Source organism: Ranitomeya imitator, chromosome 3 (assembly GCF_032444005.1).
Source record: "Ranitomeya imitator isolate aRanImi1 chromosome 3, aRanImi1.pri, whole genome shotgun sequence".
NCBI classification, from domain to species: domain Eukaryota; kingdom Metazoa; phylum Chordata; class Amphibia; order Anura; family Dendrobatidae; genus Ranitomeya; species Ranitomeya imitator.
The window spans coordinates 113,361,951-113,429,640 of NC_091284.1; the positions used below are offsets into that span (position 1 = coordinate 113,361,951).

The 67,690-nt window shown below is 46.6% G+C and overlaps 1 protein-coding gene across 6 annotated transcripts; it reads left to right on the forward strand.

The window, feature by feature from the left end:
* The first annotated feature begins 27,691 nt into the window (after positions 1-27,691).
* On the forward strand, positions 27,692-60,585 carry LYRM9 (LYR motif containing 9). 6 transcript variants are annotated; one of them, XM_069761295.1, is made up of 5 exons: positions 27,734-27,797; positions 30,928-31,013; positions 48,848-48,995; positions 50,123-50,215; positions 60,280-60,585. In XM_069761295.1, exons 2-5 carry the CDS (start codon positions 30,940-30,942, stop codon positions 60,295-60,297), a joined length of 333 nt encoding a protein of 110 aa, XP_069617396.1. In that variant the 5' UTR covers positions 27,734-27,797; positions 30,928-30,939; the 3' UTR covers positions 60,298-60,585. The 6 variants fall into 6 exon arrangements, with proteins under 6 accessions (XP_069617402.1, XP_069617399.1, XP_069617397.1 ...); XM_069761299.1 differs by lacking the exon at positions 30,928-31,013 and adding an exon at positions 30,530-30,609 and having other exon boundaries at positions 27,738-27,797; XM_069761301.1 differs by lacking the exons at positions 27,734-27,797; positions 30,928-31,013 and adding an exon at positions 27,692-27,729.
* The last annotated feature ends 7,105 nt before the right edge of the window (positions 60,586-67,690 follow it).

Genomic DNA, 67,690 nt, shown 5'->3' on the forward strand with positions numbered 1-67,690 from the left:
GATGGTAAAACCGGAAACAAGAACCTAAAACAGGAAAAGGACCCATAAAAGCAGAAAAATGTATCTAGCACACAGATGAAAAATGGTCAGATAAAAACCTTGACATATGAATGAGGCCTTATGGTGTTTATTAAATGGAACCAGTCATCAAATTCATGCAGTGCGAACCATGGGCAGCATGAATCAGACACCTGGTGCACGACTGCAGCTGGGTATGTTTTACTGTAAAACTCTGAAGCATTTCAAAAGCCGGTCAAGGAAAATGAGGTCAGTTCACTAAGGTGTTATTGGCATGCGCAATGTCAGTCTTAATGAATTGGCATCTATGCGTCTTGGCTGACTAGTCCAAGGCAGTTCCCTGGCAAACTCTCTATGCCCTGCTTAAGTTGACTGATAGTTCTCACTCTATGGGTTCACTCACATCAGCGCATAAAAAGTAGCTGAGATACTTAGCCAGAAAATTTGGAGCATGTCAGGCAAGTGTCATGAGGCTTTTTCCTCACCTAGCATCTGTATGACATGTGTATGCAATGCATTTTTAACATCAGCTTTTACATACAAGAATTCTTTATGGCATTTCAATCTAGTTTTCCAAACTAATAAAATAATCTTGTATACAGATATAGATATAAAGATGATAGATAGATAGATAGATAGATATATTTAATAGATAGTAAGAAATATGTCAGTGAGATATTCAATTAATGCAGTGCATGTGTAACTTACTGTACATGTATTTAGCGGATAAATAAATAAAAGAAACAAATGGTGTGGGGTCCCCCTTATTTTAATACCCAGCTAAGGGAAAGCAGACAGCTGAGGGCTGTTGTTATTATTCTGGAAAGAGGCCAATAGCCATGAAACTTCCCAGGCTATTAACAACAGGTCACAGCTGTCTGCATAGCCTTTACTGGTTATTAAAAAGGGTGCCCGAAAAAAAATGACATGGGGTCCACCCTATTTTTTAATAACCAGCAAAGGCTAATGTGGCACCCCTAGGGGTATTTGCCACAAAAATAGTTACTGACACTAAACACAAATACTAAAATAGCAAAACTGCACTACCACCTCCGGCCAGAAGGGGGAGCTCCAGAGACTCCCCTTAATCCATTCTGGTCTGAGAGAAGAAATGGCAGTTGGGCTAAGGAGCTGATAGTGAGAGGTCATACAGCTGAATTTCTAACAGCCCTATGATGGTTTCCAGGCCCAAATCACCGGCCTGAGGAGAAGAGGGACAGAGAAAAGGGACATTGTGAGAACCGGGTAGCATTAATCACTACCCAGAACAGGCGCAAAGACGGATACCGGATCCGTGGCTGTATTCATTATATATAATACAGCAACCGGAAAAACGTGAGGTGATATCAGCTTCACTAGGGCCGGATGCAGCAACAGACACAGAGTTCAGCGGTACTCCCGGAGGGGGTAAGCCGATAAAAGGACTCGGGTTGCCCGTCGAACCAGGACCCGGAGGGGACAGATTGGGCCGGCAGCCAGTTCACATACAGCAGCAGGGCCACACAGAAATTGCGCACAATAAGAGGCGAAGACCCCGGCAGGGTCAAAGTAACTCAGAGTTCCCATACAGACTCCGGTGACAGGACTGGTTGTAAATCCTTTTATGTTAAAGTAAACTGGTTAAACGTTTCAGTGCCTCAGTCTTTTATTTGGACAATAGCCATCTATCCAGGATCGGGATCGTCACCGCTGGGAGAACCTGCTGCTGATCAAGTAAGTGCCTGTCCCCTCACGATACCCCTTACACTGTGCATTGCCTGAGGCCACAGCACCGGGTCAAGCCACCCGTGACATCCCCCTCAAGAGACAGACTCCATTGGTCCGGTGCTGGGTATTCCGGTCTCCTGGGCGTCACAATTGGCGTCACGAACAGGATCCAGCCAGCCCGTATACCGGGTATTGTGTGCCGTGATTGGAGCCCAAAACTGTGAAAACTTGGATGAAAAATCTTGAAAATTGACTTTATTAAAGAAAATTCCATTTCCCATTGAAAACTATTGAAAGTGACTTTTCCCCATTGGTTATAATGGAGTAAAGATGGCCGCCATCACCTCATAACCGTTAGGCACGAGACTGTTAATTGAGCTACGCCATTACCTGAGCCCCAGTCTGACTGAAAAACTTCAGAATCCGCCATTACTGAGCGCGCGGCGGGTGGGAGCAGCAGGGGGCGTGTCATTGTGGGCGGCACCAAGCTGAGCGCTCTGACGTCAGAGCAAGGGGAAAATCGATCCTGCTGCACAGCGGAACGAATCTATACTATCCCGATGGAAGCGGAGGACCGGAAGGGTCCGGATTAACTAAGGGGGCACAGTATGTCGCAGCACGGAGACGCCGCAGCACCCGGCGACGCTAATGCAGCTGAAAGACAGAGTGTCGATAGAGAGTCCGGTAGCGCAGCGGTGCAAGGAGTGGCGCCCATCATGCCGGTGCTGATGCCATATACCCCGGGTGGCCCATGGCTTCCAATGTATGAAGGTGAGCCTAATACCCTTTTTTTTAAATAGATTTTTATTGAAAGCGAATATGAACAATACAATTTATGCATTTTCCAGTATATTACAAAATTTTTACATTTTCCAAACCCCCAACAATCCCAACAAAACCCAAACCTCCCCCTCCCCTGACAGCTCATACCCATTTATACTTTGTTACCAGTATTGATGGCTCTTTGAGCCATTTGAATCACTTATGTCCGCTTGTTCTTTAGCACTCTCTTCCTTTCAGAGGCCCTCATCCTCCCATTTCCCATACCTACTATCCCAGCTCGAGCCACGGAGACCACATTTTATCAAACGTTTCTATTTTCCCACGTCTTTTGTATACCCCCTTTTCCAAATTGAGACCATGTTTAACATATTTCAGGAATTCACCCCTTGTAGGCGGCTCATCCTTGATCCAGTTCCTTGCTATTACCTTCCTTGCCATATATAATAGCCTAGCTATTGCTATCTTCCAGGTGTTATCCACTCTAATTTCCTCTACATGTCCCAGTATACACACTATCGGATCTCTCGGCACTCTGCATTTATACGCCCCTTCCACACGGCTCATTACCACCAACCAGAAAGCAACCAGTCTTGGACATGTCCACATCATGTGGTATATTCCTGCATTCTCAGTCTTACATCTCGGGCATTCGGAGTCAGCACGCAACCCCGCTCTGTGCAACACTTCTGGTGATTTATAGACTCTGTGCAAGATGTACAGCTGCGATAGTCTATACGGCTCGCTCAGTGACACTCGTGGAACCCATTCCAACACCGACTCCCAGGTTTCATCCTCCATTGGGCCTAAATCTCTTTCCCATTTCGCTCTCGCTTTTAGAGGGAAGTCTAGTAAATATGCATGTAGAAGGTCCTTATAAAGGGTGGTAATGACTCCCCTTGTGGACCCTTCCCCACATACGTATTCCAGAACTACGTCCTCCTGGATCTCAATACCACCGCCCTTGTTTTGCGCTTTAAAGGCATGTTTCATCTGAGCATATTGGTACTCCCCAGTCGGTCTCAATCCAAACTCCCCCTGCAGCTGCGAAAAGGACTTTAATCCTTGTTGTTGAATTATCTGAGCCACCAAGTGGATTCCTTTGGCCTGCCACTCCGCCAGCACTCCAAGAGCCGCAAACTCAACCAAATTATTATTAAGCCATATCGGTGTAAATTTAGTCAGCCCCGTAACCCCCCGAATATGTCGCAGTCTGGTCCATAATTTATGTATCAAAAACATAGTTGGGTATAATTTCCCCAATACTCAAGGAGCCATCCTCCAGACACTGCGCCACCGGTCTTCGGTTTGTCACCCTCTCCATCAAGTGTTGTACCGCACTGGTAGACGCTCCCCGGGCCCAGCCCTTCAAATGCTGGCTCTGGGCTGCAAGAAAATATAACTCAGGATTGGGTAAAGCCAATCCTCCATCTTCCTTGGGTCGCTGAAGCGTCTCCAGGCGAATACGTGGGTACCGCCTCCCCCATATCAGGCTTCTAAAAAGAGCATTAATCTGCCGGAATTTCCCACGTGGAATCCAAACTGGCGCATTATGTAGGACGTAAAGTAATTTGGGCATCAGAACCATTTTAATGAGATTAACCCTACCCACCACCGATAGGTGTAATTTATTCCACGCATCCACTTTTGCTTTAAGGGCGCCCATGAGAGGAGTCAAATTCCTATACAAAAACTCTGTAACTGGGATCGAGATCCATATTCCCAGGTATTTGAAAAGGGATGCCACCTTAAGCCGCCCCTCTCCCAATGGCTCACTTCTGCTCTCCTCCACCCCATCCACCTCAAAGAGGACCGATTTATCCCAATTTATCCTCAATCCCGACAAGGCTCCAAATTTCCCAATGATCTCGATAGCCCCATTCAAGGCTTCATCCGGGTCCGCCAGGAACAGTAAGATGTCATCTGCATATAGCGCGATCTTCTCCTCAACACTCCCATATCTGAACCCAGGAACCTCATCCGATTGTCGGATCTTAGCGGCCAGTGGCTCCACAGCTAAGGCAAACAGAAGGGGCGACAGTGGGCAACCCTGCCTCGTACCTCTGGCCAACTTTATAGGCTGAGAAAGTTCCCCATTCACTCTAATTCTAGCTGTTGGTAGTGAATATAACAGTTGAGTCCATGCCACAAATTGCGGACCAATACCCATACACTTCAACACCCGCCAGAGATATCCCCACTCCACACTGTCAAACGCCTTATGGGCATCCAAGGATGCAATAACCCTTCGGCCACAGTTGTCAGACTTCAGCTGTAGGTTCATATGCAGCCTCCGCAGATTAACCGCTGTAGATCTGTCAGGCATAAAACCAGATTGATCCGGATGTACAAGGTTAGCAATGACGCTGGACAAACGGGTAGCTAACACCTTGGCCAAGAGCTTGACATCGATGGTTAACAGAGAGATTGGTCGATATGACTCAGGCTTCCCCAGATCCTTATCCTCCTTCGGAATAACCACTATAATAGCCTCCCTCATAGATGCTGGGAGATACCCTTGGCATCCAGCCTCCTCCAGTATTAACTTTAATCTGGGAATCAGCACTTCCTCCAAACTTTTATAGATTTCGGCTGGTAACCCATCAACCCCAGGTGCCTTCCCATTAGCCATAGACTTCAGCGCCCGACTCAGTTCCTCCTCGGTGATAGGGGCATCGAGGCTCACCCTATCCTCCTCACTCAATTTCGGAAGACCCAGACTCTCAAGGAAAGTCTCCGTATCTCCGGCTGACTCATTGACCCTGGAGGAATATAAGTCCGCGTAAAAGTCCGCAAAGACCTTTATAATTTCAGGTGTTTCAGATACCCTGCTCCCCCCATCTGAAACCAACGAATGTACATACGAGGTACCACGCTGAGCCTCGGCCACCACCGATAGCATGTGTCCCACTGTTTCTCCCTCCTGAAAATAAGCCACCCTCTGAAACTCCCGCTTCCTTTCAGCTTTTCCCAGCAGAATCTTTTCCATACAATTTTGCGCTGTTCTCAACCTTTTCTCTGCCTCAGAAGTCCCCAGCACTACCATCTCGTCCTCTGCGGCTTTCAGCTCCTCCATCGCCACTCTCTCCGCCTCCCTTGTCCTCCTCTTACACCTACTAATGTCTCTAAATAGTAACCCTCTCAGGTACGCTTTCATTGCATCCCAAACAGTTAGAGCATCTGTACTCCCATCATTTAAAGCAAAGAATTCCGTCACCTCCTTCCCTATACCGTCCAAATCAATACTCTGTAACCAGTTAGGATGGATCTTCCATTCTCTCCCACTTGCGATCCGTGTCCCCAACAACCTAACCTCCACCTCAATTGGACTGTGATCCGAAAGGGCCCTCGGTAGATAACGCACCTCACCCACCATTGTGTCCAACAGGCGGTTACCCAACGCCATATCAATTCTGGATAGCGTAGCATGAGCCGGCGAGTAGCACGAGTACCCTCTCTCCCCAACATGTCTAACTCTCCATAGATCAATCATGCCTATTTCACGCACATAGGTACCAAATGTTGTAGTGTGCCCCTCCGACCTATTCTGGGTGTTCTTATTTTTATCCCAAAAGTCATCACAGATATTGTTCAAATCCCCAATAATTAAGAGTGGTAGTGGTTCCCATCGTTGCACCCTCTCCAACACCTCCCTGATCTTCTTACTTGAATATGGAGGTGGAATATACATTGCCGCCACACACAATCTCACTCCATACAATATACATTGTATCACCACATACTGACCCTCAGCATCCACGCATACTTTCACCTCTTCATACTGCACTCCCACCGGCACCAACACTGACACACCTCTTGAGTACGTCGAAAAGGTAGAATGATACCCTTTCTGTATCCAACGTCTATTCAGTACGTCCACTTTCTCCTGTATCAAGTGCGTCTCTAGCAAGCATATCATAGAAGCCCGCTGATCCTTCGCATACTGCAAGCTCGCAGCTCTCCTAGACTTATCCGCCAGGCCTCTCACATTCCAGCTCAATATCTTAAAGCGGTCCCCTATTATGTGACTCATCATCTTTAGTTATGTCTTTACTCCCCGTTCTGAGCTGTCTAACTTCCCTCCCCACCCTTACCCCTACTCCCCCTCCCCCACACCCCCCAATACTATACATTCTGCCTCTTATCAAGAGTGGGGCACCATCACCCATTGCGAACACTCTTGTTAACGTAACCTTCTCCTTCCGCCTCCCGCTACCGTTTATAACAGAATTCGGCGCAATTCTTAGAAGAACAATATAATTCAACCTGTATTAAATTACAACTGCAAGAAACTAAATAAACTTTTAGTACGCTGCACACCCTTCCTCCCTCGTACTTCTCCGCCGCATCAGCACACCCAGTACATTCCCTGAATAATACCCAGCTCCACCCTCCAAGCTTCACATTTCAATTACCAATGTACTGTCAGTCCATCTCTTTTTCCCCTTTTTGAAAGAATTAAAATACCTCCCGACTAACCCACCCCACATTTTCAATCTCCTTTCCCTTTAAGCTTTTTAGCGTTAAGATCTATCCACTGGGTAGCGTCCTCCGGCGTCTGGAAAAAATGAATCTTATCCAGCGCTACCACTCTCAGTCGTGCCGGAAACATCATGGAGTATTGCACTCCCAGTTCTCTCAGCCGTCTCTTGATACCCGTGAACATCATCCGTTGTTTCTGTACCAGGGCGGAATAGTCAGGGTAAATAGCAATTCTTTGACCTCCAATTGTCAGATCCGTCATGTCTCTAGCTTTCCTCAGGATAATGTCTCTGTCTCTGTAGTTTAGGATTTTGGCAAGCATGGTACGGGGATTTGCTCCAGGGACAGGTGGTTTCGGTGGGACCCTGTGGGCTCTTTCTACCGCAAATACTTTTGTCAGTGCTGCATCACCAAAGGTCTCAAGGAGCCAGCTTTCAATATACTCCGTGGGATTCCTCCCCTCAATTTTTTCAGGGACACCCACTATACGAATGTTATTTCTTCTGGACCTATTCTCCAGATCCTCATTTTTTGCAGCCAGCTCCGATATTGCCTGAGTAAACTTCCTCTCCGCTTTCTGCAGCTGCACTATATGGTCTTCTGCCGTGCTCACTCTTTCCTCCACAGCCCCCACACGTTTGTCAATCTTCTGCAGGGCTGCATTTATCTGGGCTGTATCCCCCTTGACCTCCTGTAGCTGCTGGGTGAGGGATTGTTTGCATGCTGATACCAGTGCAAAAACATCTCTAAGGGTGGGCTCTGCTCCTGACTCCTTATCTTCAGATCCCCCTACTACCACTGCCATGTCACCATCCCTGCTCCCCTGTTGTACCTCCTGCTCCTCTGCTGGGCTTTCCTCCTCTCCTTCTGTGTCTGTGTCTGCTCCGGCATCCTCCTCTGCTTTTCCTGTGTTCCCTGCGGCCTCCACTCTAGCAAACTGCTGGAGCTTTGCCGCCGCCGCCATTCTCTTCTGACATGCCGCGTTGTCCTTCTCCGCCTTCTCTCTGGCGTCGGCGCCATCTTGGCTGATCCCAGCCTCGCCGGCTCCTGCATCTCTTTGCCTCCTCCTGGTCATATTTGTTGACCTCGAGGCCGCCTCTATTCACCGCCGCACTCCCGGGACTTTCCTGCAGCCGGTAAGCGCCTTGAATCGCCGCTCAGCTGCGGCTTATAAGGATAAATTGAGCGTTAGCAGCGGGAGCGCTCTGTCACACGTCCGCTCACATGGACGTTCAGGCCACGCCCATGAGCCTAATACCCTTGACGATTTCAGAGAAAAGATGCTGGCCCATTTTGACATGTTCCCCGTGGGTGAAGTTCAGCGTGTTAGTCTCCTGATGATGCAGTTAAGTGGCCATGCTAAGCGAGAAGTCACAGCATGGGCAGCTGATCTAAAAGGCACTGTTGAACGCATATTTGCTGGATTAAAAGCTACATTTGAAACCACTGCCGGCAGCAAAGCTAAAGTACGATTCTTTAATTGCAAACAAAAAGCTAGTGAGGGTGTGAGAGACTTTGCCTTAAACCTGCAGGAAGCCCTTAAATCACTTACACTGGCTGAACCCATTTTTAACACCGGTGCGGATAAACTGCTAAGAGATCAATTTATTGAGGGACTCTACACCCCTTCTCACCGGGGGCATGTGAGTATGCTTGTTTTTAAGAACCCTGAATTGACATTTGCCCAATTAAAGGAGAGCGCTATACGTCTCCAGCTGGCAGAGGCACCTCGGGATCAGGATCCTGCGCAACCCATGGCAGAGGCTCCTCAACAACAGGGAGTGCCAGTGACATCAGCTATGTCCGGGGCCATTGCTAAGCCCCTGGGGCCCAGTACTAATGAGGCTCTTCAACAAAAGCTTGACTCTTTAACTGATGCTGTTGCTTCAATGGCTAAAACCATGCAGGTGATGAGAGGGCCCAAGATGGAGTTGGCAAACCGTAGAGAGGATGTTCCATGGATGAGACCCCGGAAATACCCGACATGGAGAGGACGACCCCGCGACCGCTACCAACCGGATGGACAGCCCATTTGCCGCCGTTGCCAGCAGCCAGGCCACTTTGCACGAGATTGTGATTTAAACGGGAATCCCCTGGGAATGCGGGCCGCTTCACAGGAATGAACTTTCAAGGCCCAACACCCTGGCACGACAGGTACATCGGAGGACGACCCATTATCCCTATCGTGCTGGACGGAATGCCCCTCAACGCTTTGCTGGACACAGGTTCCCAGATTTCATCTATACCAGTGGTCCCCAACTCCAGGCCTCGAGGGCCGCCAACAGTGCAGGTTTTCAGGATTTCCTTAGTATTGCACAGGGGTTGGAATCATCACCTGTGCAGATGATTACATTACCACCGATGCAATACTAAAGAAATCCTGAAAACCTGCACTGTTGGTGGCCCTCGAGGCCTGGAGTTGGGGACCCCTGATCTATACCGTATATCCTTTATAAGAGGTACTGGGCTGATGCAGATATTGATAAAGGGCCCTCTGATGTTGAACTAGATATATGGGCCAGTAATGGTAAGTTGGTACCGAGACTAGGATTCAGGGAGATGACCATAAAGATTGGTAAAGTAGAATTGAAGAAACAGGGTATAATTGTTGTTGATGTTGACCGGCGGAACTGTGAACCAACTGTATTGATAGGAATGAATGTGTTAGAGAACTGCTTTTCCGAAGTCATTTCTGTCTTACAGCAAATTGTTGAAACTGCCCAATCTTGCCAGCAGAGAGTTCTCCGGAGGGAAATAAAAGTATTGATGTTAAGGCAACAGGTAGAAGTTGCAGGTGGAGAAATCGGCAGTGTGAGGGTAAGTGATCCAACGTCTATTGTAATCCCACCAAAAACAGAAATGCTGGTATGGTGTAGAGCAGCCATTGGTACTAAGGGACGAGATTATCAAGCCTTAATAGAACCAGTGTACACCGACAGCAGGCCCACTATACTCACAGCACGAGGGGTAGTCGAGGTACACCGGGGACGAGTGCCGGTACGACTTTTGAATTGTGGAGAGGAAGAGGTCACTTTGCCAAGGTATGCAACAGTGACAAAGCTATATACTGTTGACAACAATGCCATCACAACCATTGAGCCCTTAGAACCAACCTGTCAGGTGGAAGTCAAAGGCTCAGATGGAGAATTGGAGGATTGGTGCCAACAGCTACACGTGGGCATAAATTCAACACCTACCCATCAAAAACAAGGGGTGTATAGGCTAGTGACGGAATATGAACAAGTCTTCAGTAAACACCCATTGGACTTCGGACGGATAGAAGGGGTAGAACACACAATCCCCACCTGTGACCATCCCCAATAAAAGAAAGATATAGACCCATACCGCCCGCTCACTATCAATGTGCAAAAGATATGCTGAGGGAGATGAAACAGGCCGGGGTAATAAGAGATAGCTGTAGCCCCTGGGCGGCCCCTCTAGTGATTGTCAAAAAAAAAGACGGAACCATGAGAATGTGCGTAGACTACCGGCAGATTAATAACATCACCCATAAAGACGCCTACCCCTTGCCTAGGATAGAAGAGTCCTTGACCGCTTTGAAATCTGCTAATTATTTTTCCACCTTAGACTTAACAAGCGGGTATTGGCAAGTCCCTGTGGCTGAGAGAGATAAGGAAAAGACGGCATTCACCACACCAATGGGTCTAAGTGAATTTAATCGCATGCCGTTCGGACTCTGCAATGCATCCGGTACCTTCCAGCGGCTGATGGAATGCTGCCTCGGACACAAGAACTTCGAGACCGTCCTCCTGTACCTAGATGATGTTATTGTCTACTCAAAGACTTACGAACAACACTTAAAAGACTTGGCAGAAATGTTCGGAGCCTTATCCAGGTATGGCATGAAAATCAAGCCATCCAAATGTCACCTTCTCAAGCCAAAGGTACAGTACCTGGGACACATCGTGAGTTCGGAGGGAGTAGCACCGGATCCCGAGAAAATAACCGCCATAAGGGATTGGCCGAGACCTACCAGCGCAAAAGAAGTGAGGCAATTCCTGGGATTGGTGGGTTACTATCGCAGATTTATAAAAGGATTTACCAAGTTGGCAGCACCCTTGCAAGACGCCTTGGTAGGGCAGACGAAGAAACCTTCAAACCGAAACCCTCCTTTCCAGTGGAACGACGAAAGGGAAGACTCCTTTGAACAACTAAAGAAGGCACTAACCGGAGAAGAGGTTCTGGCATACCCAGATTACCATCAACCTTTCATCCTCTACACCGATGCCAGTAATGTGGGACTAGGAGCGGTGCTGTCACAAAAGCAAGAAGGTCGGGAGAAAGTCATCGCCTTTGCAAGTAGAAAGCTCCGGCCTACTGAAAGAAATCCAGAAAATTATAGCTCCTTCAAATTGGAACTACTGGCAGTAGTTTGGGCTGTGACTGAACGTTTCAAACACTATCTGGCCGCTGCAGAATTTATTGTCTATACTGACAACAATCCGTTGACCCACCTGGACACAGCCAAATTAGGTGCGTTAGAACAGCGATGGATAGCCCGGTTATCTAATTACAACTTCAAGAGTTGTAATTAGAGTAAAGAGTAAAGTATCGAGCAGGTCGCAAAAATGGAAATGCCGATGCCCTATCCCGGATGCCACACTTGAGAGATGTAGAAGAAGAAACGGGGGAGCTTGAAGAAATTGAACTACCAGCCTTCCATCATCCCAAGGCAAAACATCATCAGTCAAGTACCTATCAGAAACAACAAGAGGTGAATTTTAATCCGTTAGCACACCATAGATGGGCTGACACCCAAGACAGCAATCCGGCTGTGAAGTTGGTGAAGGAACTGTTAACTGAGCAAAGTGCATATCCCGATGAGGATGCCCCAGAAGAGACGCATCAACTCTGGAAAGAGAGAGGCAAAATGTTCCTGTATCAAGGGAAGCTCTGTAGAAGGTACACCAATCCGAAAACACATGAATTGGTTTGGCAGATTATCGTGCCTAAACAAGATGTCAAGATGGTCCTCGAAGCTTACCATAATGGTGCTGGTCACTTCGGTTGGAAAAAGTTAGAAGTACTTCTAAGAGAAAGATTTGATTGGGTCGGGATGAGAAAATCAATCGAACAGTGGTGCAGAAATTGTGGCCCGTGCAACCTCAGAAGAAACGATAAAAAGAACCAAAGAGCACCACTGCAGCCCATAATCACCAAACAACCACTTGAACTTGTAGCCATGGACCACGTGAAGTTGACACCAAGCCGGTCCGGCTATGTCTATGCCTTGACCATCGTGGATCATTATTCACGCTTCTTGGTAGTAGTACCTGTAAAAGATCTGACAGCAAAAACAGCAGCCAAAGCGTTCCAAACGTACTTTTGTAGACCCCATGGATATCCGGAAAAGGTTCTCACCGACCAAGGTACAGCCTTTGAATCAGAGATCTTCAGAGAATTCTGTAATATGTATGGTTGCAAAAAGATCCGGACGACGGCCTATCATCCACAGACAAACGGCTTATGCGAGAAGATGAACCATATTGTAATAGACCTACTAAAGACTTTACCTGAGACAGAAAGGAATCAATGGCCAGAGAAATTGCCTGACTTGGTGGATCTGTATAATCATGTCCCGGTGAGCTCCACCAACTGCACCCCAGCTTACCTTATGCGTGCAAGACCCGGCCAATTACCAATCGATCTAGAAATGGGAATTCTGAAACCAGACGCAGAAGTTCAAGACTCCAATTGGGATATCATACGGCAAAAGCAGTATCGCCAAGTGCAAGAGAGTGTGGAAAGAAGCCTTCAGCAAACTAGAGAAAGACAAGAGCGAACTTTCAACCAGAATGCTCTAGCGACCCCATTAAGACCGGGTGACCAAGTGCTCAAGAGAAATCGTCGAACCAATAAACTGGACAATCAGTGGGAAGCCGTACCCTACACAGTTTTACCAACAAGAGTGGATAATCCTAAAATGTGTCTCATTAGCAAAAACGGAGGCTTAACATCTGTACTAGTGTCAAGAGACAATCTTAAATTATGTCCGGAAGCATTGAAAGAGCCAGAAGTTGTCCAGCCAGAACCAGAAGTTATTCAACCCATACAGGTTCAACCAGTAAAGGAAAAAGAAGAGGAAATGTATCACACCTGTATAGGAGACTTTCCCAAAACCCTACTAACATACCATGGTGCAGTAGTGGTTCCCATGGTGGCCTTTTATCCAATGCCGAACCCAATACCAGAAGTCCCAAGACAGGAAGAGGCTGACCCCATACTACAGGAGGTTCCAGGCCAGGAAGAACAGATTCCTGAAAAGAGTAATCCCATTCACGGTGGACTTGCCAACTCCATAGTTATGGAATTATCTTTAGCAGAGCGGGCAGATACTACATCCGCAGTAGACAGTAGTACACCACATGAAGAGACACCGCTATTACGTAGATCACAGCGTAGTACCCAGGGTCAATTACCGGCCAGGTATGCAGATTACCAACTGTAAAGCTCATAATGTGAATTGTATATATTGTAAGGATTTCACTCACTCAGCTGCGACGGCTGACACTCAGGAGACGTGTTCCTTTAAAGTTCACTGGGTTTATTGCTTCATAAACCATGTGGCAAACAACAGAAAGCAAAATGGGCCTTTGGTTCAGGCAAAGAAAAGCAAGTGTCCAGTTCATCCGGCTCAGTCCTGAAGCCGTAATACACTCAGGAGGGTTTCACCTCCACACATATCTCCTGTGTAAAGGATTAGCCAGTCTTATAAAGAGCTAACCCCACCCAGTAACCCATCACATGATTAGCCATGTGGTCTGACATTACCACAGGTCCTGAAACACATATACAAGATTATGTGCAAGAAAGGAATACTCCGGGCTACATTACAGCAACCAGGCACTTATGTGGCACATACCTCCCATCGACTACAAACCCTTTAGCCATGCTACATACCTCCCCCCTCTGCCTAAAGCCGTGGGGCTTGGCACTTTCCCCCACTAAACAAGGGATTCTCGATAGGGCATCCGCATTACCGTGCAGCTTTCCGGCCCTATGTTCCACATGGAAACTGAAGTCCTGCAGGGCTAAGAACCAACGGGTGACTCTAGCATTTCTTCCTTTCGTTTCTCTCATCCACCTAAGCGGGGCATGGTCAGATACCAGTCTAAATTTACGTCCCAGCAGATAGTACCGCAATGTGTCCACTGCCCATTTTATGGCCAAGCACTCCTTCTCAACGACTGAGTAGTTCTTTTCAGATGAGGACAGCTTCCTACTCAGATAGAGAACAGGATGCTCCTCCCCATGTAGTTCTTGGGAAAGGACTGCTCCCACCCCAACATCTGAGGCATCTGTCTGAAGAATAAACTCTTTCTTGAAGTTTGGGGCCATCAGAACGGGTTGCTTACACAAAGCATTTTTCATTTCTTGGAAGGCTGACTCTGTTTCTTCGGACCACTTAACCATTACTGATTTTGTCCCTTTTAGCAGGTCAGTCAGAGGCGCAGCCATCGTGGCGAAGTTTGGGATGAACCTCCTGTAATATCCCACGATTCCCAGGAAGGCTTTAACTTGTTTCTTGGAAACTGGTTTTGGCCATGTTTGGATTGCCTCCACTTTATTGATTTGGGATTTTATTTCTCCATGACCCACTATGTATCCAAGGTACTTAGCTTCTTCTTTACCCAAGGCGCACTTCTTCGGGTTTATAGTAAATCCGGCCTCTCTTATAGCATCCAACACCGCTTGGACTTTCTCCAGATGACTCTCCCAGTCCGGGCTAAAGATGACGATATCATCTAGGTACGCAGCAGCGTAGGCCTTATGGGGTGCAAGGACTCTATCCATAGCCCTCTGGAAGGTCGCCGGAGCTCCCTGTAGGCCAAACGGCATCCGGGCATATTGGAAGCATCCATCAGGTGTCGAAAAGGCCGTCTTCTCCTTGGCTTCCTGTGCCATGGGGATCTGCCAATACCCCTTTGTTAAATCCAAGGTGGATATATATCTGGCGTGCCCAAGCCTTTCGATGAGCTCATCAATACGGGGCATGGGATAAGCGTCGAACTTGGAGACTTCATTCAACTTCCGATAGTCGTTGCAAAACCTCCACTCTCCATCAGGTTTTGGGACCAGGACAATTGGGCTCGACCAACCGCTCTTGGATTCCTCAATGACCCCAAGCCTCAACATACGCTCCACTTCCTTGGAGATAACTTCTCGACGAGCCTCAGGAATACGATAAGGTTTCACATTCACCCGCACATGTGGCTCTGTTAGGACCTCGTGCTCTATGACCTTCGTGTATCCTGGCAATTCTGAAAACAGGTCCCTGTTTTTCTGGAGTAACTCCCGGCACTGCTGTTTCTGGGTCTTTGATAGCGTCTCTGCTATAGTAACCGCTCCAACCTCACCTTCTGGGTTGCTTAACAATGATGGAGTTGCTGTCGGCTCTCTATCTTGCCATGGCTTGATGAGGTTGACATGGTAAACTTGGAATGGTTTCCGTCTTCCTGGTTGGTGAATTTTATAATTTACCTCACCAAGTTTCTCGACAACCTCATATGGCCCTTGCCATTTGGCCAAGAACTTGCTTTCCACCGTTGGAACTAACACAAGAACTCGGTCTCCCGGATTGAACTGCCTCACTCTTGCAGACCGGTTGTAGACCCTGGCTTGAGCTTCTTGTGCTTGGAGAAGGTGTTCTTTCACGATAGGCATCACCTTTGCAATCCTCTGCTGCATCAGGGCCACATGCTCAATGACGCTTCTGTGGGGTGTGACTTCGGCCTCCCAGGTTTCCTTGGCTATATCCAGGAGTCCTCGTGGATGTCGGCCATATAGAAGCTCAAACGGTGAGAACCCTGTGGAGGCCTGTGGAACTTCACGAATGGAAAACATCAGATAGGGTAAGAGACAATCCCAGTCTCTACCGTCTTTCTCTATAGCTTTTCTCAGCATGCTCTTTAGTGTCTTGTTAAACCTCTCAACAAGGCCATCTGACTGGGGATGGTACACCGAGGTCCTCAACTGGGAGATCTTCAGGGCTTTGCATAACTCCCTCATCACCTTGCTCATGAAAGGTGTACCCTGGTCAGTCAGGATCTCCTTTGGCAGACCTGTCCGGGAAAAGACATGGACCAACTCGCGGGCTATGCTTTTTGAGGAAGAATTTCTCAAGGGAATTGCCTCAGGATAGCGTGTGGCATAGTCCAGGATGACTAATATATACTGATGGCCCCGAGCTGATTTAACTAAGGGACCGACCAAGTCCATGGCAATTCTCTCGAACGGTACCTCAATAATGGGCAGTGGCACAAGGGGGTTCCGGAAATGAGGAGTAGGAGCAGTTAGCTGACATGTAGGGCAGGACCTGCAATAGTTCACTATTTCCCGGTGACACCCAGGCCAATAGAACCTCTGCACAACCCGTTCCTGCGTTTTTTCCACCCCCAGGTGTCCACCCAAGATGTGTGAATGGGCCATGTCCAACACTTTCCGTCTATACGGACCCGGTACTATCAACTGCTCTACCAACTCCTCCCGTATTTTCGTGACACGGTACAACAACTCCCCCCTCAACAGAAAATGGGGAAATCTTGTGTCTGCCCCCGGCTCCTGTACCACCCCGTCAATAACTGTGACATTATTAAAGGCTTCCCTCAGAGTGGGGTCCCTATGTTGGGCAGTCCCAAAATTTTCACCGATAACTTCTAACTCCAGAATGTCAGATGTAGGGGATACTTCCTCCTCATCCCCAACCAGTACACAAAAAGGAAAACTGTCTGCCTCTGGGTGTGGCGATACCCTTCCAGGGTTCACTGGTTCCCTGCCAGGGAGCTCAGAACCATTTCCCCACAAATCCCAAAACAAACAGAAATCCCGGCCAATAATTATAGGGTGCAACAAGTCCTGAACCACGCCGACTATGTGGGACTCAGTGCCACATGCCGTTTCAATGTCCACCCTGGCCATAGGGTAGTCCTTTGCATCACCATGTATGCACCGCACTCCGACCTTCTTTCCTGGGAGCAGGTGGAGAGGAAAAGTGGCCCTCACCAGGGTCACTAGGCTCCCCGAGTCTAACAGTGCCGTTACTGCTCGACCGTTCACCTTTACGGGACACGCTTGAGGTCCCTCGTTGGATGGAGAGTTCACACTACAGGCTGGATACGCATAGTATGAACAACGGCGTCCCATGCTGCAGTCCATCTGCTCAGTGGTTTGGGAACAACGGGCAGCTATATGTCCTGGCTTGTGGCACCTCCAACAAATAATATCACCCGTGGGGACCTTGGGCACCACCTCCCCCGCCCTTTGTGACCTTGGACGCACCACCCCTTTTTGGGACTCAGCTGCCTTCTGGGACCCCCAGTACGGCATGGGCTGCCTCCCGAAGGAGCCTTCCAACCCTTGGTATCTCTCAACCAGTCCGATCAGCTCGTCGGCATTCTGGGGATCACCCTGGGCAACCCAAGACTGTATAGGCCTCGGGAGGGAATGGACAAACCGATCCATCATCACCCGTTCTACCATCTGTGCAGGCGCAGAGGAATCTGGCTGCAGCCATTTCTGGACCAGGTGCAACAGATCAAACATTTGGGAACGAGGTGGTTTGTCCCGGTGATAGCCCCAGGAGTGAACTCGCTGTGCCCTGACAGTCAGTGTCACCCCCAAACGTGCGAGAATCTCGGCTTTCAATTTGTGATACTCTTTGGCATCCTGCAAGGTCAAATCATAGTACGCCTTCTGGGGTTCTCCCGTCAGGTATGGCGCAAGTACCTCTGCCCACTGCTCTGGCGGAAGTTTTTCCCTCTCAGCGACCCTCTCAAACACCGTCAGGAAGGCCTCAACATCATCCCCGGGAGTCATTTTCTGCAATGCGCGTCTTACCGTCTTCCGGACGTGGGTGTCATCAGCCAAACCTGGGGTTGGGGCGCTCGCCTTGCCCTGGATGGCGGTTGCCAGAAGCTGCATCTGCTGCTGATGCTCCTGCTGGCTCTGCTGCATCTGCTGCCGTTGCTCCTGCTGACTCTGCCGTTGCTCCTGCTGGCTCTGTTGTATCTGCTGCATCAACAGCCTGTTGGTCTCTTGCTGCCTTTGCTCCTGCTGGCTCTGCCTTTTCTCCTGCTGTGACTGCATCTGGACCAAGTGTTTCAGCAGGTCCTCCATTTTCTCCGGCAATGCTTGCTGGCTTGCAACAGCCTTGACCCAGGACATTCAAAAATAAACTCACGTCTCCGCTGGGAACGCTGCTCGCACGTCTACCACCAATTGTAAGGATTTCACTCACTCAGCTGCGACGGCTGACACTCAGGAGACGTGTTCCTTTAAAGTTCACTGGGTTTATTGCTTCATAAACCATGTGGCAAATAACAGAAAGCAAAATGGGCCTTTGGTTCAGGCAAAGAAAAGCAAGTGTCCAGTTCATCCGGCTCAGTCCTGAAGCCGTAATACACTCAGGAGGGTTTCACCTCCACACATATCTCCTGTGTAAAGGATTAGCCAGTCTTATAAAGAGCTAACCCCACCCAGTAACCCATCACATGATTAGCCATGTGGTCTGACATTACCACAGGTCCTGAAACACATATACAAGATTATGTGCAAGAAAGGAATACTCCGGGCTACATTACAGCAACCAGGCACTTATGTGGCACATACCTCCCATCGACTACAAACCCTTTAGCCATGCTACAATATGTTATGCCGTATATAGTTAAACAGAAAATGTAGTATAGTCATTGTTATCAGTCTGCAACGTTTAAGCCCAGTGCCTACAGAGACTTGTCTGTATGAACTTCTTGCATATTCTTGAACTTTTTATCAGCCCGGAGGCACTAAATCAAAGCTCCGGAAAGACTGCTTTTTGAACTTTGCTTTTTGCTCTTTTTGAACTTTCTTTAGACTTTATATTGATAACTCCGTTGGAAAAATGGAACTAAATTCCTGGACACTAAGTACAGTGCCTTTCCTAATACCTTCAAGGATAGACCTGTATTAATGGACGCTATTTGAAGTGACTTTTTACAGAACTCTATTTTTGTTTCCTTGAGTGGTTTTTGTAACTTTTCATTTTTAAGACTCTGTACATATTAATTGTTATTTCAAAATGTTATCGTCCCACAGTCCCGGAGTACTCTTCTTAACTAAGGGGGAATGTGGCACCCCTAGGGGTATTTGCCACAAAAATAGTTACTGACACTAAACACAAATACTAAAATAGCAAAACTGCACTACCACCTCCGGCCAGAAGGGGGAGCTCCAGAGACTCCCCTTAATCCATTCTGGTCTGAGAGAAGAAATGGCAGTTGGGCTAAGGAGCTGATAGTGAGAGGTCATACAGCTGAATTTCTAACAGCCCTATGATGGTTTCCAGGCCCAAATCACCGGCCTGAGGAGAAGAGGGACAGAGAAAAGGGACATTGTGAGAACCGGGTAGCATTAATCACTACCCAGAACAGGCGCAAAGACGGATACCGGATCCGTGGCTGTATTCATTATATATAATACAGCAACTGGAAAAACGTGAGGTGATATCAGCTTCACTAGGGCCGGATGCAGCAACAGACACAGAGTTCAGCGGTACTCCCGGAGGGGGTAAGCCGATAAAAGGACTCGGGTTGCCCGTCGAACCAGGACCCGGAGGGGACAGATTGGGCCGGCAGCCAGTTCACATACAGCAGCAGGGCCACACAGAAATTGCGCACAATAAGAGGCGAAGACCCCGGCAGGGTCAAAGTAACTCAGAGTTCCCATACAGAATCCGGTGACAGGACTGGTTGTAAATCCTTTTATGTTAAAGTAAACTGGTTAAACGTTTCAGTGCCTCAGTCTTTCATTTGGACAATAGCCATCTATCCAGGATCAGGATCGTCACCGCTGGGAGAACCTGCTGCTGATCAAGTAAGTGCCTGTCCCCTCACGATACCCCTTACACTGTGCATTGCCTGAGGCCACAGCACCGGGTCAAGCCACCCGTGACATCCCCCTCAAGAGACAGACTCCATTGGTCCGGTGCTGGGTATTCCGGTCTCCTGGGCGTCACACTAAGCAGATATTAATAGGCTGGAAAGGGGTCATTGATATTGGCCCCCTCCCAGACTAATAATACCAGCCTTCAGTCACCCCAAAAATGGCTAATCTATTAGTTGCGTCAATTCTGGCACTTAGCATCGGCTGGTGCGTTGTAAAGCCGGGTAATAGTTTTGGGGTTGATATCAGCTGTGCAGTTTCTGCTGACATCAAGTCCAGGGGTGAGTAATGGAGAGGCATCTATAAGACACTCCCACTACTAACCCCCTAGTCAAAATCAATAAACACACACACAAAGAAATGTCCTTTAATTGTAAAAGGCACTTCCCAAGCCTCTTTTATCAAATTTATTACCTTTAAAAAATAAAAAATAATCCAAAGGTGTCTGCTGTAAATCCATTCCATGTCCCACGATGATCCCCATCTCTGCTACATTGGCATGTAGTGCTGAGTGGTGACATTACTAATGTGACCGCTTAACAAGGCAGCTGGGACACAATGGCAGTAGCGTGTGAAGTAGGTCGCTGCGACAAGCGCTGACTCAGTAAGGTTATCACAGTCCATAGCCAATGAACTGCGGTAACCTTACTGATGTCACTGTTCACAGGCAGGAAGAGCCGAGGCTAAACATGTAATGTATGCGCCATTTCTGGGGTGACTGTGGGCTGGTGTTGTTAGTCTGGGAGGGGGCCAATATCCATGGCCCCTTTCAAGCCTATTAATATCAGCTGTCTGCTTAGCCTTTGCTGGTTATTAAAACTAGGGGAGACCACATGTCATTTTTTTGGGGTGGCCCCTCTTTTTAATAACCAGTAAAGGCTACACAGATAGCTGTGAGCCGTTATTAATAGGTTGAGAAGAGCCATAAATAAACTATTGTAAGGCAAGAAAGGGGTGTATAAAAATGTATAACTTTATTATAGTACAAATATTAAAGCCAAACACACAAGTACAAAACATAAAAACAAAGAAAACAAACAAAACTGGACAGGTCTACAGAATGATGATACAAACTGGCAGGGGCCGGCAATCCAATAGAACAAAGGCGCTCACAAATATATGATAAGTCTACATACCAAAAAATGCACAATAAATATAAAGGCAGAATGTCATATCACATGGCATGTATGGAGGACAGAGCAACCTAATGGAAATCCACTAAGATAAATGGGGATAGAGTACGCCACATATCACAGGCAAAAACAGACCAGGATGTGAGTGGGAAGTAACATGTAATAACCCGGCCACATTATAATAAAGCTGACAGTGCAACATAAAAAGTACATAGGGATGAAATGATAGGCATATCTTACCCGTGGACGCCGTGACCCACTGCACAGATACCCCAACGCGCGTTTCGCTGCTGCTTTTTCAAGGGGCAGTGTGATAATGTGCCAAACCAGAGCCTTATATAGTCCCATGTGCAATCCCAAACCAAGCACCTGTGTGGAGCCGGAAAAAAAAAAAAAAAAAAGCCCCCCCGGCCACGTCTGACGAGCGCTTGTGGGCGGAGCCTACATCGCCCAATCATACAGGCCGGCGTCATGAAGCGGGGAGTGCTGGGAAAGTTCCCATAGAAACTGTAAACACACCACAACATGCAGACGCCGCCGTGGATGAGAGGGGGAGGAAGCGCCAGCGCACATGCGCTACCCGCGCCGGATCACAGGTACCCATGGAGATAGGGGACTCACCACATAATGAAGACCCCGCCGTAGGTGAAAGGGGGAGGACGCACAAATGCGCATACATTGCCCGCTCCAGATCACAGGTACAAGGGCGGTGACAAAGAGTTTGCTTGTAACATCATAACAATATAAACCGCAGGGCGCGGCAAAGGAAGGTAAACAAAAAACAGACAGAGGTAAATGGGGACCAGAGGCTACAAAAACACAGACACTGTGCAATGTAGCCGATACATGAATATAAATACATGAAAAGGAAACTCCAAAATGCCAAATATATATAGTAAGTAATAAATCTATATCAAAAATACATGGCACAGGGAAAAAATCAATACAGCATAATAATACAATAACCATGATCCAAAGTTCAGGATGCAATGTCGACTCCGATGATATAGCACCGATGAAAGATATCCAAGCCATCGGGTCCATCAGTTACCTATAGGGCAGCACATGGTATAAAGGCTTATGGTATCCAGTATTAGAAACACTATAAGAAGAAATAGAAACACAAAAACACACGAAATTAAAATCAAATTAAAACATGAACTCCAAGGGTTAATGAACAACACCGTCGCAAAGGGAACTCCCGAAAAGACGCACCAACTATAAAAATGGCAAGAAACTAATGTTCTCATTTAGCCCAGAGGGGGCTATGGTGTCCAAAGTAATGATCCACCGGCACTCAAGCTGTGCCAGCCTGCGTTTAAGGTCACCACCCCTGACTCCACAATGTATGCGGTCAATACCTCGAATCCTAAGAAGGTCGGGGTCGCAAGCATGGCACAGCCTGAAATGACGGGGAATCGTCTTAAAGGGAACCTGTCACCCCGTTTTTTGAGATTGAGCTATAAATACTGTTAAATAGGGCCTGCGCTGTGTGTTCCTATAGTGTATGTAGTGTACCCCGATTCCCCATGTATGCTGAGAAATAACTTACCAAAGTCGCCGTTTTCGCCTGTCAATCAGGCTGGTCAGGTCGGGAGGGCGTGGTGACATCGCTGGTTCTTCCTCAGCTTTACGTTGGTGGCGTAGTGGCGTAGTGGTGAAGACACAGCGCGCGATCTGCACTGTCATCCCTTTCGTCGGTGGGGGCGGCCATCTTCCTGGGGCCGCGCGTGCGCAGATCGAGTGCTCTGCTGCACGGGGCTTCAGGAAAATGGCCGCGGGATGCCGCGCGTGCGCATTAGAGATCGCGGCGGCCATTTTCCCAAAGCCGAGATGCAAACTCGGCTTTGGGAAAATGGCCGCCGCGATCTCTAATGCGCACGCGCGGCATCCCGCGGCCATTTTCCTGAAGCCCCGTGCAGCAGAGCACTCGATCTGCGCACGCGCGGCCCCAGGAAGATGGCCGCCCCCACCGACGAAAGGGATGACAGCGCAGATCGCGCGCTGTGTCTTCACCACTACGCCACTACGCCACCAACGTAAAGCTGAGGAAGAACCAGCGATGTCACCACGCCCTCCCGACCTTACCAGCCTGATTGACAGGCGAAAACGGCGACTTTGGTAAGTTATTTCTCAGCATACATGGGGAATCGGGGTACACTACATACACTATAGGAACACACAGCGCAGGCCCTATTTAACAGTATTTATAGCTCAATCTCAAAAAACGGGGTGACAGGTTCCCTTTAAGGGACGCTATGTCAATAACAGAAGGGGCAGCCTTGATATCCCTCACATGCTCCCTAGTTCTTATTCGTAACTCTCTGGACGTAAGACCTATATATATTAGGCCACATGGGCACGTGGCGTAATATACAACAAACTTACTGCTGCAGGAGATGTATTCTCTGATTTTAAAGTTCTTGCTCCCATCCGAGGAGCAAAAATCAAATACCCTGTCAATATTACGACAGGCCAAGCATGACCCACATGGAAAACAACCATGTCTTGGCCGCCCAGTGGAGAAAGGAAGGGACGGAGTAGACACATAGTGACTCCTAACCAGGAGATCACTTAGGTTGTTACTCCTCCTCGCTGTCATGAGCGGTCTCTCGGGGAGCAACCCACCAATAACTGGGTCTATATATAATGGGCCCCATATATAATGCTCCACTGTATGATGTGCCCCATATAATGCTCTATCTATAATGGGCCCCATATATGATGCTCCAGTATATGATGGGCCCATATAATGCTCTACATATAATGGGCCCCATATATGATTCTCCATTGTATGACGGGCCCATATAATGTTCTATATATAATGGGCCCCATATATGATGCTCCAGTATATGATGGGCCCATATAATGTTTTATATATAATGGGCCCCCATATATGATGTTCCAGTGTATGATGGGCCTATATAACGGGTCCCATATATGATGCTCCAGTTTATGATGGGCTCCATATATAATGCTCCACTGTATGATGTGCCCCATATAATGCTCTATCTATAATGGGCCCCATATATGATGCTCCATTGTATGATGGTCCCATATAATGTTCTATATATAATGGGCCCCATATATGATGCTCCAGTATATGATGGGCCCATATAATGTTTTATATATAATGGGCCCCATATATGATGTTCCAGTGTATGATGGGCCTATATAACGGGTCCCATATATGATGCTCCAGTTTATGATGGGCCCATATAATACTCCATATATAATGGGCCCCATATATGATGCTCCAGTTTATGATGGGCCCATATAATGCTCCATATATAATGGGCCCCATATATGATGCTCCAGTGTATTATGGGCCCCATATATGATGTTCCAATGTATGATGAACCCCATATATTGCTCCAAAGATAAAAATGAAATACATCTCCTCGCAGGCCACTGCTCTGCTCCAGACTCCTAAGTGTCGGCATCTTCCAGCTCTCTGCATTGTGACTGCTCAGGCGGAGGGCACACAGACATGACGTCATCGCGCCCTCTGCCTGAATGTCATAGAAGACGCTGAAGACGCTATAGTGGTGGAACAGGGAGAGGTAAGTATCGCAAGTGCTGGGGCCCTGAGCAAGCGGGGGGCCAAACCGTGGACGCCGGAGATGACACCGGGCCCCAAAGCAGTGTCCCCGATGACGAGTGGGTCTCAGTACTTGCCTGAGTGTGCTGGGTGCTGACGCAGGCACTGGGCACACGCATGGTCAGTGTACCGTACGATTTGTTTCTCGCACCCATTGACTTCCATTGGTGAGTCTTGCCCTTTTATACATCCATACGCAGCATGCTGAGATTTTTCCCTCACCCCAATTCTAGGTAGGTAAAAACTCGCAGATGAACAGTGCCTAACTGAATAACATTGTTGTGAGTGCAATGCGATTTCTATCACATTGCACTCACCGATTTTCTGAGCAGATGTGAGCGCAGCCTCTATGTAGATAGGGAGAGACCTGTCAGTTATGGCGAGCAGGCGAGAGAGGGGCGAGCTGCCAGCAGATAAGCACAAAGTATAAAGTTCACCAGCTCCCATAGAATGAGTGTGACGATCCTTGGCACAGAAAGCAAGAGCCCAAGCTTGGCTGGAAATGCAGGCAAAGCAAACCAAGGTGTTCATATGTTTGGATAAAACAATTCACCCATTTATTAGTACAGCTTAAAAGGGTCTCGGTACATTAAAAATGTTGAATAAAGGTAAAAAATAACAACTCTTTGTCCGCAATGCGTCGGTATTTGTTAATATTGTTAATGCACCTGCAACCTTTTAAGCTATACTAATACATTGGTGAAGTTATAGATCCAAACAGCTGTACACCTTTGTTTGCTTAAAGGGGTAGTCCCATTTCCAAGATCCTATTCCACTATGTAGTAGGTGTAATAATAATATTATCAAATATTTCCAATTAGAAATGTGGTATAGTTTTTCTGATTCGCTATGTCTTTTTCCCCATGTGCAGGCATTGCAGGACCTTAGGTATCCATGGTTACATCCACTGATATAGTCACAGGTAGCTAGTTGCTAGTGGTTGCAGCCATGGATACCTAAGGTCCTGCAGTGCCTGCATACGAGGGTAGAGACACAGCGAATCAGAAAAACTATACTACATTTCTAATTGGAAATATTTGTTAATACTATTATTATTATTACACCTACTACATATCGGGATAGGATCTTGGAGATGGGAATACCCTTTTAAGCTGCCAGGAACCTGCTTCTGACTAGTTAGCCAAGACGTTGAGCCCTCAGAAGGCTTTTGCAGGGATGGTTTCTCTGAGGGCAGTCTCACACGTCCAGATATTTCCGGTACCGGAAAAATCGGTACCGGAATTATCCGTGTCCGTGTGCCGGTGCGTTTCTGTGGCACATCAGTGTGGCACACCTGTGCCGCCCGTGTGCCCACTGGGTACCACCCGCACATAGATCTTTATTTTAAACACAATTATTCATATCGTCTCTACAGCAAACGCTGCTGCAGGGAAGATATGAATCGGGGCTTCAGCACCAGTGGGGGGACAGCGCTTACAGTAGCGCTGTCTCCTGCATGGCACACGGACTGCACACGGACAACGTCCGTGTGCGGTACGTGTTTTACATGGACCCATTGACTTTAATGGGTTCGTGTAATCCGTGCGCTCCCACGACACTGACATGTCTCCGTGTTTGGCACACGGAGACACGGTCCGCAAAAAATCAATGACCTCTGAACTGATGCATTGATTTTAATGTGTCTACGTGTGTCAGTGGCTCCGGTACGTGAGGAAACTGTCACCACACGTACCGGAGCCACTGATGTGTGAATCCGGCGTTACACAGTGCAGTGTTTCGTAGTAAGAACATATACCAGGCTGCAGCATATGGCTTATAACCCTTCCCCACATGGCTGGTCTCCGTTTTTGGCTTTTCATCTTTTTCTTCCAAGAGCCATAACTTTTTTATTTCTCCATCAATATAGCCGTATGAGTTGTTTGTGGCACGAGTACTTTTGAATGACACTATTTATTTCATCATGTGATGTATTTGAAATAAATTCTCCAATTGATTTTTTTTTTTTTGCTTTATCATGTTCACTAAAAGGTAAAACTGATCTGGCAATACGATTCTTCAGGTTATTTCCAAACATGCAGATACCAAAAATGCATAGGTTTTTTTTTTCATGTAAGTGTTGAAAAAAATGTGGATATTTGCAAAAAAACATTTTTTTTGCTTGTGTCGCCATTATCCAAGACCTGTAACATTTTCAATATTTGGTTAATGGAGCTGTGTGAGGGTTTGTGCTTTGCTCCCTGAGCCATTTTGGGGTAGGTATGATGTTTATGTTTGCAAGAGAAATTGACATGCTGCGGTCTAGAAAGAAGCGCAGCGTATCCGTCTCCGCGGATGATCCGCCGGCGTCTGTGGACATGTGATTTCTTGAAGTCCCATCCACTATGCTGTAACATCTGGACGCCGCACAAGTACGAAGCGTCCAACCCGCAGCGTTTACTGACCGTGTGCACATAAGGACACGTCTCCATGATGAGTTTTTGATGCTGAATATTCTCCCTGTGTCAAAACCACAGCAAAGCGGATGGGATGTATAGGAATCTCCTGCCCACTGGGCCTATCTTTTTACGCAGTGGAAACTGACCTGCAGCGCGTGCTTCACATCCGCAACATGTCAATATCTCTTGCTTGTCTGTGGAGTTTTCTCTGCGGATTTTAGACTTACATTAGATGCAGAAAATCCACAGGTAAAGAATGCACGTGTGTTTAGTGCGGAAACGCAAGTCAAAATGCAGGAAGTATAAAAAACAAGGCAGCTTTATTTACAGCATGACACACCAGAGGGAATGCCACAGTCATGAATTTGTCCGAAATGCTAAACGCTGCATTTCTTTGCTCAACTACCTGTTGTTCATACAGTTTGCAAGTTTTCAAAGCCTTTACACTGGTACCCTTTTGGAATAAGACTATAGTGTTGGGAGTGGGACTGATCTCGCTGTATCTATGCTACAGAACAAATCAGTAAATAAGTGACAGGAATGTCATCAGGAGGAGGACAGTGATCTATCCCCAGCTGCAATAACATCATTCTGCCACCAGGTGGCGCCTCCATCTCATTTACCCGTCTACAGCAGAAAAGGAAATATCTGCGACCTCTGCACCGGAAGACATGTGAGATACTGTACAGTCCTAGTATGACTGCAATCAACGCTACAGCACCGAGCACACGGTGACCTCTTGTATGACGTGATCTAAGCCTGCCTGCTCACTGTGCTGCGAGCTGTGTGCTTGTTCTTTGAGCTGCTTTCCTGGGCTGCAAGCTGCGTCCTTGGGCTGCGACCTGTGTGCTTGTTCTTTGAGCTGCGTCCTTTGGCTGTGAGCTGCGAGCTGCATGCTTGTGCTGCGTCCTTGTTCTGCGAACTGCGTCCTTGTTCTTTGAGCTGCGTCCTTGTTCTGCGAGCTGCATCCTTGTCCTTGGGCTGCGTCCTTGTTCTTTGAGCTGCGTCCTTGTTCTTTGAGCTGCGTCCTTGTTCTGCGAGCTGCATCCTTGTCCTTGGGCTGCATCCTTGTTCTTTGAGCTGCGTCCTTGTTCTGCGCGCTGCGTTCCTGGGCTGCGAGCTGCGTCCTTGTTCTTTGAGCCGCATCCTTGTTCTTTGAGCTGCGTGCTTGTGCTGCTAGCTGCGTCCTTGTTCTTTGAGCTGCGTCCTTGTTCTTTGAGCTGCGTCCTTGTTCTGCGAGCTGCATCCTTGTTCTGCGAGCTGCATCCTTGTCCTTGGGCTGCATCCTTGTTCTTTGAGCTGCGTCCTTGTTCTGCGCGCTGCGTTCCTGGGCTGCGAGCTGCGTCCTTGTTCTTTGAGCCGCATCCTTGTTCTTTGAGCTGCGTGCTTGTGCTGCTAGCTGCGTCCTTGTTCTTTGAGCTGCGTTCCTAGGCTGCGAGCTGCGTGCTTGTCCTGCTAGCTGCGTCCTTGTTCTTTGAGCTGCGTTCCTGGGCTGCGAGCTGCGTGCTTGTGCTGCTAGCTGCGTCCTTGTTCTTTGAGCTGCGTGCTTGTTCTGCGAGCTGCGTGCTTGTGCTGCTAGCTGCGTCCTTATTCTTTGAGCCGCATCCTTGTTCTTTGAGCTGCGTGCTTGTGCTGCTAGCTGCGTCCTTATTCTTTGAGCCGCATCCTTGTTCTTTGAGCTGCGTGCTTGTGCTGCTAGCTGCGTCCTTATTCTTTGAGCCGCATCCTTGTTCTTTGAGCTGCGTGCTTGTGCTGCTAGCTGCGTCCTTATTCTTTGAGCTGCGTCCTTGTTCTTTGAGCTGCGTGCTTGTGCTGCTAGCTGCGTCCTTATTCTTTGAGCCGCATCCTTGTTCTTTGAGCTGCGTGCTTGTGCTGCTAGCTGCGTCCTTATTCTTTGAGCTGCGTCCTTGTTCTTTGAGCTGCGTGCTTGTGCTGCTAGCTGCGTCCTTGTTCTTTGAGCTGCGTTCCTGGGCTGCGAGCTGCGTGCTTGTGCTGCGAGCTACGTTCCTGGGCTGCGCGCTGAGGAGTCCGTGGGCTGGGATTATACTTATTACTATATATTACAACTGGAGGTTTCACTACTGGACCCCCTTATATGGTCCTGACATATGAGGCTGTAAGTTCAGACTGGGAGAGCTGAGGCCGGACCGGGCATTGCGGTTCGTATACGGACCATGAAATATGCTCGTATGAACCTGGTCCAAGGGCTCGTGCTCATGATGGTATTTTCGGTCCGATTGCGATCCGACAAGACATTGTCTCAGACGAATGTTATTCTATTGAGCCGTGCACGGTCTGAGTGAAAAAAACCACTCTCTGACAGAATAGAGAAGATTACATTTTTTTCTCCATTTTCTCCTCAGCTGAGAAATTTGGATCACACTGTGATTAGAGTGTGATTTACATAACTGACCAGGTTCTCTAGGATGAGTGTATATATTTGCTCGGGTTCCCTCGTATTCGGTAAGCTATAGGGAATTCGGGTTCCTGGATCGCTTCCGCCGATCCGTGCCGCAGCTGCATGTGTCGCGCCTGTGTCACTGTCACAGCACATGAATGGAGAGTCTGTGTGTTGGGTTTTCCATTCATGTGCTGTGACTGTCACACAGCCGTGACACATGCAGCTGCGGAACCGATCGGCCGGAGCGATCCAGGAATCCTGGTCCCTCTGCAGATTATTCGGCAAGCGCTATAGCTTACCGAATAAGAGGGAACCCGAGCAAATTCGCTCATCTCTAGTCACTTATCCCTCACTGACCTGTCCCCTATTTTACATACTGTATAGAATATTGTGTGAAAAAATTATCTTCATCAAAATAGCGGTACCTGCGCAATAACATCTATAGCGTTCCGATAGATGCGATTGTGGATGTGCCGGTGCAATTTTGATGGAGCCAAATTTTTTTTTCTCCATCAAAATGGTGTCGGCACTTGCATCTATCGGAACGCGATAAATATTATTGCACGAGCACCGCCCATTTTGATAAAGTTATTTATTTTTTTAACCCCACAATACTATAGGCGTTTAGGCATAAATCATGGTACAGCACAGGTTTGATAAAGTTCCATTTTTTTTGTAACCCCACAATATTTTATGCAGTATATAAACTAGGGGCATGTCAGGGAGGGATCAGTGACCTGCCATAAGCCCATACAGATGATTGTGTAAGCAGAGCACCACATAAAGACCCCCCACAGGCCGCCCCAGAGCACGAGCATATCATTAACTGAAAACTACAAATACAGGTTACACAACAACCACAAGACAGATTTCATCACCCAGATATTTTAATCAGTATAACGGCGCCAACCTGACACTGTGTGTAGGTTACTGTGCACAATCCTGCTGACAGGTTCACTTTAAATAGGTTTACCATCCTTCTCGCCCTAAAATACCAGGCAGGCTTAGGGTATATGTACCTCTGCTCGTTTTGTGGCAGTTAACCTGTGTTGTACTGCTCCTTCTTCCTTAGCCCTACGGACAACACTTTGCTAAATACTTGACTGCAACTTGCACTGCTAGTCTGTGAAGCTCTTTTTACGTAACACTCAGGTATACCATTTTACCAGCATTAAAAAGTACCAAATACAGTGGATATAAAAAGTATACACACTCCTGTTAAAATGCTAGGTTTTGTCATGTAAAAAAATCAAACCTAGAAGAATCACTTTAAAAAAAATGTTCCACCTTTTATTCGGCTTATAATCTTTATTGTATAATCTTTCAATGGAATAGCAAGCTGAAATCTTTTCAGGTGGAAAAATAAAAATGAAAAACTAAAATAATGTGGTTGCGCAAATATGCACACCCTTAAACTAATACCTGGCTGAATTACCTTATGAATTTATTACTTTTGGTCTTTTTTGGCAGGACTTTATCAACATGACAAATCTAGAACACAGTGCTTCAAATCTGTCAGATTGTGAGGGCATTTTCCGTGTCTCTCAAGCTGAAAGGTGAAATTCTTCTTCATCTTTATAGCCGATGCCTGAAGGTTTTGACTAATATTTGGAACTGTTCATAATTCCTCCTCATTGACTAATTCCCTAGTTTCAGTTGACAAAAACAGCCCCAAAGCATAATGTTGCCTCCACCATGCTTCACAGTGGGTATAGTGTTTTTTGGTGATGTGCAGTGTTGCCTTTGCTCCAAACATACCATTTGGAATTATGGTAAAAAATTCAACCTCATCAGAACATTACCTGTTTTCCCACAAGATTTTGACCGGGTTGATGTAAGTTTTAGTAAAACAGCTGGGCTTGGATATTTTTCATTGTAAAGGCTTTTGTCTGAGCAACCTACCCCACAGGCCATACATATGCAGAATACGCGAGAAAGTTGTCACATGCAGTACACAACCAGTACCTGCAAGAATTCCTGCAGGTTCTTTAATGTTGCTGTCGGTCTCTTGGCAGCCTTCCAGACCAATCTTCCTCTATTCTTTATATCAGGTTTGAAGGGACTTCCAGTTCTAGGTGATGTTGGTCGCTGTTGTACTAAATTTAAAGGGGTTGTCCAGGATTTACAGTAGTAGCCACTGCTTAACTGCCATCATTTACAGTGATTCTGATTAACCCCATATAAAGTTTGCTGCTGTAGGAGAATTTTTCTGACATTTTCTTAGTTTCATTTTATAGCAAAAGCCATGGTCTGTAAACAGTTTACAACACAGCAAAGGAATCTTATTGTTGAAAGTTATCAGACGAAGGATACAAATCCGTTTCCGAAGCATTAGATTTACCATGGAATACTGTGAACACGGTCAACAAGAAGTGGCTTAAAGGAGTTTTCTGGAAATTTTATATTGATGGCCTAGACTGTGGAGACCTGGGTGTCGTAACCAGTGCCTTCCCCCCTCCCATCAGTCCCGTAATCAAACACACACAGTCCTAGGTGGGTTGAACAGGTCGGTCACAGTTTATTAATTAAATAAGCAGAGAAAGGGCAATTACATATCGTAACGAGCGGCTCGCGCCGAGCTCCTGTCCGTGATCGACAGGGGAATTGGCCCAACGAGCGGTTACGACCTTTGCCCTCCCCCGCTTCTTCCGCTGTGACTTAATAAAGGTTACCAGGGTTAGTTATATCACATACGTATGCAAAAAAACACTTTTTTTTTTTTTTTTTTTATATATTACAACATAATTTACACATTTACATTCTCCTGCGGGTTAGTATCATAATTAGCCTTTAAAAGGGAGGGTGGGTGGGACAAACGCTTCCAGGTGTCCTGCCGAGAGTGAAAGAGAAAGTTCTCGGCCGGACACCTGGATTTAACCCCTGTAGGAGTGGCCGTAGGACCCCTCCCCTCTAGTGCCCACTGGCCGGCTGGGGGTCTTCCAATTAGTGCATCACTAAAGGGGGGGGGGAGTGATGCTAGGGGGGAACTGGCACAGACCACCTTTACGTGCAGCTCTCTATGTGCTCCCCAGTCAGAGACGCGCACCTTATTCAGTACCGCGTCTGCCAGACTGTGGAGACCTGGGTGTCGTAACCAGTGCCTTCCCCCCTCCCATCAGTCCCGTAATCAAACACACACAGTCCTAGGTGGGTTGAACAGGTCGGTCACAGTTTATTAATTAAATAAGCAGAGAAAGGGCAATTACATATCGTAACGAGCGGCTCGCGCCGAGCTCCTGTCCGTGATTGACAGGGGAATTGGCCCAACGAGCGGTTACGACCTTTGCCCTCCCCCGCTTCTTCCGCCACGGAGGATCCCGTGTACTACCTACGCGGGACTCCGACCCCACCCCTCAATGTTAAGGCCTGTTCAACCCCATCCTGTAAACCAGACAGAAAAATATCGAGGCCAATGTCCGTTAGGTGAACTCCGTCCGGTCTTAATTGTGGCGTGTTATCCCCTTGTAGCTGGTGGTGACGAATCACGATACCGCCTCTTCCTCTCACATATTTTCCAATCCGAGCATTGAATTTGCTCCTTGTCCGCTCTATGGCTTTTTTATCTCTTGCTCCGTGCCAGACGGCCCGTGGTGTTATATCCGACCACACCAGTATCATGTTCCTGAATAGACAGCTGAACCTTTCCATATCAGTTGTCACCCATTTGTACAATTCGGCCACCTTTTGTTTGCCAAGGTCATTGCCACACGCGTGTACCACCATTATCACCGGGTGTTCCGCCATCCCTGCTATTCCAACCATCTCTTTGAACACCTGTTTCCACTGGAGGCCTCTGACACCCCTCCATTTAACTTTTATGCCCGGGAGGTAAAGATTTATCCCTCCTGGCCGCCGTTCGGCCCTCTTTTCGGCCCAGTAAACGTAGGAATCTCCTACCACCCAAACTTCAACCCCTGTAAGAGACAACACATGTTAATTAAGCAAGTCGGGTCTAATGTATCTGGCGAAGCATGCGGACTTCCAACGACCCCTTCTCTGCACCTCGGCCTCTGGCACTCCTGCCCTAGCCGCTTCCGTGGCTGCCCCAATGCGGAACGAATGTGTTCCGTACTCCTTTGGGTTTGCGCCGTTTTTTTCCAAGCATAGCTTGAATATCGCCTGGAATTGGTACTTGGTCAGGGGGGACCCGTCTGTATGAGTGAAGAAAAATCTACCAGCGTGTCTTATCTCGGCGAATCTTCTAACCATTTTTAGCGGGCAAGCTGGGCCATCAGTGGAGTTAACCAGGACCCATGTTCCCCTACCGGTGGGATCGCATTTGGATTTTCTAACCCTGATGCGCAGGGCGTCGCTGCATATTACTATGTCCTCATTAATTAGGCCGCCTTCCGACGCGTTTTTTGACCGCGGTAGCAATTCACTGATACGCAGTGCTCCGAAAAAGACGGTCGCAAAAGCTGCCGATAAGAGGGCTGCCTCGTATTGCGATGAGCAGACTGACGGGGATAACGCAATCAGGTCCTGCAATAGTCTCAGTGAAATGGGGCGGCGACATTCTTGGCTTGGCTGAAGCCTTTTCCAACCTTTTATGGCTTGTCTTATGCAAAAGGACTTAGTTACGTCTACCCATCCCAATAATTGAAAGAAAAATGCTAGCCCCGATAATTTCCGTTGTGCCGAGGTGCCCGACGCCCCATCTCCTCTCATCCGCATTAGAAAATCAGTCGTCACCGCGCTTCGTGCTTGATCGCATTTATCGACTGGCCTACCCCGAATTAGTGAGCACCACTCCTCCCAAGCCTTACCATACACCTGCCAGGTAGCTGGCGAAACGGAGGCCCGGATTAAGGGCATCAATGATTGGCCACTGTATCCCACAGGGACAGTGGACACAGGATACCCAGGGGTTGCGCGTTGGGCTGCTGGATTCTGAAAGCCTGCCAATTGGAAAATAACAATGGGTTAATGATATTCTCGTCAACCTCCGCCACCACGGTGGCTCTACACCAAATATTGTTTTCTAGGCATATCAGTGCGAGCCGTCGCAAGAGAGCGAGTATGGGCAAGGATGAAGACGACATGTGATTTAGACTCCTCGCTGTTTTCACATTTTTAGTTTGGAAACGAATGTTCATGTTCCTCAACAGATCGGCCCATATCTCCAACGCTGCTACTACCGCAAACAATTCCCATAGGGCTGGGTCTTGCCCCCACTTTGTTGTCGTCCATCTTTCTGGCCAACCAGATTTGCACCATTGGTTTTTATAGATTGCTGCGAAACCCTCCTTTTTGTTCCACCCTATTGTCAGCCCTAATTCCTTGCTTGTGATCTCTCTAGCCATGACACACGTGTGACCGTTGTACGATTGCAGGAACGTCTGCCATACTAGCAGATCAGCTTTTAGCGAACGAGTGAGCCTAATTCTATGGCCGGGCTGCGAAGCGCCTTTTGTTGCCAGAGATAGTCTGCGCGAGAATGCTCTGCCGACCGGCATTACGCGGCAGGCAAACGTCAGTAGACCCAATAACGCCTGCATTTGCTGTAGGGTTACCTTTTTAACTTCGCGGAAGCCTTTCAACATTTGCAGGGTTTTTTGTATTTTATCCTCTGGTAAGCGGAACACCATCAAGTTGGTGTCTATTTCAATGCCCAGAAAGGGCAATACATTACATGGACCCTCCGTTTTCTCCGGTGACAATGGCACGCCGAATTTGAGTGAGATAGATTTGAATTTTTCTAGTAGATCGGAGCAGAGTTTAGAATTTCTGGGGCCGACGAACAGGAAATCGTCGAGGTAGTGAATTAGGGATTTACTGCCCGTTTCGTACTGAACTACCCAATCTAGGAAGGTGCTGAATAGCTCGAAATAGTGACATGAGATGGAACATCCCATTGGGAGGCACATGTCGAAGTAATAGTCTTGGTCCACTTTGCAGCCCAGCAGGTGGAAACATTCGGGGTGCACGGGTAGTAAACGGAATGCCGATTCAATGTCCGATTTGGCGAGCAGGGCGCCGGTCCCGGCTGCCCGCACTAATTCTACCGCCCTATCAAAAGACGCGTATGAGACAGAAGCTTCTTCTGGAGTAATTGCGTCGTTAACCGAATCGCCCTTTGGGTGAGATAAATGATGGATTAGGCGGTATTTACCGGGTTCCTTTTTTGGTATGATGCCTAACGGTGATATTTTAATGTTTTTGAAGGGGAGCGACGTAAAGGGGCCTGCTACCCTACCCAATTCTACCTCCTTTCCAATTTTTTGCCTAAGAATTTTGGGGAATTCGCGAGCCGATTTAAGGTTATCGGATAGGGTTGGCGTTCTTGTTAGCCTAAAGGGAATAAAGAACCCGTCGGAGAATCCCGCCTGCAGCTGCTGAGCCGCTTTCTTATTGGGGTAGAGCTTTAGCCAGGGGGCCATCGCGGTTACGCTCACTGGGGTTCTGCCTTGTAGGCCCTTTGTGCGGCTGACGAGTGCACCTTGATGCTTGGTGTCCCCCCCCGCAAGCGGAGCATTCGTGTCTGAACTTGCATAGCGCGTAGAAACGGCAGTTTCCCTCGTTATATAGCCAGCAGGCCCCGGGTTTTCGCACGACCACTGAGTTCTGACCTGCGGCTCCGGAGTAATTAGTGGTCGTGGCTGAAAAGGGGGGCTGCTTTTGAGACAACATCATACGCAACCACACGTCTGTTGCTTTTACCCCCCAGCCTAGATTGGGCTGTAGGGCCAGACGCCTGCGGAACTCCTCGTCGTACCTTCGCCAGGCTGAACCGCCGTGCGACTTGTACGAACTATATATCATGTCCTGATATATAAACAATTCGGAGCAGCGTTCCGGATGTTTCTGGCCCATAATACAGCCCAATACTGCGAAGGCCTGGATCCAATTATTCATGGTTAGAGCAATTTTCGATCTCCCCTTATCAAAACCCCTATCGTTCGCTTTATCCACCGTTTGTTGGTCGGCTGATAACAGCGACCATATATCTATGTAATCGTTGCTCCATATCTTCAGTCTCGTTTCCTGGTCTATATGAGCGCCTAGCGGACTGATCCCGCAGAAGAAGGCGTCTTTGTGTAGATTAGCGGATTGTGGTATTGAATTGTTCACCACATTTCCCCTTGCCTGAGATAATTGCAGGATTATCTCCTTTAACGCTGAAGTTAGCTCCATTTCCTTCACATTAACCCCGTAGCGTAACGTTTCCTCGCTACCCTTGGAACACTCACCGCTGTGTGATTCTGGACGAGTGGACACCGATCCTGGAGGAACCCCCGCCGATGTTGACGGGGGGATGTCGCAGGACGGGGAAACTCTGGCTCCCGCTACAGCGTGGGACTGGCCGATGTGCTGAGTATCGTGCGTTGGAGCCCGATTACTACCACATAGTGGCGGATTGATGGCTCCGTCTTCAGCGACTGCGTGATGGTTGTTGTGGCTGGAAGCCGCGGGGGATTGTTCTCCCCGGCTGAAAGCCCTAGAGGGTGCCCGCGATTTAGAGGACTTGCCACGTTCACGATGACTCTTATCCGGACTTAGCGATACCTAGGACCCCTCGGATGTTGCTGATGAAAGCCATCCTGAGGCCCGGGATCTGCGGCGGCTCCTATGGGAGCTGCGTCTGCGACGGTGACGGGAGGGGCGTTTAGAGGAGTAGCGGGAACGGCGACGGGAGTTATCGGAGGAAGATTGGGAGGACGTGCGGCGCCTACGCCTTCGTCCGCCGTTATTATGCGGTGCAATGGGGGGGATTCTATCAGTAGACAGAGGGGGATAATTGGCCGTAGATGGTCCTGTAACGCTAATCGGAAGGGGGGGCGTCAGGAGGTAACCATATTCATCCCCATTGCTGGGATTTGACGGGGCAGCGGTTACCGGATAATTTTTATTTAGGTTTTGGGCAGTGGGGGGAGGTGATAATGTGTTTGTGCTTGGTGCGTTTACTGAGGTGTCGCCATGATTCCCGCTGCGCGGCTGTTGAGCGCCTTGCTCGGTCCCATGGGACCGAACAACGCGCTCTTCAGCCGCCCTGTGACCTCTCCGGCCTGACCCCTGATACCCCCGTACAGGCATCAGGGCTGCGTCTGCCGGGGGTAGGCTGGTGGTCAGGCCAGGTGATAAATCAGCACGCTGATCGGTCGAGTTCGACCGATCAGCGCACTGTGGTGAACGTGATGGGTTAACACCAGCCCCCAGGTTACCCCCTGCGGGCGGCGTATATGTGCCCGCAGGGAAGGCAACCGAGGACTGGCCAGCGCTGTGTTCAGCGCTGATCTGCCGCGACCGGAAGTGGGTGGGCGGGGACCGGAAGTGGCTGGGCGGAGCCTCCCCAGCACTCCGAGCGGTGTCTGAGGCCTCCGGAAGACGCCTGCAGCTGCGAGGCGGCGAGGCCCTCCCCTCCCCGACCTGGAGCCGCTCCGGGGCGCGGGGTAAGCGGGCGGATCGCCTGCCACCCGGCGCCACCACCGGCCTCTCCGGAGCGGCCGGGGAAGGGGGCGACACCGTCCGCCGCCGGGCGCCGCCGGATGTAGCCCCGCACAGCCGGGACGGAGCCGGCTGCCCATCACTGCCATCTGCCCCCACCGGAGTCCGGACAAGAGCCGGCGAGGAGATGCCGGCCACCCTCCGACGGGTGCGACGCCCGGCTCTACCCCGCCGCCTTCGAGAGGCCCCCAGACCCCCTACAGCCGAGGGGTCCGGCACAGACAGCGGCGCAGAGAGGGGCCTCTGTCCACCGATCGGGGCCGGGCCTAACGACGGACCGCAGGGCGCTGGTGCTCCCGAAGGTATTGGAGGTGAGCTAGGCCCGAGGGGGCCCGATGGCGGAGGGGTGAGGGAGAACAGCCCTGGAGAAGGGATACTAAGGGACGGACCCAGGGGACCAGCGGGCGATGGGGTAATATAGGACGGACATACGGGACCAGGGGACAAAGGGGTAATGGAGGACGGACCTATGGGGCCAGGGGACGAAGGGGTGAGGAAAGACAGAGCGGGGTCAGGAGAAGGCCCAGGGAGGTGAGCCCTGAGGCCGGTAAGGATGGCCTGAAGCCAGTGCTCACCTCTCTGTTCCAATCCTTTCCGCAGGGCCTCGACCAGGGGGTCCGACATTACTACAGGGATGCAGGGACAAACGCTTCCAGGTGTCCTGCCGAGAGTGAAAGAGAAAGTTCTCGGCCGGACACCTGGATTTAACCCCTGTAGGAGTGGCCGTAGGACCCCTCCCCTCTAGTGCCCACTGGCCGGCTGGGGGTCTTCCAATTAGTGCATCACTAAAGGGGGGGGGGAGTGATGCTAGGGGGAACTGGCACAGACCACCTTTACGTGCAGCTCTCTATGTGCTCCCCAGTCAGAGACGCGCACCTTATTCAGTACCGCGTCTGCCATACTTGGGATAGGTCATCAATATTTCATCAGCAAGAGGGTGACACTGGACCCCTGATTATCAGTATTTTCCTGAACACAGCACAACTCCATTGATGGAATACTGGCCACGGTCATGTACTGTACATCCAGCCCTTATCTGAATCAGTAGGGGGACGATGTTCAGTATCTAGCTGCGGCCACTATGTATTTGACGGAGTAGTGCTACGCAGCTCCACAAATCAGCACATCTGGCACTGGGAAAAGCTGATCGGCAATGGTGCTGGGAGGGTGGACGTGCCATTCCATGCTCCCATTGGCACACCGAGGACGTGAGTGTGGGGCGTCGATGGGTTGTCCCGACAGCCAGGGATCTGCAAATGATCACCGTACCTTGATCCTCCTGTGAAAGCCAGCTCGTGACTGGTGTTCATTGGAAATCGTGATTTTCTCTAAACATACATACAGTGGCTATCCAAAGTACCGTATTCGCCCCCTTGGATTTTTACCTATTTTGTTACATTACAACATGTGTTTAACTATTTTTGTAATCCGATTTGTATGTGATGCAGAACTAAATGGTTAAGTTGGTGAGGTGAGAAAAGTAAAAAAATAAATTATATTTACCCTCTTGTCCCAGCTCAGAAACCAGACATTCCCTCAGCCCATGGTGTGACTGCAGACTTATTGGTTTGGACTGGACAAACCATTTAAGCAAGAGGCAGCACTATCCAAACAATACCATGAAGACCATTGAGATCTCCAAACAAGTCAGGGACAAAGTTGTTGAGAAGTACAAGTCAGAGTTGGGTTATATAAAAAATAAATAAAAATATCCCAAGTGATCCCCGAGCACCATCAAATCCATTATCATCAAATGGGAAGTACATGGCATCACAACAAACCTGCCAAGTGATGGCCTCCCACCAAAACTTCCAGCCTGAGCAAGGAGGGCATTAACCAGAGAGGCAGCACAGAGACCTAAGGTAACCCTGAAGGAGCTGCAGAGTTCCCAAGCAGAGACTGGAGTATCTGTCCATACGACCACAATATGCTGTACACACCATAGAGGTGGCCTTTATGAAAGAGTGGGCAGAACAAAGCTTAAACACAAAAATTGTAAGGCTCATTTTGAGTTTGCCAAAAGATATGGGAGGCTCCCCAAAAGTATAGAGTATGCTGCTGTGGTCAGAAGAGACCAAAATTAAACCCTTTGGCCACCAAAATAAACGCTATGTCTGGTGCCAAACCAACACAGCTCATCACCTCAAGAACACCATCCCCACAGTGAAACGTGGTGGTAGCATGCTGTAGGGATTTTCTTCGACAGTAGGAACAGGAAAAATGGTCTGAGTTGAGGGGAAGATGGATGGTTCGAAATACAGGGATATTCTTGAGCAAAACCTGTTTCAGTCTGTCAGTGATTGAGTCTGGGCTGGGGATTCATCTTCCAACAAGACAATCACCCAAAGCATACTGCTACAGCAACATTTGAGTGGTTTAATGGGAAACGTGTAATTGTTTTGCATTGGCCTAGTCACAGCCCAGACCTTAATCCAATTGAGAGTCTGTGGTCAGAGTTGAAGACTGCTGCTCACCAAAAGAAAAAACATTCTAACTTGAAGGAGCTGGAGCAGTTTTGCCTCGACGAATGGGCAAAAATCCCAGTGGCCAGATGTGGAAAGCTTATAGAGGCTTATCCCATGAGACTTACAGTTATGCACACTGAAGTTTTGAGTTCTATTTCTTGTAGGCATGTTCTTGACACAAACTGATGCAAACCCTCAAAAAAACAGTGAAATTCCAGGTTGTCAGGTAGCAAAACACCAAAAATGCCAAGGGGGTGAATACTTTCGCAAGCCACTGTAGCAGTGCACTGCTATGTATACCACAATAGATCAGATGATTGCAGTTTCAAGTTCCCTAAGGGGTCTAACAAATAAATACTGCTGTTGAGAATAGGACACTTTATTTGATATTCTGTGAGATATTTTTGAAAGTACATTTGATGGCGGGTTTTCTGTCCGGGACAATAGATAGGGAAACATGGGCAGCAGACGCTCTTGATGCCTTCTCATAGGTAGAGGAGGGGAGTACCACAAAAAACACTGACCTGAGAAGTTTATTTATTAATCTAACTGCATCCTATAAGGATAATATTCGATCCTGGTGGGAAACACAATCACTGGAGAACTATATAAAAAATAAGATAGTACCCAAAGGCCTTAGACTCTCCATTATACCAGCGAAGCGAGCAAGATCTGTAGAGCTCCTAAATAAGTGGGAGGTGGAACTCACAGAGTTCTTTGAGATTTATGACCATTTTATTGGAGGAGGAGAGAAAAACATTTGAAAGTACCTCCAAAAAACTAACGGGTCTGATTGAAGAGGTGCTCAAATTTAAAACGCACAACGATTTTGCTAGGAGGGAGGCAAGTCTTCAGACAACGGTAGAACAGTTTCAAAGCGAAATTAAAGCTAGGAAACACAAACAGTTTACCCGGGATATTCAGGAATTTAAAGAGAAGAGAGTATACACATTCTTGCAGGAAGGTAGGGGGGTACAACCCATAAAGGAAATATCATCATCTGATATAGATTCATCGGACACGGATAGAGGGGCTCCAAGCTTTTTGGAGGGAAGAGGTATTTTTGGAGGCACACGGAGAAAGAATAATAGGCAAAAATGGGTGAGACAGGAGCGCAGGGACTATATGATGACAAGAAATGGATACAGAAGAGAAGTATCACCCTCGGGAGCGTCCTCCTCTGCCTTATCTTTTTTAGAAAAGAAGCTAACATTGGTGACGGACCCTCCAAAGGGGAAGGAGGACATCAAAAGCAAAAAGTAATGGATAAAAATAAAATCATTAATCTTTCCTCCTATCCCCTTAACGATATTGAGAGGGACGTGTTGTCTAGGGGTCTCTCATTCGTCCCTACCAACAAGTTCGATGAATTTAGCTGGGTTAAAGATCTTAACCTGTTTGTAAGAAAAATAAGATGGAAAAAGTTCTTTAAAACGCACGATCACGCAGAATGTGTATCCTTGGGGATAAATGATGAGGATTTATCAAGTGTTAGAATCCTGACTGAACTAATGAGAATGAGAGACCTATAGGGCTAGGACCATTTACGGACCTTAAACCCAGAAGTAGGAGGATGCCTCCTCAGGATGGCCATGATAATATTGATATATTTTTGAAATTAGTGGTAGGGGATTTGGAGAAGATTGGCGCCATGGGCAGTGGGCATCGTTCTAACCTTTCAGTGGAAGAGAGAAAAGTGTTGGACAGTCTAGCACAAAATAAAAATTGTATTTTCAAACCTTCAGACAAGGGGTAATCTAGTGGTGTTGGATGTTTGCCAATACCAGAGTATGTGTGAGGATATCCTGAAGGATGTATCAACGTATAAACCATTGAAAAAAGATCCCACACGAGACTTTTTGGATGCCCTAAAGATTCATTTGGTAGAGGCAAGAGATGCTGGACTACTGTCCAGAAATGAATATGACTTTATGCTGCCCACTTTTCCTATGGTGCCAGTCTTCTACTCCCTGCCAAAGGTGCATAAGGGCTTTAACCCTTTAAAAGGTCGCCCGATAGTGGCCGGAATTGACTCAATAACTCAAAATACGAGTGTGTATGTTGATAGAGTATTGAGATCTTTTGTTACCTCGTTATCCTCCTACATAAGGGATTCATCTGACCTTCTCAAATTGGAAGACATAGTCCTCGGAGATGACGTTTGCTTTGCCTCTAGATGTTGAAGCTTTATATAGCAATATACCTCATGAAAAGGGACTACAGGGAGTCAATTATTTTTTGAGATCTAGAGGTACACATCTATTTCAACATAATCGGTGTGTGTTGGGACTCTTAGAGTTTGTGTTGACACACAACTACTTTACATTTGGGGGCGTTTTCTTCCACCAGCTCAGGGGCACGGCGATGGGGAGCCCCTGTGCCCCCACGTACGCCAATCTGTTCCTGGGCTGGTGGGAGGACCAGTCCGTTTTTGGTGAGGATGATGCCTTCTGGTGGAAACCCCAGATATTCTGGGGTAGATACATAGACGACGTTCTAATACTTTGGTCGGGAGATGAGGCATCATTCTCAAGGATTGTGGAAGAGTTGAACAACAATGATATTGGTCTAAGGCTTACTCATGAGTTTAGACATAACTTTATTAATTTTTTGGATCTGAAAATTTCTAGGAGTGATAACGGCCGTATAATCACTGAAACCTTCCACAAACCAACGGCGACAAATAACCTATTACGCTGGGAAAGCCATCACCCAAATAGTCTAAAGAGAGGTATACCGAAGGGACAGTACCTTCGTATGAGGAGGAATTGTTCAACTGAGTCCAGCTTCTTCTGTCAGGCAAGAGATCAAAGGGATAAATTTGTGGATAGGGGATACCCCTTGGATGTATTAAATGAAGCCTTCAAGAATTCAAGTACGAAGGAAAGATCTTCGTTACTTGTTAAAAGAGCTAAAGAGGAGGACAAGAACGACCTTAGAATTATAGGCACATTTGATAATCAGGCACATCGAGTGAGGGAGGTGATTAACAAGTATTGGGGTATTCTAAAAATGGACCCGGAACTGAGTGATGTTATCCCTGATGCTCCATCTATAACCTTTAGGAGGGGTAGGTCAATTAGGGATCAATTGGTGCACAGTGCCTTTGCCCCCCCCCCAAAAAAAAAAAAAAACCCTACCTGGTTGGAGAGAAGACAAAATGGCACTTTTAGATGTGGCAAGTGCAAGTTCTGTAGGTATATCTCTAGGGGTAGTACTTTTGTAAGCTCCAACACAAATAAGACCTATGAGATGAGACATTTTGCTAACTGCAGAACTGAAGGTGTGGTCTATCTCTTCCAATGTAGTTGTCCCATGGACTATGTGGGAAAAACTAAGCGAGAACTTCGCAGAAGGCTGGGGGAACATATAGAGGACATCTCGAATGGGAGGGATACCCCTATTTCTGACCATGTGAGGAGTGTTCATGGAGGTGATCTAAACTGCTGTAGTTTCTCCGTGATTGAGGTTGTTACACCATCAATGAGAGGTGGAGATTGGAATAGGCTAATTCTCCAGAAGGAAGCCAAATGGATTTTTCGGATGAAAAGTATAAAACCAAAGGGCTTGAATGACCAATTGCAATTTGGCTGCTTTGTATGAATCCCTATTAGTCCCGGATAGTCTGTCCTTGTCTTCTGACCCATTGGTCCATAATGGGATATTGGTCACTAATTATATTTTATTATTGTATCTTTAGTTTATTCTTTTGTTTTTTTTAAACACGGTCTTAGATGTAGGGGGCGTGCTTTATAAGTAAGTGGTGGTTTACTATATATGTTCTCTTTTGTAGCGCAGACTATATATTTCTTAGCGTTACAGGTGTGCAGAGCTGTCTCTTTTTCTCACACTCATTTTCAAAGCTGGCACATACCAGCGGGTTATAGTTTCCTATGAGTGTGTATATATGGGCGCGTTCGCAGAATGGAACGCATCTGTGCTCAACCACTGAGCCTGCAAACAATTTGTAATATCCCAAAATAAGTACTTACTGCGCGTGCGCATTAATGTGTTGTTCACGTGGCGTCTCACTGCTGCGCCTGCACACGGAATCTTTCTGTGCATTATTACGGCGCGGGCGCAGAGTGGAACGCATTTGCGTGTCACCATTTCAACCTCTGGGCCCTATAGTGCAAGCGCGTACTTATAATTGTAGCGCATGAAAAAAAAGGGGACGCACTTACGTGCGCGTATATGTGTTATTGACACGCGCTTAGAATGGGACGCATTAGCGTCTTACTACTGGGCCTGCGTACGCTATCCTCCTTGTATTGCTACAGCGCAGGCGCGAAGTGGAATGCATCTGCGTTCCACCAGCTAAACCTGCACTATAGTGCAGGCGCGCGTGCGCAAAAGGGGAAGGCACTTGCGTCATAGAGATGAACCTTAGCATAATGTATGACCTTTTCAACCCGGAAGTTCTATTATGGCATGGGATAGAAACCACATGAGGATTTAAAGAGCAGGTAACCACACTTACTACAAGGCTGATAGAGACCGGCAGATGTTGGATGGACATTGTTTCCCACTGCGGCAGAGGGCTTATCGCTCCCCTGAATATAATCAGATAAGTTATCACTTTGTTCAGTTATGATATGGGTATGTCTCCTGATGAACCTATATAGGGGAAACGCGTCGAGCAAAGCATACTCAAGGCTATGAGCCAAGCATACTTTATACTGAAAATAAGCTAACATACTTGGTTATATATATCTAAATGTCACTGGGTTTAGGGCATTTTTTGCACTTATTGCACTATTTTTGCACTTTTATCTTGGCCTTGGGGCCCACCTGCCTTGGTATTTTTTTCATCATAGGCTATATTTTGGCCTGTTCTCCCTTTTTCCTATTATAGGGTTTAATAGGGACAGACGACTTGAGCAGGGGCGCCATTTGTGCAGGATAATAGAGTGCCAATCCCCGCAGGCAGGTAGGGCGTATCTATAGGTACAGATTTAGGCTTTTTTGTCTTAGGCTTTATATGTGCAATGTAGTACACGAGTGTTCATCATATACACTTGTTGCACAGCCTTTGTACCGCACAAATTAGATGTACGTTTAACATATGTGCAAAATTTTTTTCCATCTAGCATATTTTTTGCTTAATGTTAGTCCAAGTGACATTTGTTTGTTTTGTCTTGTCTGTCCGTATGGTCTGCTGAGTGGTACTCTTTTCTTCCTCACGATAGGGCCTACTAGGGTCAGTTGGGGCTAGTCTACAGTGAGCGGGGGCGCCATTGCGCAGGTTTTATAGGGTGCCAACCTCCGCTGTAAGGTAGGGTACAGATAGTTGGCCCTATAGGGAATTGGTGCACTCTGTATCTTTATTAGCAGCCATACGCGTTTTTAGGTCGTGTATGTTGTACTGTTTTATTATTATATTTAGTAAATGTTAAGTTTTATTGGTGTCATTTACTGTACCTTTAGTAGTGTCATATATCGGTGAGCTGTTGAGAATAGGACACTTTATTTGATATTCTGTGAGATGTCTAACAAATAAATACAATAAGAAAAACGTTTTTTTTAAATATGAAAAAAACACTAATAACCCCCTTTTACCCCATTAAAAAATACACATATTTGGCATCGCTGCATTTGTAAATTCTGATGTATCAAAATCTAAAGTAAATGAATCCATAAATTATTAAACAGCTTGACAAGAAAATATCAAAACTCCAAAATTACGTTTTTTTGGGCCAATGCAACATTGCAATAAAATGCAATAAGAGGCGATCAAAATATTGTATCTACCCTAAAATAGTATCAGTAAAAACATCAGCTCAAGGTGCAAAATGACAAGTTTTTTTTTTTAAACAAATTTCCACTTTTTTTCCACCACGAAAAAAACCTGCATATTTGGTATCTGCATACCTGTACTAACCTGGAGAATCATATTTCCAGTTCATTTTTATCATTTAGTGAACTTGGTAAATAAACAAAAACAAAACAATTGTGGAATTGTACTTTTTGCAAAAAATGCCATTCAAAAGTACAACGCATCCCTCCAAAAACAAGTCCTCACACGGCTATCTTGATGGAAAAATAAAAAAGTTGTGGAATAGAGGAGGAAAAAACGAAAGCGAAAAACCCCCGGAAACTCCATGTCATGAAGGGGTTAAAATATGTTTTTCTCCAAAACGTTGCAACATTTCAGAGTCAAACATACATAGCTGAAATAATACAGCCAGTGCCTGATACATGATGGTTCAGGCAGCTTGTTTCCGATTTTCGCTCCCCTTCTTACCAGAACCATAACTTTTTTTTATTTATCTGTCAATATGGCCATGTGAGGATTTTTTTTTTGCGGAACGAGTTGTACTTTTGAATGACACCATTGCTTTTGCCATATAGTGTGCAACAAAAAAAAAACAAAAAAAAATTCCAAGTGTGGTAAAATTGCAAAAAAAGTGCAGAATAGTTTTTTTTTAGCATGTTCACTAAATGATAAAACTGACCTGCCATTACGATTCTCCAGGTCATTGCGAGTACATGTAGACACCAAACATGTCTAGGTTATTTTTTATTTAAGTGGTGAAAAAAACATCCAAAGTTTCTAAAAAGAAAAAGCCTCTATTTTCCGAGACCTGTGGCTTCTCCATTTTTCTTGATCTTGGGCTGGGTGATGGCTTATTTTAAATGTGTATTTTTTTATTGTTTTATTTTGAATGGCGCTGATTGGGGGGGTGATGTAAACTTTTATATTTTTTTTTATATTTTTCAAAACTTTTTTTTACTTTACACTTGCTTCAGTAGTCTCCATGGGATCACTTGTGCTGCAGCCCTGGTCTGTGTAGCAGAAATGCTCACTTGCCGAGCAGTCGGCGCTCATAGCTATCCGGCAATGACAGCCACAGGATGTCCTGCAGACCCTGGCTTGTCATGCCAGCCCATCAGCCACCCGCAGTGATGTGACACGGGCACTAATGGGCGGGATTAGTGACGCACTTCCGGCGCAAGAATCTTAAATGCCGTTGTCAGAAATTAACAGCGGCATTTAACTTGTTTACAGCCGCGGGGGGATCGCGATTCCACCCGTGGCTACTAGGGGCACATGTCAGCTAATGAAATCAGCTGATGTGTTGGAAAAGTTGCGGGCTCATCACCGGAGCCCGCAGCAAGCAGGGGGCCCAAACGTACACATACCTATATGTCTACGGTTGGAAATGGGTTAATGGTAATCTAAAAATTCTTCTGCTTGCTGAATAAACTTGGACTCACAAATCATCACTGCTGGCAATTGTCAACCAATTACATCTCAAATGTGCTTAATAGGAGACAACTCCGGAGACTCTGCAGGCCATGGTAGAAAGTTTAGGCCAGGTAGGTTGCTCCCAGTAGCATGAGAACAATTGACCTGATGTTCTTATGTTGAAAAATGGCGGCCGGGACACTATGGAGAAATGGCCATTCAACTAGCTCCACGATTAATCCATTTTGTACTGCAAGTGAAATTGGACATCACTTGCCAAGCCTGTGTCAAAGTGTCTGCTCAAAACTTCAGAAGGCATTTGCGCAACATTGAGCAAGATGTTCAGCTACAGGTACTCCATTGACTTCACAGAACCACACTCAAAGACTGTCATAGTGCAGGGGAAGATGGCAATGGAGGCTTAAATGATGGTCTATCCTATTCATCTATGAGTCCTGCTTTTTACAGTGATAGCTGGAGATTGGTCTGGGGCAACACCATGAAGCAGCCTTCATGAGGGAAAATCACATCAGTATTAGTCTGGGGATTATGGTGTGGGGTGGCATATTGTATGGTTGCCGGACATCTCTGTACTTCATTACAGGTGCACTAGCAGCTCAGATTTACATTGATTTAGCCAGGAACCAGTGGTGCAGCCGTTTCTCCAAATTGTCCCATGAGCAGTTTTTCAACATGACAACACCGAGCTGTGTGGTTCACGCTACTGTGAGCAGTTTTCATGTTTATAAGTCCATTTAGAATTCTCGTTCCCAATTATTGCATGTGCAAGCATGCCGGCAATTAACCAACAAACGAGCAAAACTCTTGCTCCATGGATAAGTGGTTTGTTCTGGCATAAAGCTAATTTTTGGCAGTTCATCACCTTGTGTGAATAGCATATATAATGCCGATAACATGATTCTGTAAACGGGGACAAAACAATGGCCTAAATATGCTGCGTCTCCAGACTCGTCTCCCACGGTAATTGCAAAAAGGAGCTGCCAGCAGCGAATCTTGATGATTTGCTGCCCAAGTTCATTCAGTGTGGCAGAACATTTCTCAGACAGACGTTAATAACATCATTGATCACAGCCAATGTGTGGAATGGATTTTCTTTAAATTTTTTTAATTCATTTATGATGCATGATTTTTCCTTCCTGGTTTTGCAATTTCAATGCCGAGGAGTATATTTTAATGTATTCATTCAGCATCCTCTGTACTGCGCCCTACATTCTGTTTTTGGGTGTGATTGTTATAGATGTATTATGTGTAAATCTTTTACATTTTACAGCTCCAGGCACTTTCAGCAGATAATGGTACCTTTACCCAGTGCAGAATTGGTACATAAACCTTTACAGCTGTATCGCTATCTTCTTCGTTGCTGCAAGCAACTTCCAAATGAGAATCTTCAACATCATTATAAGCATGCAATACGACAGGTGAGTTGGGTTGGACACTTGTGAGAACTGGATTTTTTTCCTAAATTATTAGGCATATAAACTTTGCATTTTGATATACATTTGGTTGTGTACATGTATAGAAATATATATATTATAGGTCAGTGGGGTTCATCAGAATATATTAAGAAACCTTGAAAATAAATCATCAATTTGATTGCTCTTGTGAGTTACTATACTGAGATCAAAAGGACCCTTTCGTCCTAGTAATGGGCTAGAATAGTCCAATATTTGTTTTCACTTTCTTGGGCACATGCTCCATCTCCTTATTGGTTAAAGGGAACCTGGCTCCCCAAAATTCGAGTATGAGCTGTGGCCACCAGCATCAGGGGCTTATCTACAGCATTCTATAATGCTGTAGATAAGCCCCCGATGTATCCTGAAAGATAAGAAAAACAGGTTATATTATACTCACCCAGGGGAGGTCCCAGTGCGGTCTGGTCCAATGGGCGTCGCGGTCCGGGTCCGGCACCTCCCATCTTCATGCGATGATGTCCTCTTCTTTTCTTCTTGCTGCGGCTCCGGCGCAGGCGTACTTTGTTTGCCCTGTTGAGGGCAGAGCAAAGTACTGCAGTGCGCAGGCGCCGGGAAAGGTCAGAGAGGCGCAACGCCTGCGCACTGCAGTACTTTATCTGTCCTGTTGAGGGCAGAGCAAAGTACGCCTGCGCAGCAGCCGCAGCAGGAAGAAAAGAAGATGACGTCATCGCATAAAGATGGGAGGCGCCGGACCCGGACTGCGACGCCCATCGGACCGGGACCGCCCCCAAGGTGAGTATAATTTAACTTGTTTTTCTTATCTTTCAGGATACATTGGGGGCTTATCTATAGCATTACAGAATGCTGCAGATAAGCCCCTGATGCCGGTGGCCGCAGCTCATTCTTGAATTTTGGGGTGACAGGTTCCCTTTAAGACTGCAGTTCCTCAGGAGATGAGGATCCTGCAAAGATTCTGCAATGGGAAGGCCCAAAGTATGACAAGCTCCTTTCTTTTCAGGGGCCTCATAGCAGCTGAATGGTTCTCCCTTATGGTGGGTACACGTCTTGCCATGATACTAGCATTACAACGTGTGTCCAGCTATATTCGTATATCATGGTGTGTTTTTTCACAGAGCTTTCGGGTTCACTCTGATGAAGATGACTCTGAGAGGATTCAACAGATTGTTAAAAGGGCCATAGAAGATGCAGACTGGGTGATGAATAAGGCAAGTATGACCAAAAATAAAATTCACGTTTAGCGATTTCTTGATAGCTTCTCTAGATGCGTCATTATTTTTTTACATTTATTCTGGAAAGTGTTATTTTTTCTGATATTTGATGTTGGGAACATATAGAAGGGCGCACATTGCCAGTGTTTTAACATCTGAATTGCATGGTTGAATAGGCAACTATATGACACTGAAAATCAATCTCTCCTACAAAGATTCTATGTACTAGAAGCTTTTGTCATTTCTTGACAAAGCAGCTTGACCTCCCATTTCATGTTAGCAGCTATCACTTGTATATTTTAATGGGGGGCACAGTCAGCATCATTAATCTACCCGTAAATCACAGACTGGGCCCATGGAGATGTCATTTTGCCATTAGTTTAGTTTCAATTTCTAACACTAGTAATATTTAACCAATGATTTCAACCAATAGTTTACATTTAATCTAAGATAACTCGTGTATTTCCTTAGTCATTATGTCCTTAGACTTCTGTATAAATTGTGACTCATTTGATGTGATGTTACTGAGAACTTAGTAAACATTCTGTAGTTTTAATGCTACCGTTAATATTATAAACCAGGAAATTCCCACAGGTTCATGATCACATTTACGGTATATTTTGCCGATGTTATTTTCCCATCGCCACATATTGTATGTTATTCTTCCTTCTTCTGCTCTAAAAATAAAAACTGACGGAATATGATGATTAGAGTGAACAAAAATGCATTGGAAATTGAAAGGAAAATACCATCAATGGGATGGTTGGGTAAGTGGTTACACACAAAGGATACACATAAAGGGTAAAATGAAAGAGAAATTAAGCAGCTGCAATAAATGCTTAACTCTCCTCTGTGCTTTTTCACTACAGTCCTCGCCTCCTGTATTTAAAGGGGTTGTAGTGTTTTGGGAGCATTTTTTTTCTCAATTGCATATATTTGGAGCTAAAAATCATTTTTGCAATTGGGTGTCAAAAAAGAAAAAATGGTTATTTTGCATCGTTTTTCTTTTACAAGCTCTTTGTTTACCTGCACATTAAACTTTGGTGGTGAGGCCGGCATCACACTCAGCGTAGGGAGATACGGTCCGTATTTTACATGCGTAATACGCAGAACTTATCCCAAAACCGTGATCCATATGTCATCCGTAGGCAGGGTGTGGCAGTGTATTTTACGCATGTAAACCTCCGTATGTAATCCGTATGGCATCCGTACAGTGAGATTTTCTCGCCGGCTTGCAAAATGGACATAGAATGGATCCATGGGCTCAAATATTCGTGAAAACATATATACAGTCATATATATATTTATATATATACTAGATGGTAGCCCGATTCTAACGCATCAGGTATTCTAGAATATGCATGTCCACGTAGTATATTGCACAGCCCACGTAGTATATTGCCCAGCCACGTAGTATATTGCCCAGCCACGTAGTATATTGCCCAGTCACGTACTATATTGCCCAGCTACGTAGTATATTGCCCAGTCACGTAGTGTATTGCCCAGTCACGTACTATATTGCCCAGCTACGTAGTATATTGCCCAGTCACGTAGTATATTGCCCAGTCACGTAGTATATTGCCCAGTCACGTAGTATATTGCCCAGCCACGCAGTATGTTGTCCAGTCACGTACTATATTGCCCAGCTACGTAGTATATTGCCCAGTGACGTGCCCAGTCACTTAGTATATTGCCCAGTCACGTACTATATTGCCCAGCTACGTAGTATATTGCCCAGTGACGTGCCCAGTCACGTAGTATATTGCCCAGCCACGTAGTATATTGCCCAGCCACGTAGTATATTGCCCAGTCACGTACTATATTGCCCAGCTACGTAGTATATTGCCCAGTGACGTGCCCAGTCACGTAGTATATTGCTCAGTCACGTAGAATATTGCCCAGTCACGTACTATATTGCCCAGCTACGTAGTATATTGCCCAGTGACGTGCCCAGTCACGTAGTATATTGCCCAGTCACGTAGTATATTGCCTACTCACGTACTATATTGCCCAGCTACGTAGTATATTGCCCAGTCACGTAGTATATTGCCCAGTCACGTAGTATATTGCCCAGTCATGTAGTATATTGCCCAGTCACGTACTATATTGCCCAGCTACGTAGCATATTGCCCAGTGACGTGCCCAGTCACGTAGTATATTGCCCAGTCACGTAGTATATTGCCCAGTCACGTATATTGCCCAGTCACGTAGTACATTGCCCAGTCACGTAGTATATTGCCCAGTCACGTAGTATATTGCCCAGTCATGTAGTATATTGCCCAGTCATGTAATACATTGCCCAGTCACGTAGTATATTGCCCAGTCACGTAGTATATTGCCCAGTCATGTAGTATATTGTCCAGTCATGTAGTATATTGCCCAGTCATGTAGTATATTGCCCAGTCATGTAGTACATTGCCCAGTCACGTAGTACATTGCCCAGTCACGTAGTATATTGCCCAGTCACGTAGTATATTGCCCAGTCACGTAGTATATTGCCCAATCATGTAGTACATTACCCAGTCACGTAGTATATTGCCCAGTCAAGTAGTATATTGCCCAGTCATGTAGTATATTGCCCAACCACGTAGTATATTGCCCAGTCACATAGTATATTGCACAGTGACGTAGTATACAGCACAGTGCCACATAGTTGCACAGCGACGTAGTATACAGCACAGAGCCACGTAGTATACTGTCCAGTCACGTAGTATATTGCCCAGCCACGTAGTATATTGGCCAGCCACGTATATTAACAGGTTAAAAAAGACTTAAAATAAAAAAAACATATACTCACGTTCCGAGGGCCCATTGTAGTCCTGCCGCTTGTGTGCGGTGTACGCGGCAGCTTCCGGTCCCAGGGTTGGATGAGCGCAGGACCTGTGATGACGTCGCAGTCACATGACATGTAAAATTAGATCTTTTTACTATTGATGCTGCATACACAGCATCAATAGTAAAAAGTTGGTCACACAGGGTTAATAGCTGCGTTAATGGAGTGCGTTACACCGCGGCATAACGCGGTCCATTAACGCTGCCATTAACCCTGTATGAGGGCTGACTGGAGGGGAATATGGAGCGGGCACTGACTGCGGGGAGGAAGGAACGGCCATTTTTCCGCCAGACTGTGCCCGTCGCTGATTGGACGTGGCAATGGTCGTGGGCGTTTTGCCACGACCAATCAGCAACTTGGATTTCCATGACAGAGGCCGCGACCAATGAATATCCGTGACAGACAGACAGACAGACAGACGGAAGTGACCCTTAGACAATTATATAGTAGATATATACATATATATTTATATATATTTATATGTCAGTGAGACACATATATATACATATATTTATATTTCATACAGCGCTAGATAACAGAAAAGCCGGTAATTCAATTGCCGGCTTTTGCTATCTCCTTCCTAAACCCGACATGATATGAGGCATGGTTTACATACTGTAAGGGTATGTGTACACGTTCAGGATTGCATCAGGATTTGGTCAGGATTTTATGTCAGTATTTGTAAGCCAAAACCAGGAGTGGGTGATAAATGCAGAAGTGGTGCATATGTTTCTATTATACTTTTCCTCTAATTGTTCCACTCCTGGTTTTGGCTACAAATACTGATGAAAAATCCTGACCAAATCCTGATGCAATCCTGAACGTGTGCACATACCCTAAACCTTTTCATATCCTTTTTTTTCATATTCCTCACTACTAATGTTAGTAGTGTGTGTGTGCAAAATTTGGGGGCTCTAGCTGTTAAAAGAAAGGGTTAAATCGCGGAAGTTCTGAAAGTAATGGTATTCTATAGTGAAGACAGTCGCTGTGTATGATCTGGAAACCCAGCAACATTGAATGCATTTACTTAGATGATAGAATGCTACACGGGAATGCTCATTCGGACAAGCACTCCTATGTTCGTGTAGAGAGGGGGAGCCAGGGAGGTAGCCATGGCCGACAATAATCCCTGTATTACTCCCTGGACCCCTTCCTGCATAACTTCACATTTCTCTGCTGGTTTACATCTGTGCTGACTCTCTGCGCCATCTGGACTTGCCCGGTACGGGGATGTCCAAAGGAGACACACTCTGGCTTCACTTCTACATGAACTTGTTTACTCAGCACAACTTGCTCAAATACAGGCCCTTCGAGTATCACAGTCAGTACCTTCTTCTCTGTCCCTGCTCTGTCCTCTCCTTCTCCATATTCAGCCCCGGGTCAGACCGTATCTTCAGTCCTGCAGAATCTATTCCATCCAGAATTCTTGCCTCACATGGGAGAGTTCTACACCGCTTCGCCCCGTCTCTAAAAACTGCTGCCCAGGCAAAGACCTGCCACATCTTGCTTGTGCTCCCCAGCTGAACAAACTTCTCTTTCTCTCTATGGGAACAGATTCCTTTAGTTGTGTCCGCAGCGCTTCCATACTCCTTTCCTCCTAGACGAATCCTTAGTGCAGATCTACTATCCTGGGCCCCTTCCTTAATGTTGCGGGGCGCAGCGACTCCTCGCCAGGCTGCCCTGTGAGCTGCACTGGCGCCAAGGCCCTGACTGACTAAAGCCAGGAAGCATAACTATTTTTATGGCACTGTGCCCCTCCAACTCTAACTTTATGCTACAGTGCCCCCCTCTAATGGCCAACTATGGACACTACACCCCTATCACTATACTGAGCCTGGGGACAAACTTTCCCTATAAACTATATGTGCATGGAATATACAGAGCGATATACAGACAGTATAGCAATGCTCTTGTACTCAGTGGTAATACGCTTTATGTGTAGCAGTACCACCGTGTATGAACACATTAATTACATATATATACACACTTAAAGTGGTTGGGGAGAAGATGGGAACAAAACATATCTGCATCCCCTACATTCTATATGAGAATTTGCCAACAGACATTCCTGGTGGCTTATCTCCTGGAGAACATAGCGATTGGCAGTCAGAAACCATACATGCATAATCGACATTTACCCCTAAAATCACTTGACCGTCGTTCCAATACATATTATACTGTCGGTGGTGGCTGACATTAGTCTAATGTGCATTGGGGGCTTTATTCTGTAGGTTCTTCTGTCAATAAAGGCATTCTCAGTATAGTATCATGAAAAAAAATTATTTACCAACGTTTATATGATATAGCATCTCAGGCTTGTCTTATAAATAAAACTCATTGCCTATCTGTTAAACATCTGTAAGATAGATAAGTATCTTATTCATGGAGATCCCTCTGCTAGACACCACAAAAACAGGGAGTCGCTTCAAATTGTATAGGACTGAGGGAGTTAGGCTACTTTCACACTGACGTTTTTTTTAATACGTCACAATGCGTCGTATAGGGGAAAAAACGCATCCTGCAAAGTTGTTTGCAGGATGCGTTTTTGCCCCATAGAGTTACATTACCGACGCATTGCAACGTATTGACACACGTCTAAACCATCTTGCGGCGGTTGTACCGTGTTGTGGCGGACCGCCGGGAGCAAAAAACGTTAAATGTAACCTTTTTTGCAGCCAACGGACCGCTTTTTCTGACCGCGCATGTGCGGCCAGAACTCCGCCCCCATCTCCCCGCACCTCACAATGGGGCAGCGGATGCGCCAGAGAAATGCATCCGCTGCCCCTGTTGTGCGGCACAACAAAAGCTAGCGTCGGAATCTCGGCCCGACGCACTGCGACGGGCCGAATCCGACGCTAGTGTGAAAGTAGCCTTAGCCGAGTGCCGTAGGTGGCTATCTGTGACAGTCCCATAATGAAAAGCTCCAATTATCATGCTCGGTCCCACTAGTGAGACTGCCACCTATCGCCTATCTTATGATCGGTGGTAATTTTTGATTGCGAGAAAAACATTTTTAGTGATTTGGATCAGGGTCTGTTCCGCAGGACTTGGCGCATAGCAAATGTGGTGCCAATATTCAAAAAGGTCTCTAAAAGTGAACCTGGAAATTATAGGCCAGTAAGTCTAACCTCTATTGTTGGTAAAATATTTGAAGGGTTTCTGAGGGATGTTATTCTGGATTATCTCAATGAGAATAACTGTTTAACTCCATATCAGCATGGGTTTATGAGAAACAGCATGGGTTTATGAGAAATCGCTCCTGTCAAACCAATCTAATCAGTTTTTATGAAGAGGTAAGCTATAGGCTGGACCACGGTGAGTCATTGGACGTGGTATATCTCGATTTTTCCAAAGCGTTTTTTATACCGTGCCGCACAAGAGGTTGGTACACAAAATGAGAATGCTTGGTCTGGGGGAAAATGTGTGTAAATGGGTTAGTAACTGGCTTAGTGATAGAAAGCAGAGGGTGGTTATAAATGGTATAGTCTCTAACTGGGTCGCTGTGACCAGTGGGGTACCGCAGGGGTCGGTATTGGGACCTGTTCTCTTCAACATATTCATTAATGATCTGGTAGAAGGTTTACACAGTAAAATATCGATATTTGCAGATGATACAAAACTATGTAAAGCAGTTAATACAAGAGAAGATAGTATTCTGCTACAGATGGATCTGGATAAGTTGGAAACTTGGGCTGAAAGGTGGCAGATGAGGTTTAACAATGATAAATGTAAGGTTATACACATGGGAAGAAGGAATCAATATCACCATTACACACTGAACGGGAAACCACTGGGTAAATCTGACAGGGAGAAGGACTTGGGGATCCTAGTTAATGATAAACTTACCTGGAGCAGCCAGTGCCAGGCAGCAGCTGCCAAGGCAAACAGGATCATGGGGTGCATTAAAAGAGTCTGGGTACACATGATGAGAGCATTGTACTGCCTCTGTACAAATCCCTAGTTAGACCGCACATGGAGTACTGTGTCCAGTTTTGGGCACCGGTGCTCAGGAAGGATATAATGGAACTAGAGAGAGTACAAAGGAGGGCAACAAAATTAATAAAGGGGATGGGAGAACTATAATACCCAGATAGATTAGCGAAATTAGGATTATTTAGTCTAGAAAAAAGACGACTGAGGGGCGATCTAATAACCATGTATAAGTATATAAGGGGACAATACAAATATCTTGCTGAGGATCTGTTTATACCAAGGAAGGTGACGGGCACAAAGGGGAATTCTTTGCGTCTGGAGGAGAGAAGGTTTTTCCACCAACATAGAAGAGGATTCTTTACTGTTAGGGCAGTGAGAATCTGGAATTGCTTGCCTGAGGAGGTGGTGATGGCGAACTCAGTCGAGGGGTTCAAGAGAGGCCTGGATGTCTTCCTGGAGCAGAACAATATTGTATCATACAATTATTAGGTTCTGTTGAAGGATGTAGATCTGGGGATTTATTATGATGGAATATAGGCTGAACTGGATGGACAAATGTCTTTTTTCGGCCTTACTAACTATGTTACTATGAACTATGTTACTATGTTATTATGCTGCTGATCTCTAACGGAAAAACTCTTAAGGGTTATATCAGATAACGGTTTTTCACTTACGTGATCTATCCATGCTTTCCATGTGTCCTGTATTAGTTAAATAAAAAATATGAACATATGTCCATTATTGAGTCAGAGATCCAAATCACTCACACAAGTGACCAGGGATCAAGCAATGCTGAAAATTTGATTTTGATTTAACGCATTGAAAGAACCCTTTACTTTTTCTCGTGCGAATGAGAATCCTAAGAGACCTTAATTAGATGTACCATAAATGTCTTTAACATTTATGGAATTTCGATAGGAAACTAATAGATGTAGAGAGCCATACATATGCGGCCACGTCTTATGGAAGATGTGACCCAGCAGTAGAAGCCGCATCTAGTAGGAACTTATAACATAATAGATGGTGGCCCGATTCTAATGCATCAGGTATTCTAGAATGTGTATGTAGTTTATTTATGAAGATTTTAGAATAATACAATGAATACACAGAATTCGGCTGGCCAGGCGCGACATATTAGCGAAGCATAGTTCAAATCCCGTGCCAATTCGCGTCCGAAGTGTGCCTGTCGCTGATTGTTCGCGGCCACGTAGTATATAGCAGCCCACATAGCATATAACACAGCCACGTAGTATATAACACAGCTCACGTAGTATATAACAGCCCACGCAGTATATAACATAGCCCACATAGTGTATAACAGCCCATTTAGTGTATAACACAGCCACCTAGTATATAACACAGCCCACGTAGTATATTGCACAGACACGTAGTATGTAGCACAGCCCACGTAGTATATTGCACAGCCACGTAGTATATTGCACAGCCCATGTAGTATATTGCAGTCCACGTAGTATATTGCACAGCCCATGTAGTATATTGCACAGCCACATAGTATGTAGCACAGCCCACGTAGTATATTGCACAGCCACGTAGTATATTGCACAGCCCATGTAGTATATTGCTCAGTCCACGTAGTATATTGCACAGTCCATGTAGTATATTGCACAGCCATGTAGTATGTAGCACAGCCCACGTAGTATATTGCACAGCCACGTAGTATATTGCACAGTCCATGTAGTATATTGCACAGTCCACGAAGTATATTGCATAGCCCATGTAGTATATTGCACAGTTCACGTAGTATATTGCACAGTCCACGTAGTATATAGCACAGCCTACGTAGTATATAGCACAGCCCACGTAGTATATAGCACAGCCCACGTAGTATATTGCACAGTCCACGTAGTATATTGCACAGACCACATAGTATATAGCACAGCCCACGTAGTGTATAACACAGCCACGTAGTATATTACACAGCCCACATAGTATATTGCACAGCTGACGCAGTATATAACACAAACCACACAGTATATAGCACAACCCACACAGTATATTACAGCCATGTAATATATTACACAGCCCACGTAGTATATTGCACAGCCGACGTAGTATATACAGTTGCACAGCGACATAGTATATAACACAGCCCATGCAGTATATAACACAGCCCACATAGTATGTAGCACAGTCAAGTAGTATATTGCACAGCCACGAAGTATATTGCACAGCCACGTAGTATATTGCACAGCCACGTAGTATATTGCACAGTCCACGTAGTATATAGCACAGCCCACATAGTATATAGCACAGCCACGTAGTATATTGCACAGCCGACGCAGTATATAGCAGAGCCGACGCAGTATATAACACAGCCCACGCAGTATATAGCACAGGCCACGCAGTATATTACACAGCCATGTAGTATATAGCACAGCCACGTATTATATTGCAGAGTCGACGTACTATATAACACAGCCAACGCAGTATATAACACTGCCCACGTAGTATATAGCAATGCGGGCACCATATCCCTGTTAAAAAAAAGAATTAAGATAAAAAATAGTTATATACTCACCCTCCGACGGCCCCCGGATCCATCCCAGGCCTTTCCCGCTCCTCGCGCGCTGCTGCGGTCCCAAGCGGCAATAACACGTGACGATGTAGCGGTCTTGTGAGACCGCTACGTCATCTCTGGTCATTGCCGAAATGCATTATTGCGACCGGAGCGGCGCGCGAGGAGCGGGAAAGGCCTGGGCTGGATCCGGGGGCCATTGGAGGGTGAGTATATAATGATTTTTTATTTCTTTTAATTATTTTTAACACTATATGTTTTTACTATTGATGCTGCATAGGCAGCATCAATAGTAAAAAGTTGGTCTCACAGAGGGTTAATGGCAGCGTTAACGGACTGCCTTACACCGCGTTATGCCCCAGTGTAAGGCAGTCCTTTTAACGCTATCTGGGCGCTGACTGGGGGGAGTATGGAGGGGGCACTGACTGCAGGGGAGGAGGGAGAGGCCATTTCGCGTGCGGACTGTGCCTGTCGCTGATTGGTCGCGGCCAGCTGGCCGCGACCAATCAGCGACGCGGGATTTCCGTGACAGACAGACAGAAGGACGCAAGTGACCCTTAGACAATTATATATCATATAACATATCCTACTGATAACATCTTTAATGTCCCAGATAGGTCAACTCTTTATCATGTTTATCATGTTTTTTTTTGTGCTTGGAGCTACTATAAGGCCCATTTAAAATTTCCAAGTTTTCTGGTTGTATCAAAGCATTGTTTTGTATATTGTAATTTAATTATTAATTTATATCTTTTGCAGTATAAAAAACAAGACTAACAAACCATATAAAGCCACAACTTCATCAGAAGAGAAATTCATGGACAACATGTTGCATAATTTGACTGCAGCCACAGAGCTTAAACCCATCTAATAACAAGAAACGTCTTCCGGATCATGAGCTTTGCTTCATACAAGGAACATTCCTTGTATACTGTAACTTCAACACAAACATTAAGGGTTATTGGAATTGATGCATCACCTATAATGACAGGCATTTGCTTTTGTACATTCTGAGTTATAGTAATTGTAACATATGTAAATATTAAAGTGTGGGATTTGCTTCTCCTTTTTGTACAAGAAGTATTTCATGAAAGGAAATTGAATTCCATAAAAGGTGAATCCAAAAGCCTGGTTTCTGTAATTCGGGTATTTTATGAGATTTTGTTTTTAATTAGAAATATCAATCGTAGCATCCTGAAAATACTATAGAGATAAAATTTCACAATTGTGTTGATTTTTTTTTTACATACCGTAAATCGACTATTAGATCTCATAAATAGCTATAAACACAGGTAAATTTAAATAAGATTTCTCCGGTTAAAGCTCCTATTTTTATTGTCTACAAAAAAGTAACAAGAAGAGGTTTGTGCAGAAGGTATAGCCAACATCTACAGTAGGGCAGTGAATACAATCTGGTAACAATAATTTTAGGAAGCTTCAGTGATAACATAGAGGACTTTTAAAATACACTCACATGTTTGAAATTACAATTAGCAAGAAGAAAAAGTCATGGAATTATGGAAATCACAGAATGGATAGAAATGTAAATGAAATGCAAATTATGAAAAAATGGAAAGAAAATTTTAAAACATCTCGATTATTTAGTATCATGTATGAGAGCCATGTGCGGAAATGTACACCCCTGCATGCCTTGTATGTTATCAGTGAGGTTATTAATGGCTGTCTGAACAATGTTCTTCCACATTGAATGCAGGTGGACACAAACATCATCAAGTTCCGCTGCTGGCAATTGGCAATTGCTGAGCAATGACATCCCAGATGTATTCTATGGGAGCCAGTCAAAACACAGAGTCCAATCAGATGAGCGTGTTAGTACAACAGGAAAAAGCCCTCTTCACAATGTATAGGAAATGATACTGCATACAAGAAAATGGAAAGCATAACGTCAAATCTAGAATTAGAGGTAACATAGCAATCATAACATGATCAAATCCATAGGCAATGGATGGCAAGGCATGAGGTAATTAACCTGATAATGAAGGGCAGGGAGAGGAACCCGAGGCGTTTTTCACGTAGGCTTCTTCCAAGGGGTATTCAACATGCGGTCTGGCATTGTCATATTGAAACAACTCCTGGAACACTTTGTAGAAATGCATGTACCAATGGTTCCATGGAAAAATTAATGCAGTGCCAAACTTATTGGAATGAAGACTGGCGTGTTCCGGCTACCATACGTTATGCCTCCCCAGACTATGATCTTAAGAGGGTCGGGTGAAACATTCCCTCGTGAAGTCCTCTTTATGGTGCTGCCTACATGGTCTCCAGGCCAAACTCTGGTTATCATTGCTTTCAAGACAAAGAGTGGGGCTCATTGCTGAATAGGATAGACCTCTATTCCAATCTGCATCGCAATCTTTCTCTGCACCATGATATCCTTTGAGATTGTTAAGAGTGAGGTCAATGATACACTTGTAGCTGGAGATGTGGCTCAGCCTAAAGTTCAAATGCCTTCAGATGGTTTGTGTAGACACTGGTTTGGTGCCTTAGGCTTGGTATGAAATGTCTAATTTCACTTGCTGTACAGAAAGTGCAGCGCCCCAGAGATCTGGTCGTTGCAGTATGACGCTCTGCCACTAAGGGGAGTGATGGTACGTCTGATGGCACTAAAGGAGTTCTCCTGACCAGGTATCACCAGAACACATTACACTTCACACTCCGGCCACTAGGGGGAGAAAAAGGCTTTATTTATTGGGCCACTCCTCACACTGGTAAAACTAGGGGTTGGGGAGGAAGTTAGTCAGAAGCTGACTGGGTTGGATTCAGGTAACATCCCGTGGCAGGGGGTGTTGCAGGGAGAAGACACAGGGGGGTCCCTGTCAGGCGTGGGAACCTGGCAGGTGCCTAGCGAACAGAACGTAACGGAACCGCGCTGGCACTACCTTGCGGCGGTATCCTAAGAAAGAGACACGAAGGGAAAGATATTGTGGAACAGTGTAAACGAGATCAAGCACGAAGGAGAGCCAGTAGGAGTCGTGCCGTCGTGGCTGGATCACCGTAGGAGTAAATGACTCTAGGCTTTACTTCAAACTCCGCAGGACAGTTAATTATAGGTTGGCTGTCTACCTTAAATTTCCTAAGAAGACATAGGGGGCAACAGTGGGAGAGGGGCGTCTCTAGGGTCCCGGAAGACCTCCAGGCCTTCCCGTCATACGGGTGCGTCCTAGCCAAAACATACTGGGGGACGAGAAACTAGTAACATCTGGAACTAAAGAAAGAGAGAGAGCTGTAGAGAACGACGAACGAGAACAGCAGTTGTGAGGACTATTCCGAATGCTCAGCAGGGTAGGACTACAACACACAGGCGCTAGTGGTAGGCAACGATTTCCATCTGCGAAGGAGACTCTGGAAGTGCCCATCAGACCGGCCGGTCTCTGATAGCCCTGTTCGTGCTCTGGATTGAGGATCCTGAAGTCTACAGTAAAGAGGTAAAGAGACTGAAACCTTGTGTCCTCGTTATTGCCTGCACCTCACACCATCACCATCCATCTTACTGGGAAGCCCTGGGGACATACTTCACCTGTGGGAAGGTATACCATCCAGCTGCCATTCCATTACCTCAGCGGACCCGACAGCAGCGTCGGTCACCCTGACCGAACACCACAGGTGGCATCACGAACCCCTGACGGACTGCACCACCTTTATTGGACACCCCTTAGCAGGGTCGCGGACCGGGTCTAGCCACCGTGACAGCCTCAGAATCGAACCAGAGAGGCCCGGTACCGAGAACTCGTGGCCCTGTGTCTGGGGGCGCTCCAACTTGGCATCACGAACAGGATCCTACTTAAGCCTGAGAAGCAGGTCATGTGTGCCTTGGAACTGCGACTGAAACGTGTTGGACTGTGATTTATTGCAAAGACTGTATTGCTATCTGCCGCAAGATTCCCGCCAAATCCGCCGCCATTGCCACGCCACGAGGAGCGCAGGAGGAGGGCGTGCCATGGGAGGAGACTATCAAAGTGGCGCCAGAAGTGCTGACCGCCCCCTCCGATTACTGTTGCGGGGGGATGATCTGCCCCAAAGCAGAGGAGAACCGCCCCCTGACTTGCAGCGGTGGGAACCAAGACAAGAAGGAGCCACACCCCCAGGAAATGGAGGAGCAGCGTGTGAGTGCCATTGCAGACCCCGGAGAGGGGATGACCACCAGCGGGTGCCGAACGATGAAGGAGCGATCCTGGCCTGTCCCCGTCAGCCGGAGGTAAACCGGAACTCGAATCTGCCGCGGTTGGGGGGCACGGATTTCTTGGAGCCGCGGGCGGAGGAGCCAAGTCAGCCTATCCTGAGCGTGGAGCCAGCCGATGTGAAGCAATGGAGATCGGAGCCGTCACTGAGGGCCGCACCAGGAGAACCGCGGTCCGAGCTGCAGCCGACTCCAGAGTCCTCATCAATGGAACCGATCGGCATCGGTGGAACCACATCAGACGGAGGTATGGAAAATGCCCCTGCCCTCCTGATCAATCCGGCTCCCATGACCACTCCCCGTCCTGACAGCGACCGACTCCCTGCTCCTGAGCTGGTGGTTATAGCCCCCGGCACTATGGAGAAGCTGGTGCCTCCGATACCGACGACTATGGGGATACCACTGGGAGTAAGCTCAGAGGGGGTGATCTTCCAATGGGACACCCCAAGGATGGGGCCAGACGGGACTAGACAGGAGGGCCTCAGCATCGCTGCTCTTACTTGGGAACAATATAAACAATGTCTAATTTTACACTGGAAAGACCGAAAAGAGACAAAACAAAGTGACCCACCGAAAGTACAAGGACCAAAGACAGAACGCAGTAAAGGGAGTCCAGTAAAGCAGGGAACTGTGCTAGCCTTTCACCCGAAGCGGGGTTGGGGCTATATACAGGAACCAGGGCTACCGATGGAAATCTTCCTTACTAGCTACAATGTGAAGGCCCCGCGTCGCGATAGAGGTGACGGACAGCTGCTACACAGAGGAGACCAGGTGACGTACACCCGCCATCGGAGTGCGCAAGGGTGGTGCGCTCGAAATGTCTACCGATGCGAGCCGGTAATGGCGCCACCTGCTGTCCTGACTACGACTAACCCTGATTTGACGAACTCCACCCCTGTCACCACAGTGTGCATTATCGCCGCTACTGAACTTGCAACCAAAGCTGACATTCGGATCCAGACTCCGGGTGATCTGTCCGCACCTGAGAGACGAACCCACGACACTGACACCGCATCAGGTGAGAACACGGAACCAGGGCTTCCACGGCCGGAAAGTGTTCGTTACCGATGGATGCCTTGCAACCTATTATAGAAATAAACCTCGAAACCCCGACAAATGTAAATAGTTAACTGTTTCCTGCTTTTGCTGCCTTAAACCCGTCTAGGGTTATTCCGTAGGGGTTAGAGAGAGAGTCCTCCTGAGAACTGTAGAAAGATGGTCGGCACAATGACAGTAGGCCCAGCCAAGGAGCTAGGCGGTCCTGCATTGGGGAAGTTAGAACGGAAAGAAAAGTTGAGTTATTTATATAGTATTTTATACTAGGCCTTTAGTGGGTTCAGCTTATACGCCCTTAAAGGAAAAAGTTAAATTAGGGTTCAATGTTTGCACTTGGTAGAATACCCGGCTGGGTATTGAGAGTTATTTATAGTCAACCTGTTATTTAAAAATATTTAATTTTGTTTGTAACGTTCAAGTGTCCTCACCTCCCATAAAGGGAAGCATTGTTCTATTTACTTGTTTTAGCATTTCAAAAATTTTATGTCTTTTGCTGCTATGTATTGTTGTTCTTCTTCCCAATCCAGGAGTACTGGATTTAACCGGGGGGGGGGGGGGGGGTGCAGCGCCCCAGAGATCTGGTCGTTGCAGTATGACACTCTGCCACTAAGGGGAGTGATGGTACGTCTGATGGCACTAAAGGAGTTCTCCTGACCAGGTATCACCAGAACACATTACACTTCACACTCCGGCCACTAGGCGGAGAAAAAGGCTTTATATATTGGGCCACTCCTCACACTGGTAAAACTAGGGGTTGGGGAGGAAGTTAGTCAGTAGCTGACTGAGTTGGATTCAGGCAACATCCCGTGGCAGGGGGTGTTGCAGGGAGAAGACACAGGGGGTTCCCTGTCAGGCGTGGGAACCTGGCAGGTGCCTAGCGAACAGAACGTAATGGAACCACGCCTGCACTACCTTGCGGCGGTATCCTAAGAAAGAGACACGAAGGGATGGATATTGTGGAACAGTGTAAACGAGATCAAGCACAAAGGAGAGCCAGTAGGAGTCATGCCGTGAGACCGAGGCAACATCCTACTGAGGCGCGTAGCCGGTGGCCGGAACACCGCGGGAGTAACTGACTAGGCCTTACTTCGAACTCCACAGGACGGTTAATTATAGGTTGGCTGTCTACCTTAAATTTTCTAAGAAGACATAGGGGGCAACAGTGGGAGAGGGGCGTCTCTAGGGTCCCGGAAGACCTCCAGGCCTTCCTATCATACGGGTGCGTCCTAGCCAAAACATACTGGGGGACGAGAAACTAGTAACATCTGGAACTAAAGAAAGAGAGAGAGCTGTAGAGAACGACGAATGAGAACAGTAGTTGTGAGGACTATTCCGAATGCTCAGCAGGGTAGGACTACAACACACAGGCGCTAGTGGTAGGCAACGATTTCCATCTGCGAAGGAGACTCTGGAAGTGCCCATCAGACCGGCCGGTCTCTGATAGCCCTGTTAAACGTGCTCTGGATTGAGGATCCTGAAGTCTACAGTAAAGAGGTAAAGAGACTGCAACCTTGTGTCCTCGTTATTGCCTGCACCTCACACCATCACCATCCATCTTACTGGGAAGCCCTGGGGTCATACTTCACCTGTGGGAAGGTATACCATCCAGCTGCCATTCCATCACCCCAGCGGACCCCACAGCAGCGTCAGTCACCCTGACCGAACACCACAGGTGGCGTCACGAACCCCTGACAGACTGCACCACCTTTATTGGACACCCCTTAGCAGGGTCGCGGACCGGGTCTAGCCACCGTGACAGCCTCAGAACCGAACCAGAGAGGTCCGGTACTGAGAACTCGTGGCCCTGTGTCTGGGGGCGCTCCAACTGCATTGAACATGGAACCAGTGATACACCCATTTCTCCAAAGTGCCTTCAATATGACATTGCCAGGCTGCATGTTGCTACTTTGAGCAGTTTGTTAGCAGAACACACTAACGTTAACAGGGTAAATAAAAGGGTACATGTATAAAGTAAAAAAATATAATAATAAATAGTCCGTATAGATGTATACCCTGAGAACACCCAGTGTGCCAAAGGTGTAGTGAAACCACTACATTACTTAGAAAGAGTCATGCTCATCCCATAGAATAAATCTCAAAGAGCAATCACCACAGAGAATGCAATCATATAATGTTTTATTATTTATCAATAACAGACCATACAAAAATACCATTAGATTAAAAATACAAAAAAAAAATAAATGTGCTAAAATTATTGTTAAAATATATATGAATATAGCTGAATATAACAGTGCCTGTGGCTATCAGGTGGCCCTATAATATAATTTGTGTGTCCATATAATAATCCAAATGGCCCAATGTGGACAAATCAGCTGCGCTGATGAAAATGAAAAAAAGGGGAAATAAGTGTGAAAATATATAAATTGTTTATGTGCAATATAAGTAGTGCATAGTAAAATTGTGCACAATTAAGATGATATAAAATCAAGTGCGGTGAAAAAAACGCCAATAAGAGGACCATACAGGAGGACACTTACTTGTATAAGTAATATATATGATTGCAGGGACCACCAGTAGCACTCCAGGGCACCCCGACGCGCGTTTCGGACGCTTGTTCCTTCGTCAGTGTCCTCCTGTATGGTCCTCTTATTGGCGTTTTTTTCACCGCACTTGATTTTATATCATCTTAATTGTGCACAATTTTACTATACACTACTTATATTGCACATAAACAATTTATATATTTTCACACTTATTTCCCCTTTTTTTCATTTTCATCAGCGCAGCTGATTTGTCCACATTGGGCCATTTGGATTATTATATGGACACACAAATTATATTATAGGGCCACCTGATAGCCACAGGCACTGTTATATTCAGCTATATTCATATATATTTTAACAATAATTTTAGCACATATATATATATATTTTTTTGTATTTTTAATCTAATGGT

Bases quoted from the DNA above. Each gene is read 5' to 3' on its own strand.
- LYRM9 (XM_069761295.1), top strand. From the start codon at position 30,940: ATGACAAATCTAGAACACAGTGCTTCAAATCTGTCAGATTGTGAGGGC. The intron at 31,014-48,847 runs GTGAAATTCTTC...TACATTTTACAG, and splicing joins CGTGTCTCTCAAGCTGAAAG to CTCCAGGCACTTTCAGCAGA. The intron at 48,996-50,122 runs GTGAGTTGGGTT...GTTTTTTCACAG, and splicing joins ATAAGCATGCAATACGACAG to AGCTTTCGGGTTCACTCTGA.